The sequence below is a fragment of the Camellia sinensis genome, chromosome 1 (genome assembly GCF_055761805.1).
Source record: "Camellia sinensis isolate YWXY chromosome 1, ASM5576180v1, whole genome shotgun sequence".
Classification (NCBI taxonomy): domain Eukaryota; kingdom Viridiplantae; phylum Streptophyta; class Magnoliopsida; order Ericales; family Theaceae; genus Camellia; species Camellia sinensis.
The window spans coordinates 238,973,539-239,038,035 of record NC_138961.1 but is presented as its reverse complement, the minus strand read 5'-3'; the positions used below and the strand labels follow the sequence as shown (position 1 = coordinate 239,038,035).

General features: G+C 39.9%; 2 protein-coding genes across 2 annotated transcripts; one reads left to right on the top strand and one right to left on the bottom strand.

The window, feature by feature from the left end:
- Positions 1-8,787: 8,787 nt before the first annotated feature.
- LOC145822878 (uncharacterized) lies at positions 8,788-35,813 on the bottom strand. The gene is made up of 3 exons (XM_082921310.1): positions 34,497-35,813; positions 9,676-9,942; positions 8,788-9,555 (listed from the first exon to the last, which is right to left on the bottom strand). The coding sequence occupies exons 1-3, from the start codon at positions 35,811-35,813 to the stop codon at positions 8,788-8,790; spliced, it is 2,352 nt and encodes a 783-aa protein (XP_082777436.1).
- Positions 35,814-50,635: 14,822 nt separating this feature from the next.
- On the top strand, positions 50,636-52,847 carry LOC145822877 (uncharacterized). The gene is made up of 3 exons (XM_082921303.1): positions 50,636-51,605; positions 51,891-52,048; positions 52,191-52,847. Exons 1-3 carry the CDS (start codon positions 50,636-50,638, stop codon positions 52,845-52,847), a joined length of 1,785 nt encoding a protein of 594 aa, XP_082777429.1.
- Positions 52,848-64,497: the final 11,650 nt, after the last annotated feature.

The window sequence follows — 64,497 nt, the reverse complement described above, 5'->3', positions numbered from 1 at the left end:
GATAAAGAGCCGACATGAAGCAAACCATTTATCCGACTTAGCCGCGATGTTTGCCATCCTAAAGAAGCACAAGCTGCGCTTGAATGCGTCAAAGTGTGCCTTTGGCGTGGGATCCGGAAAATTTTTGGGATTCTTAGTCACGAACCGAGGCATCGAAGCAGACCCTACTCAGATCAGAGCCGTGCAAGAATTGAAATAGCCCAGCTCGGCTAAGGACGTGCAGCATCTGGCCGGGATGGCCGCCGCGCTTAATCGGTTTATAAGCCGGTCATCAGATCGCTGCCGCCCTTTCTTTCAAGCATTGAAGTTGAAGTTCTCGTGGGACGCAGAGTGTGACCAAGCTTTGGCCGAGCTCAAGGAATATCTGTCTACTCCGCCACTGTTGGTTACACCAAAGCCGGGAGAGGAACTTTACCTTTACCTTGCCGTTTCCCAGCACGCGGTCAGTGCGGTGCTAGTCCGCGCTGAAGGAATCAAGCACTTCCCCATTTTTTATGTCAGCAAGACCTTGCTGCCGGCTGAGACGAGATATTTGCCGCTGGAAAAGCTTGCGTTGGCATTGATGATGGCTTCAAGGAAGTTGGCGCATTATTTTCACGCCCATACCGTCATCGTCTTGACCGAGTTCCCCCTCAAAGCCTTATTCGAACGGGCAAACTTCTCCGGTCGGATTCTTAAGTGGGCGGTCGAGTTGGGCCAGTTTGATGTAAAGTTCCAGCCGCGCATTGCTATCAAAGCTCAGACTTTGGCCGACTTCGTCGCCGAGTTCTCACCTGGCACTCATCCGGTGTGCTCGGTCGATATTACCGTAGTAGATGATGAGGTGCACGCAAGACCATCCGAGATACAACGAGTTAGTGAGAGTAGCGTCGCGGAGTTTGCGCGCACCAGTGAAGCACCCTCAGTTTGCACAGTTATACCACTCGGTGATGCGATGACGGAGTTGAGTATCACCGACCCATCCACTCTGTCCGGTCCCGCATCACCATGGGGGGAAGGAATGGACCCACACAGCTCAGAACCTGCGACCGGCTTAACACCGCCACCTGATGATTCGCCCACGGACTTGAGCATTATAGAACAACTTGCTGAGTCCGCTGCCAAATCACCAAGGGGGACTGAATTGGAACTGGTCAACACAGAACTTGAAACCGCACAGCTGAGCAGTAGTGATCCCACTGGCCTTCGCAACTCTCAGGACCCATCAGACTGCTGGAAGCTTTTTGTGGGGGAAATGTGGAAACTTTTTGTTGATGGCGCGTCCAACCGTCACGGTGCCGGCCTAGGTATCGTTCTTATCTCCCCGGATGGCCTAACCATTGAACATTCTATCACGCTTGGTTTCCCAGCATCTAACAACGAGGTTGAGTACGAGGCACTTCTCGCCAGGCTCAAGAGCGCAATCCAAATGAAGGCTGCCGAGCTCCTGGTGTACAGTGATTCCCAGCTTGTGGTTAACCAAGTCTCTGGGATTTATGAAGCAAAGGACGACAGGATGACGAAGTACCAAGCTCTGGTCAGGGAACATATCAAGCAGTTTGAGGCAATCAGAGTCCAACAGATTGGCCGGGAAGAAAACAGCCGAGCTGATGAACTGGCCGGTCTCGCTTCCATGGTAGATAGTACGTCTCCAAACCCCATGTTAATTGACTTTCTTCCGCGGCCAAGCATTGAAGACGTCGGGCAGACGGATGTACTCTGCGCCGCGCTAGGTCCTTCCTAGATGGACCCCTTGATCTTGTTCCTCAGAGACCGGACTCTTCCAACTGACAAGAAAGACGCACACAAAATCCGGGTGAAGTCAGAGCGGTTTTGGCTTTCTCCATCTGGCGCGTTGTATAAGAAGTCCTTCACTGGTCCTTATCTAAAGTTCGTGCACCCGAATAGTGTGGAGGCCTTCTTGTACGAAATTCATGAAGGCATTTGTGGCAGCCACATAGGGGGCAGGTCCTTGGCCTACCGAGCTATCTCGCAGGGATACTGGTGGCCATGCATCCAGGCAGACGCACAAAAGTACGTCCGCAGGTGCGAAAAATGCCAAAAATTCGCCCATCAGATCCATCAGCCTGCTAGGGAACTTCTTCCCCTCACCAGTCCTTGGCCCTTCGCCATGTGGGGGCTAGATATAGTAGGACCACTGCCAACAGCACCGGGCAACCGGAAATTCTTCATCGCAGCCACAGATTACTTCACGAAATGGGTTGAAGCTGAGCCCTTGGCAACCATCAAAGAGAAAGACGTGAAGCGGTTTGTCTGGCAGAACGTGGTCACGCGATTTGGCGTCCCCAAGATCTTGATCTCTGACAATGGCACCCAGTTTGATGGTCGCCTATTCAGAGGATTTTGCTAAGATTTGAAGATAAAATTCTACAACTCCACCCCGGCTTACCCGCAGTCCAATGATCAAGCCGAGGCATCAAACAAGACTATACTGGATGGGTTGAAGAAACGGCTGGAGAAGGCAAAGGGAAAATGGGCTGAGGAATTACCCAGCGTCCTTTGGGCATACCGAACAACCCCGCGACGTTCTATCGGGGAAACTCCATATGCTTTGGCTTATGGCATGGAGGCGGTCATACCCCTGGAAGTTGGCATGCCCACCCTAAGAAGCGAGAGTTTCGAGCCCGAACTGAATGCCGAGGCTATTGCCTTGGAATTGGACCTAGTGGAAGAGCGTCGGGAGAAGGCCCTCATCCATGTGGCCGCCTACCAACAAGAGCTCTCCAAGAAATATAACAAGACGGTGCACCCCAGACCATTCAAGGTTGGTGATTGGGTTTTGAGGAAGGTTATGGGCAACACCCTGGTGCCAGGAGAAGGTAAACTAGGGGCAAATTGGGAAGGACCCTACAAGATCACCAGTCTGGCGGGCAAGGGGGCTTACCACTTGGAGGATTTAGAGGGAAGAGCAATATCCCGGCCATGGAATGCGGCCAACTTAAAACTGTATTATTTTTAAGCTTTTGCTGTCTTTTCTTGTGCAAAGAAATTTTTTGGCTTGCACTGCAGCATGTAATTCTTTTTGTCAATTTATAGAAGTAATTTTGCTTTAGCACTTTGACTGTTGTTTCAATGTTAAGGAACGAGATGATTTACTCCGGATGGAAGAGTTGGTGTTTTGTCCAACTTCAGATTCCCAACCGAGATGATTTACTCCGGTTGGAAGAGTTGGTGTTTTGTTCAACTTCAGATTCCCAACCGAGATGATTTACTCCGGTTGGAAGAGTTGGTGTTGTCCAACTTCGGATTCCCAACCGAGATGATTTACTCCGGTTGGAAGAGTTGGTGTTTTGTCCAACTTTGGATTCCCAACCGGGATGATTTACTCCGGTTGGATGAGTTGGTGTTCTGTCCAACTTCGGATTCCCAACCGAGATGATTTACTCTGGTTGGAAGAGTTGGTGTTTTGTCCAACTTCGGATTCCCAACCGAGATGATCTAATCCGGTTGGAAGTGTTGATGATTTGTTCAACTTTGTTATTACCAACCGAGATGGTTATTTCGGTTTATGAATTTGATGTTTGTTCTGCTTAAGTACTTCAACTGAGTTATGAATTCCGGTTGACGAGGTGTTTTGTTCAAACAATGATTTATACCGAGATGTTTTGCTGAAGATGGAATTGATGACAACCATGCAAACACTAGGCAAAATTTGAATTTTTCATTGACAAGAAAATCAATACAAAAGGTGGGGACAGAGCCCGATTACATCAGAAGCGTTGAAAGCAAAAATATAAAAAAAGAAAACTAAACTAAGGGGGAGAGATTGGTAAACTCGTCCTCGCCGGCATCAAGGTTGATGGTTGGACTTATGTCTTGGGCACCGGGCTCGTCATTGCCGGGCTGCTCTTGCACCTCGGCCTCTTCTGCGTCAGATTCTGTCTCACCGTCTCCCTCTTCAAGCCCTTCCTCGGCCTCAGCTTGCAAAGCGCTGAAGACGTCGTTTGCATAAGGCACGAGGTAGACCGGTAGCGAAGCTGGAGGAGGGTTGGCAAATACGTCGGTGTCAGAGCCCTGGCCGAGGTGTTCGCAGGCAGACTTCCAGCCAGCCTTGAAGTAGATGTCTTGTATTGCAAAGACTTGCTTCTTGTAGCTCTGCTCGGCTTCGTTAAAGCCGGCGTTGTTAGCAGCCCGACAAGCTTTCTTCTTCGACCTCTTGAGCGCGTCTACCTTGGTCTGGAGCTCATCCCATTTTTTCTCGACCGTATCAAGCTGACTGAGCAGTCTGTTGTTGTCGGCGTTGGCCATCTCAAGTGAAGACTTTGCTCGGCCGAGCTCGGCTTGGAGGCTCTCGACCTGGCTGGCGGTGTCATTGGCCTTTTGCCGAAGTCTATGGATGCGCTCCAAAACCAGATGTTGTTTTTGAATGGCCTGCAAGAAGCAAAGTTGATTAGAAATGAAACCGGGCAAACACTTATGCAAATTTTAGAGGAACACTGACTTACCCTAGCCATGGACTTCACTGATGATTTCACCAACCGAGTGTTAGGGACGTGGTCGTTGCCGACCACGTCGCTCGGTAGAAGAAGAGCTTTGGAGAGATCGAAGGCGAGCAAATGCTCTTTGTCGCCCTTGATCGAAGCCGTGGCCGGGATGTCTTGTCCCCGGTGCTTCAGCTGTGGTCGCCAGACCGGCACAGGGACAGGAACGTCAGTTGGATGTTCGATTGTTAGCTCGGCTACGAGCTCGGCAGAGGGATCTGCCCGTGGTCTTTTTCCAGCCCGGCGTGTTTCTCTGCTAGACTGCCCTGTGGCTGGAGAAGCTAAGGCAACCACGGCGGCACTTGATTGACCGGCAGTCGGGGAACGGGTGACAACGCTCGGTATCTCGGCCGAGGTTGCGGTGAGAAGGTTTTTGATTCGACTTCTTTTGGCCATTTCTTGCTCGTCTGTTAACCAGATTAAGGGGACGTCAAGAAGGGAAGGGTCTGGAGGCGGTGAAGGAGCGCGGAGGAAGTCAGTTACTCTACTCCGGCGCGGAGCAGAATACCTGTAGGTCGGGGTGTAGCCGAGTAAATCGTTGCAATCTCGGTGGGAATACCGAAGCACGGTCCGAATTGCTTCGACGTTGGGAAATTGATAGTTGGCTTGCAAGGCTTGGATTGCTGTAAAAGAAACAGAAAAACCGGTTAGTTACAGAGTAAAGAGTTAGGCTAACCGAGCAAGTTTGAGCGGCTTACATGATGAACCGAAGTCCTTGTTTATAAACCAGCCCGGCACCTCGGCTGTTTCGTAATTGCCCGACACCCAGAAAAAATCGTCGTCGTGCAGATCTTTATCCGGGGTGCCAGTTACAGTTTTTTCCTTGCCCGATCGTATCTTCAAGTAATAAGCTAGGCCGTCACCGGTGTGGCCCATTGTGTATTGCCTCAATATCTCGGCTAGACCTAAGTTGGTGCCTAGCCGATTGTTCAATTCATGAACGCCGTTGATTATTCTATAAGTATTGGTGGACACTTGTGTGGGTGCCAGCCCGGTGCGGCGGAGGAACTCGGTGATAAGTGGGTTGAGCGGGAAACGGAGGCCCCCTTCGACAATTGAGAGCATGGTGAAGGGGCATTGGTCTAGTCTGCCCCAGGGTGTTGTCTCCTCTTCAGCCAGTTCGAGATGGACGTCGGCCGGGATGCCGTACTCCTCTCTGAAAGCAGCTAGCGCGGCCGGAGTATCCACTAGGAAGCGGAATTTCCCCATTTGTGGCCGGCTTAGTATATCCCGGCTGAGGGGTTTGGCACTGTGGTAATTGGTTGCTGCTCGGTCCTGAGAGCCTCAGGAATGACAGTGGTCCCCTTGGACTCTGCAGGAAAAGGATGGCAAGTGTAAGTGTGAGCGCGGTCGCGCAAAAGGAGCTGAACTTTAGCTCGGTCATTAAGAGTGCCAAACCACCTCGGTTGTCTATTCTAACTAAGGAGCCCGGTCGCCCAAGCAGACCAAATGTTAGCCCGGTTGAGCGACCAAGTCCTTTTGTTATCTCGGTTTTTGCTGGGTTGAGACAAACATGTTATTTGCCCGGTTAGATTGGTTTTTTGGATCGGAAGAAGACCAGGAGCCCGGCTCGCCCCAGTTCTTCAGTGTTCTTCAGGAAGATGAAGAACACCAAGAACAGTGGGAGGTTTGGGACGGTTTCTATGGCCTATGCGCTAAGAGCTACGTTTCTGTGCCCTAATGTGTGTAATATGAAAGAAAATAGCAACAAAATAGGGGTAGAAGGACTCGCCAGTGAAGGGCAGGATCTATTCCCTCGAACACGAAGAATGGCAGACGAGGCCAAGGCAAGGATGCTAGAGCTCTGGAGTCGTATAACAGAATGACAGTAGGAGGAGGTGAAGTTTGGGAGGTCCTGTATGTATAGACAAGAGAGAGGCCACCCAAATTCAAAGTTCTGGCAAAAAAGGCGGGTTGGCTGCTCGATGACCAATGGCAGCCCGCCACGTGTCCTCATTTATGGCGACGTCAGGACTGAAGCGACGGGTTGAAGAGTCGAAGAGCCAACCGAGCTACTTTCGAAGAAAAGGATGTCAGCCGAGGAGTATAACCGGGCAAGTTTGCAGACAGTTATGTTAACTAGCCCGGTCGAGCTTTGGCATCTTGAAGACCGGAGAAACGTTATCTCGGTCGAAGTGAGTAATCCCAGTCACGCTTTCGCGGACGGAATTAAGGGGCAATTGAGAGGGTGATTTATGATCTGGAATTGGGCCGAGGCAACGGCCGAGCAGATTGAGAGCCTAACCGTGCATGGGGCCGAGATGATCGACTATCCGCCCGGAGATGGGCTGCCAGAACTTGGCCCGGGTAGGAATTGGGCCAAGTGTGTGCCGCCCCGGACCATAAAGAAGCTCGGTAAGGCAGTGCTCGGTTGGACCGAGCTGCTTGATCAGGGGATAGCTGAAGCCAGACAAGCTGAGCGACCGGTGCCCGGAAAGGCGTGGTCAACTGAGGAAACCGTTTGATCGGCAGGAAGGCCGACCACTGGAGGTGCCCCGGGCTTGGCTTTGCTGAGATGCCGCCTAGCCCGGTCCTCCTTGGGCCTAGCCAGTGAAGCGCTTGGGTATGAAGCACAGCACGGCCGTAGATAGAGCAGCTCGGCTGCCGAGCTCCAGCTGAGAAGGCAGGCAGTTGTGATTAGGTGATGATCGGCAAGGTTTATGCTGACAGATGGGATAGCGGAGCCACGTGCCAGGAGATGACTGGGAGTGGATATGGGGCGCAGAGGGTATATAAGTATGTCTGCGCCCCCCATACGTGACAGATGAACACTTTGTAAGGAATTTCTTACATTCAAACATCTCTCTCTCTCTCTCTCTCTCTCTCTCTCTCTCTATCCTAAGGTGTGTGCTAACTTGATCGTCGGAGGGTTTTTCCGGCCACACACCGCCGGGTAGCTCACCATAGTTTGCGCGCAGGTGATCGGACATAAACGGAGCTCGGAAGAAAGGAGTACGGGCTCCCCGCACAGTAACCCACTTGCAATTTGTAATACAAAATAAACATTTTATTATCCTGGCCAATAACAGTACCCAAATAAATTTCTATATCCATATTTTTTTAGATAGTGAGTTTTGGTTGAAATAAAGAAGTGAGATCTCATAGCTATAGTTTTGCATCAATTTTGTAATGGTTAAAATCTACCAATTTTTATGGTTTGGTGGTCAGTTTATTATGCAAAAAATTAAATACATGAAAAATAAATAAATTGTATTCTACTTGGTGAATAAATCAATTTAAACATAAAATTTTCAAATTTATAAGTAAACGAAATAGTGAAAAGTAAACACATAAATGCTACGTAAAATTCAAGCACAATAAAAGTATAAGATTTTAAACAAACAATAAAATATAAGTCCCACAACACAGAAACATCTATATACGCCAGCCAATGTTCTGCAATAGAAAAAAATAAACAACAAATTAAGTACACCAGCCAATGGTCTGCAATACAAAAAAAAAAAATACCAAATAACAATTTAAGCACACCAGCCAGTGCTCTGCAATACAAAAAAAATTTCAAATAACAAATTAAGCACACCAGCCAATGTTCTGTAATAAAAAGAAATGCAACACCCTTCCTGATAAAAAGATATATGGAGGCAAAAATTCAAATTCAACCAAATAAAAATATTATTAGTTTTCTTTAACCTAATTCAAGAGCATATTAGGAAGAAAAAACAAAAAAACAAAAAAGACTATATCACCTAGTGTGTTACATTTACAAAAATAAACTCATAGCATAAGTCAATAATTCAAATGAATATTATCTAACATACATCTAAACTTAGTTATAAATTTCACATAGATAAAAGGCTTTACAAAACTATTGTAAGTAATAAATTTCACATCGATTGGAAACTTTACAAAATATGGATCGTAGCTAGCATATGTATGCTTTTTACAAAAATAAATATAAGATTCAAATTTGTTCTTTCTTAGAAATCCTAGGAGCGTCTCATCACTTTCCAAAAAGTCCTTGTATCAACTTGTATGTATCCCCAGTAAGGAGCATGCACGACAATCTACTAATTTATGAAAATAAAAAAAGTTAGTATATTAGTAAAAGAAAATTTATATAAATATATAAAAATGCTTTCAAATTGAAATTACCTTGTTACATCCCCATCGAAGCAATGTAGTTGTATTTATCTTTTTGAGCTCCATATATTTTTTAACCCAATCCTACAAAAGTCGACACATATAGTAAAATATTTTAAAAATAACAATTTGTAATCAATAGAAACAAATTTATCAATAAATAAATTGTACCTTTTAACAAAAGTGGTTTGATCCATAAGTAACACTATAACAAAATTTCAGGATAAACAATGTTTGTAGTAGAATTTGGCTCATCATTAGAAATGAGGACACTTATACAATCAAAAGATGTGCATCTACATAGGTCCATATACAATTGCCCATGACTAAACACTGGTGTGCGCAAATCAACTCCAACAAATTTCACAGATTGCCCTTGAGATTTATTAATGGTCAGGGTATATGCCAATCGAACTGGAAATTGACGTCTTGTCATTCGAAAAGGCATTTCTGAAGAAGACGGTGTCAAGGATATCCTTGGTATGAATACCAAATTGCCAAATTTTTCTCCAGTTAAAATTTGAGCTTCAATTATGCGAGTATTGCATCTAGAAATCATCAATTTTGTGCCATTGCACAGTCCATCTTTTGGTGCAATATTTCTTAACAACATTATAGGACAACCCACTTTCAACTCTAGCTTAAAAGCTGGTAGCCCAAGAGGATCTAATGAATTTAAATATTCATTAGGATATTTATTTATTATGGTACGATCAATTTCATCATCTTCAGACATCTTGTCAGCTGCCAAATAAGTATGTGTGTTACTGGGAAAAATATTCAATGCTGCAGCATTGATGGCACTCACATCATCATTCCGTGCAGAAAGAATTGTACGTTCAGTTAAAAATGTTGCAGTCGATGTCATTGCCACATCCAGTTGCGGATAAACTACTGAGATTATGTCTTTTAGATCTTGGCATTTGTGTATTGTTGATGGAAGTCTAACAATTTCTTGAGGATTGGTCCCAATCTATTTATAAAAATAAATAAATAAAATAGTAAGTAAAATCAATTAAAGTACATAAACGTAAATATATTTCGTCAATTTAAAAGAACCATATAATAGAGAAAAAGTTTGAAAAAATATTACCTCTATCAAGAATTTTGCAAAATTAACATTTCCAAGATTTGCATGATTCAAGCGTATGTTCAAATTTAAAGACAGAACATGTATATCCTTCCATAGAAAAGAGTGTTTTAATGATGCATTCACAATTTGCTCACGGACTCCTTTGGTTATAACTGGTAAGATTTGTCGAAAATCTCCACCAAGAACAATAGTGATACCCCCAAATGGCTTTTCACTATCACAAGTGTCCCGAAGTGTGCGATCAACTGCCTCAACACAATGTCTATGCTGCATAGGGACTTCATCCCAGATTATAAGTTTTGTTTCTCTAAACAATTCTGCTTGTAATGATTGCTTGCTAAATCCACAAATTGAATTTTCCAATACATCCAACGGAATGAAAAATGTTGAATGAGCAGTACGACCTCCTACCATATAGCGATCTCAGGTTTACCCTTGTTGTACAGTGATCCGGACATGTGTCCGTGGATGTTGGTTGTTGTTTATTATCATGTTTGCATCCTTTGTACCTTGTATAGTGAGTTATGGGATGTGTTGGGCAGGTTTGTTACAGGTTGGTTGTGTTTGGGAGCCTAGTGTTGCTGCCCAGATTTTTGGTCCTTCGCTCGAGCGAGGAGTTTGTCGCTCGAGCGAGAGTGGTGTTGCGTCTGGTTCTGGACCTGAGAGTTGCATTTCCTGGCTCGAGCGAGATTTTCGTGGCTCGAGCGGTCTGGGTTTTTCTTCGCTCGATCGAGAACTTCTTGGCTCGAGCGAGAGTTTTCTGTGTCTGGTCGCTCGAGCGACCAATCATTCGCTCGAGCGAGCGTGTTTTATATCAGCGGACAGCAGCGTCTAAAACATCACTTTTTCAGTCCTTTTCTTTGATTAAACCCTAAATCCGACACCCTCTCTCTCTAAACTTGCACTCTCTCTAAGGTTTGATCTCCCTAGGGTGTGAATCTAGCCTAGGGCCTTTGTTAAAAAGGTAGAGGGTGTTGAAAGCTTCGATTTAATCTGAAAAAGTTTGGATTTGGAGCAAGTTGATCTTGGAGTCTTCATCTCCTTTTGGGCTAAAACTTCAAAGTAGGGATATCCTACTCCTCTCTATGGGTTTTGTCTTTAAATTTTGGTATTTTGAGATGTTGGTCTTGGTTTGGTAATTTTTGTGAAAGTTTGGGGCTTTTGTGTAATTTTACAAAAGTTGGGGTTTTATTCATAATAAGCCTAGATGCATGTTTGGCATAGAAAAATGGAATGATTGTTGAATCATTGATGAAAATGGAACCTAAGGGTTGAAATAGTAATTATGGAAAATGGCCTAATTACATTGTTTAATTAATTGGGATAATTAATTGGTGAGAAATGAGGAAATGAAATGTTGATTGAATATCCATTTGTGCATTTATTTTCTGTTTTAGAAATAACTGCTTTGGGCTATCGGTGGAGGATAGTCGAGATTGTTGTAGACAATGCATGATGATTAGGTAAACGGAAACTAATCAATAGAATGTGTCATGGAACTTGACGGTTGATAGAATACATTAATTGTGTGTATTGTGTGATTGTATATAGAACCAATGTGTTTATATACGTTATGTGTAGAGGAGGAGATAGGGGATGTACTCTGCGGTTTAGGGGAAGATAGGGGATGTACCTCTAAACCGGATAGGTATTGGGAGGAGATAGGGGATGAACTCCGTAGACACAGCTCATATGCTTGTCTAGAGAAGTGAAGATAGAGCTCATATGCTTATCTTTGTGAAGTGTGGATACAGCTTGTATGCTTATCTGTGGATATTGTTGATATACATATCTGTTGTAGAATGTGGATACAGCTTATATGCTTATCTGAGGATATTGTTGTTATACATATCTGTTGAGAATGTGGATATAGTTTTTATGCTTATCTGAATGTGAGATATAGTTTTTATACATATCTGTGGAAATGATGATAGAGCTAGCATGCTTATCTGTTGAAAAGGGGAAAATGAAAAGTAATTGGGACTTGTAAGTCGTTGACATAAATATGTAATTTATGTGATTGTATCAGTGTTGACCAACTATCAATTGCTAATGTTTTAGTCATTGTCCATGGTTGGTTTAGTGTATTTCTACTGGGCTGTGGCTCACCCTTTATGGGAATATCATTTTCAGGTGCAGGAAGCATGCCACCTCCAAGGACATAGCTTGGGAGGCTAGAGGCGGACATAGTGTAGTTGTTTTACTTTTGATGTATTACATGTAACTTCAAGCCAAGGGCTTAATGTGTAAACGAGTTAGTACTCTTTTGTTGAAACCAAGTGTTAACTTGGAAAGCTGTAAGCCCGTAGGGCATTTTGTTTTGATGTTAACATGTAATACTTATGTAATGAAACTCAATGAAATAAAGGAATGTGGTTAGTTTATATGTAAATGCTTGTCTTATCTGATGGGTTTAATGTTATTATTTTGAGGGCGTTACAACTTGGTATCAGAGCGTACCGGGTTCGAATACTTTGGGTACGTGGGAAGTGATTAGGATCACAATGGGTTTGTCTCGCTTGATAGAGACTTAGATGTAGTATCATATGCTATGTGCTTAATTGCTAACATGCTTATGTGACTATGTGGGTATGGGATTTAATTTCTGGGATGTTGATTGGATCCTTGAGTTTCTGGGAGTCTTGTTGGAAAAGCACTTGATCAATGCTATTTCTAACCGGAACTCTAGTAACGCCTCGGGACTATCATTATCCGGAAATGAAATTCGTAAGTGCTTATGTGTTTATGTGCTTATGTGGAGTGAATTACAGTTGTCCATGCATTAGGACGTGAGTGTTTAGTTTCGGCACACTTATGAATGTGCTAACGTTCTGTGTTGCCTTTATTAGGATGTCAGGACGAGGAAGAGGAGCTAGGCGTGGTAGACCTGCAAGGCAGGAAGTACCGTTACCGGGTGAGATTCCGGCAGTACAGGAGGGAGTTGGGCAGGCCAATGTGGTCGAGCCAGTGGGTCAGCAGGCTATGGGTGCCTTGGCCAGAGAGATAGCAGGAGCTTTGGGTATTCTTAGAGCTGGAAATCAGGCAGCTGAGACAGGGCCTTCCTTCTTGAAGAGGGAGTTCTTCCGGTGTAATCCGGACGAGTTTATCGGGGATCCTAAAGAGCCGCTTAAGGCAGATGAATGGCTCGAACAGACAACGAAGACGTTTGAGATGCTTGGCATCGAGGACGGAGCACTGAAAGTGACCTTGGCATCCTTCCAACTGAAGGGAGATGCGGGTCAATGGTGGAAGTACGAGAAAGCTCGTGTTGGTGGTACTTGGGAGGCGTTTGTGAATGCTTTTCAGGAGAGGTTTTTATCAGCAGCAGCTAGGGAGAAGCTGAGGGATCAGTTTAGCCAGCTTAATCAGCAGGGCTTGTCAGTGGCCGAGTTTGAGGCTACTTTTACCAGTCTGTCTAGGTTTGCACCTGAACTGGTGGCGTCTGAGGAACGCCGTTGCTATGAGTTTGAGCGGAAGTTGAGGCGGGGCCTCAAGTTGAGAATTGGTGGGTCTTATATTCGAGAGTATAGACACCTAGTGGACGCTGCAGCTCATATGGAGCTTATGATGCAGGAGGAGGATGAGGGCCAGAGAGGCTCCAAGAGGAGCCAGGATAGTCAGGGTGATGGCAGGAGGCAGAGGGGTTCTAACCCTCAGCAGTCGCAGGGTGGTGTTGCTAGATCGACCTTCCCAGTGCCGAGTGCAGGCTCCGGGAGAGGTGGTCAGGGGGATTTCACCTGTTACAAGTGTGGCCAGTTGGGTCACAAGGTTTCGGTTTGCCCGCAGAAGGGTGGGGGTCAGAAAGCTGCTTCTTCTTCAGCTAGACCGCAGAGTCAGAGTTTGGGCAGGGGGCAGCTCTTGACTTGTTATCAGTGTGGACAACCTGGGCACATGAAGAGGTTTTGCCCACAGTTGAGTGCCACTTCGGGAGCGTCTGGTTCTAGGCAGACGCAGGGTTTTCAGCCAGCTCAGTCTGTGCAGGCCTCGAGGGCCAATCCGGGAGCTTCGTCATCCCAGTCTGTGCAGCAGTCTTTTGCTCCGAGAGGTGAGCAGGTAGACCAGGGGCCTACGGGGCGCGTGTATGCTGTTACCGCGCAGGATTTAGTACCGGCTCCATCAGTAGTGAGAGGTACTTTTCTGTTTTGCAACTCAGTTGCTAATGTGTTGATAGACACGGGTGCATCTCATTCTTTTGTATCTGCTGCATTTGCATCTGTTTTGGAATTGGAGTTAGCACAGTTAGCATCTCCTATTTGTGTGGTATCGCCTTTGGGTGGTGAGTTGATTCTGAAACAGGGTGTTAGAGGATGTGATATAGAGGTCGCCGACTATAGGCTTCCTTTTCCGTTTGTTGTCATGCCCATGAAGGGTTTTGATGTTATTTTGGGTATGGACTGGTTATCGTCATACCGGGCTGTTATTGATTGCTACCGTCAGAGGGTTACATTGTGTACCTTGAGCGGGGAGTGGTTCCATTTCTTGGGAGACCGGGTTGGTAGTGTTTTGCCACCGGGGTATGATTCGCGAGGGCGAAGTGAGCTTAGTAGTCTACTTGCTAGCTTTGAGAGTGGTGAGTGTGGTGAGACCCAGCATGTATTACCGAGGGTGGTTTGTGAGTATTCGGATGTCTTTCCCGAAGATCTAGTTAGTTTGCCACCTCACCGAGAGATAGAGTTCTCTATTGATTTAGTGCCTGGTACGGCGCCGATTTCTATGGCACCTTACCGTTTTGCTCCAGCAGAGTTGGTTGAGTTGAAAGTTCAGCTCCAGGAATTGCTAGATAAGGGCTTTGTTCGCCCTAGTGTTTCACCGTGGGGAGCACCGGCACTCTTTGTTAAAAAGAAAGATGGTGCCTTGAGATTGTGTATAGACTACCGGAAGTTGAATCGGGCTACGGTTAAAAATAAGTATCCTATGCCCCGTATAGATGATTTGTTTGACCAGTTGAAGGGTTCCCGTTGTTTCTCTAAGATAGACTTGAGATCGGGTTACCATCAGTTGAGGGTCAGGGAGGAAGATATTCCTAAGACGGCATTCCGTACGCGGTATGGCCATTATGAGTTTTTGGTGATGCCATTCGGGCTTACCAATGCACCGGCAGTCTTTATGGACTTGATGAACCGGATTTTCCGGGAGTTCTTAGACCGATTTGTGGTTGTCTTCGTGGACGACATCCTTATCTATTCGTCTTCTGAGGAGGAGCATGAGGCACACTTGAGAGTGGTACTTGAGTTACTTAGAGCCCATAGGCTGTATGCCAAGTTTGGGAAGTGTGAGTTCTGGCTGGGGGAAGTCAAATTCTTAGGCCACGTGGTATCCGGGGAAGGGGTGTCTGTTGATACATCCAAGGTTGAGGCAGTGCAAGATTGGGCACAGCCTAAGAGTGTGTTTGAGATCCGTAGTTTTCTGGGATTGGCTGGGTATTACCGTCGGTTTGTGAAAGATTTCTCCAGGTTAGCGTCACCGTTGACTAGACTGACTCGGAAGGGAGTCAAGTTTGTGTGGAGTGAGACTTGTGAAAAGTCGTTCCAAGAGTTGAAAATTAGATTGACCACCGCTCCAGTGTTGATTATTCCGGAGAGAGGGTTGGGTTATGCGGTTTATTGTGATGCTTCACGAGAGGGTTTGGGTTGTGTGTTGATGCAAGAGGGAAAAGTGGTAGCTTATGGCTCACGTCAGTTGAAAATACACGAGAAGAATTACCCCACACACGACCTAGAGTTAGCAGCTGTGATCTTTGCCTTGAAAGTCTGGAGGCACTACCTTTATGGTGAGAGGTTCGAGGTATTCTCGGATCATAAGAGTTTGAAGTATCTGTTTACACAGAGAGACTTGAATCTGAGGCAGAGGAGATGGATGGAGTTCATCGAGGATTATGATTTTGAGTTACATTATCATCCGGGAAAGGCCAATGTTGTGGCCGATGCCCTTAGTAGGAAAACCATTAGTGATGTAGCTTGTATAGCCATCCGGGAATGGGAGATGTTGGGAGCACTTGGCGAGTTTGATTTGCTACTGGGCGAATCTGTTGAGGCTGCGGCCTTGTTTTCTGTTGTTGCGCAGCCTACACTTGTGACTAGAGTGTTAGAGGCACAGAGAGGTGACCTTGAGGTAGAATCCCTCCGAGAGAAGATCTCCAGTGGGAAAGTTGAGAAGGGTTTGACGGTGTATCCCGACCTGAGTGTGAGATACCGAGACCGTTTGTTTGTACCGGAGGCTTGCCGTGAGGAAGTACTCCGAGAGTTTCACCATTCGCGCCTTGCGGTGCATCCGGGAGGTACTAAGATGTATCAGGATTTGGGTCGCCAGTTTTGGTGGCGGGGTATGAAGAGAGATGTGGCTGTTTTCGTATCGAAATGCCTTACTTGCCAGCAGGTGAAGGCCGAGCATCAGAGGCCAGCGGGTTTGTTGCAACCCTTGCCTATTGCCGAGTGGAAGTGGGAGCATGTCACTATGGACTTCGTTGTAGGTCTTCCGAGGACTCAGCGGGGTAGTGATGCTATTTGGGTGGTTGTAGACCGGTTGACTAAGTCGGCGCACTTTATTCCTATGCGCGTGAGAGATTCGGTAGATCATCTTGCCGATTTGTATATTCGGGATGTAGTGAGATTGCACGGGGTCCCAGTGACGATCGTCTCAGATAGAGATCCTCGTTTTACTGCTAGGTTGTGGCAGAGTTTGCAGAGTGCACTGGGCACTAAGTTGACCTTTAGTACGGCTTATCATCCTCAGACTGACGGGCAGTCCGAGCGTACTATTCAGATCCTCGAGGATATGCTTCGGGGTTGTGTCCTGGACTTCAGTGGGACGTGGGAGAGGCACTTGCCATTGGTAGAGTTTGCCTACAACAATAGTTTTCAGTCTAGCATCGGTATGGCACCGTTTGAGGCCTTGTATGGCCGACCGTGTAGGTCTCCAGTTTGTTGGGCCGAGGTGGGTGATGCACCTTTGTTGGGTCCGGAGTTGGTTAGGGAGACGACGGAGAAAGTTGAGCTTATCCGTAGGAGGCTTGTTACAGCCCAGAGTCGACAAAAGAGTTATGCCGACCGTAGGAGGAGGCCTTTAGCGTTTGAGGTAGGTGATCATGTCTTTCTGAAAATATCACCTAGGCGAGGCCTGATGAGGTTTGGAAAGAGTGGGAAGTTATCCCCTCGGTTTATTGGTCCTTTTGAGATCCTTGAGAGGATAGGCGAGGTTGCTTATCGGTTAGCCTTACCGCCGCAGTTGTCTGGAGTGCATGACGTGTTTCATGTGAGTATGCTTCGGAAGTATGAGCCAGATCCATCACATGTGCTGGATTGGACCGATTTAGAGGTAGATGAAGATGCCTCGTATGAGGAGAGACCGGTTCGGGTCTTGGATAGGCGGGATCAGGTCCTGCGTGGCAAGACCATTCCTTTGGTGAAAGTCTTGTGGAAACATCACGGAGTGGTGGAAGCCACTTGGGAACGTGAGTTGGAAGTCCGAGAGAAATATCCGGACTTGTTTGTTGATATGTAATCTTGTATTTAAAATTTTACATTTTGTTGAACTTAAGAGCTTTTATATATGTCTTAAGTTGTGAAACATTGAAAATGTTTTGGTTATTGGGAGTATGTTTTGGAACTTGCCTTATATGGTAGTTGGATGTAACACTATATATGTTGAATATATTGTTGACATTGGAAACTTAGTGCATAATGTTGGTGCATGTTAATACTACATATGTTGTTTACATATTGTGATATGTCTCTTGTTAAAGGGATGGGATGACCGTAAATGGGTCGAATTGTTGAATGTTCAGGTGTAACATTGTTGTGTAAAATGAAGGAAAACTTGTTTTTGAAAACTTGTGCTTAATTTCGGGGGCGAAATTCTTTAAGGGGGGGAGGTTATAGCGATCTCAGGTTTACCCTTGTTGTACAGTGATCCGGACATGTGTCCGTGGATGTTGGTTGTTGTTTATTATCATGTTTGCATCCTTTGTACCTTGTATAGTGAGTTATGGGATGTGTTGGGCGGGTTTGTTACAGGTTGGTTGTGTTTGGGAGCCTAGTGTTGCTGCCCAGATTTTTGGTCCTTCGCTCGAGCGAGGAGTTTGTCGCTCGAGCGAGAGTGGTGTTGCGTCTGGTTCTGGACCTGAGAGTTGCATTTCCTGGCTCGAGCGAGATTTTCGTGGCTCGAGCGGTCTGGGTTTTTCTTCGCTCGATCGAGAACTTCTTGGCTCGAGCGAGAGTTTTCTGTGTCTGGTCGCTCGAGCGACCAATCATTCGCTCGAGCGAGCGTGTTTTATATCAGCGGACAGCAGCGTCTAAAACATCACTTTTTCAGTCCTTTTCTTTGATTAAACCCTAAATCCGACACCCTCTCTCTCTAAACTTGCACTCTCTCTAAGGTTTGATCTCCCTAGGGTGTGAATCTAGCCTAGGGCCTTTGTTAAAAAGGTAGAGGGTGTTGAAAGCTTCGATTTAATCTGAAAAAGTTTGGATTTGGAGCAAGTTGATCTTGGAGTCTTCATCTCCTTTTGGGCTAAAACTTCAAAGTAGGGATATCCTACTCCTCTCTATGGGTTTTGTCTTTAAATTTTGGTATTTTGAGATGTTGGTCTTGGTTTGGTAATTTTTGTGAAAGTTTGGGGCTTTTGTGTAATTTTACAAAAGTTGGGGTTTTATTCATAATAAGCCTAGATGCATGTTTGGCATAGAAAAATGGAATGATTGTTGAATCATTGATGAAAATGGAACCTAAGGGTTGAAATAGTAATTATGGAAAATGGCCTAATTACATTGTTTAATTAATTGGGATAATTAATTGGTGAGAAATGAGGAAATGAAATGTTGATTGAATATCCATTTGTGCATTTATTTTCTGTTTTAGAAATAACTGCTTTGGGCTATCGGTGGAGGATAGTCGAGATTGTTGTAGACAATGCATGATGATTAGGTAAACGGAAACTAATCAATAGAATGTGTCATGGAACTTGACGGTTGATAGAATACATTAATTGTGTGTATTGTGTGATTGTATATAGAACCAATGTGTTTATATACGTTATGTGTAGAGGAGGAGATAGGGGATGTACTCTGCGGTTTAGGGGAAGATAGGGGATGTACCTCTAAACCGGATAGGTATTGGGAGGAGATAGGGGATGAACTCCGTAGACACAGCTCATATGCTTGTCTAGAGAAGTGAAGATAGAGCTCATATGCTTATCTTTGTGAAGTGTGGATACAGCTTGTATGCTTATCTGTGGATATTGTTGATATACATATCTGTTGTAGAATGTGGATACAGCTCATATGCTTATCTGAGGATATTGTTGTTATACATATCTGTTGAGAATGTGGATATAGTTTTTATGCTTATCTGAATGTGAGATATAGTTTTTATACATATCTGTGGAAATGATGATAGAGCTAGCATGCTTATCTGTTGAAAAGGGGAAAATGAAAAGTAATTGGGACTTGTAAGTCGTTGACATAAATATGTAATTTATGTGATTGTATCAGTGTTGACCAACTATCAATTGCTAATGTTTTAGTCATTGTCCATGGTTGGTTTAGTGTATTTCTACTGGGCTGTGGCTCACCCTTTATGGGAATATCATTTTCAGGTGCAGGAAGCATGCCACCTCCAAGGACATAGCTTGGGAGGCTAGAGGCGGACATAGTGTAGTTGTTTTACTTTTGATGTATTACATGTAACTTCAAGCCAAGGGCTTAATGTGTAAACGAGTTAGTACTCTTTTGTTGAAACCAAGTGTTAACTTGGAAAGCTGTAAGCCCGTAGGGCATTTTGTTTTGATGTTAACATGTAATACTTATGTAATGAAACTCAATGAAATAAAGGAATGTGGTTAGTTTATATGTAAATGCTTGTCTTATCTGATGGGTTTAATGTTATTATTTTGAGGGCGTTACAACTTGGTATCAGAGCGTACCGGGTTCGAATACTTTGGGTACGTGGGAAGTGATTAGGATCACAATGGGTTTGTCTCGCTTGATAGAGACTTAGATGTAGTATCATATGCTATGTGCTTAATTGCTAACATGCTTATGTGACTATGTGGGTATGGGATTTAATTTCTGGGATGTTGATTGGATCCTTGAGTTTCTGGGAGTCTTGTTGGAAAAGCACTTGATCAATGCTATTTCTAACCGGAACTCTAGTAACGCCTCGGGACTATCATTATCCGGAAATGAAATTCGTAAGTGCTTATGTGTTTATGTGCTTATGTGGAGTGAATTACAGTTGTCCATGCATTAGGACGTGAGTGTTTAGTTTCGGCACACTTATGAATGTGCTAACGTTCTGTGTTGCCTTTATTAGGATGTCAGGACGAGGAAGAGGAGCTAGGCGTGGTAGACCTGCAAGGCAGGAAGTACCGTTACCGGGTGAGATTCCGGCAGTACAGGAGGGAGTTGGGCAGGCCAATGTGGTCGAGCCAGTGGGTCAGCAGGCTATGGGTGCCTTGGCCAGAGAGATAGCAGGAGCTTTGGGTATTCTTAGAGCTGGAAATCAGGCAGCTGAGACAGGGCCTTCCTTCTTGAAGAGGGAGTTCTTCCGGTGTAATCCGGACGAGTTTATCGGGGATCCTAAAGAGCCGCTTAAGGCAGATGAATGGCTCGAACAGACAACGAAGACGTTTGAGATGCTTGGCATCGAGGACGGAGCACTGAAAGTGACCTTGGCATCCTTCCAACTGAAGGGAGATGCGGGTCAATGGTGGAAGTACGAGAAAGCTCGTGTTGGTGGTACTTGGGAGGCGTTTGTGAATGCTTTTCAGGAGAGGTTTTTATCAGCAGCAGCTAGGGAGAAGCTGAGGGATCAGTTTAGCCAGCTTAATCAGCAGGGCTTGTCAGTGGCCGAGTTTGAGGCTACTTTTACCAGTCTGTCTAGGTTTGCACCTGAACTGGTGGCGTCTGAGGAACGCCGTTGCTATGAGTTTGAGCGGAAGTTGAGGCGGGGCCTCAAGTTGAGAATTGGTGGGTCTTATATTCGAGAGTATAGACACCTAGTGGACGCTGCAGCTCATATGGAGCTTATGATGCAGGAGGAGGATGAGGGCCAGAGAGGCTCCAAGAGGAGCCAGGATAGTCAGGGTGATGGCAGGAGGCAGAGGGGTTCTAACCCTCAGCAGTCGCAGGGTGGTGTTGCTAGATCGACCTTCCCAGTGCCGAGTGCAGGCTCCGGGAGAGGTGGTCAGGGGGATTTCACCTGTTACAAGTGTGGCCAGTTGGGTCACAAGGTTTCGGTTTGCCCGCAGAAGGGTGGGGGTCAGAAAGCTGCTTCTTCTTCAGCTAGACCGCAGAGTCAGAGTTTGGGCAGGGGGCAGCTCTTGACTTGTTATCAGTGTGGACAACCTGGGCACATGAAGAGGTTTTGCCCACAGTTGAGTGCCACTTCGGGAGCGTCTGGTTCTAGGCAGACGCAGGGTTTTCAGCCAGCTCAGTCTGTGCAGGCCTCGAGGGCCAATCCGGGAGCTTCGTCATCCCAGTCTGTGCAGCAGTCTTTTGCTCCGAGAGGTGAGCAGGTAGACCAGGGGCCTACGGGGCGCGTGTATGCTGTTACCGCGCAGGATTTAGTACCGGCTCCATCAGTAGTGAGAGGTACTTTTCTGTTTTGCAACTCAGTTGCTAATGTGTTGATAGACACGGGTGCATCTCATTCTTTTGTATCTGCTGCATTTGCATCTGTTTTGGAATTGGAGTTAGCACAGTTAGCATCTCCTATTTGTGTGGTATCGCCTTTGGGTGGTGAGTTGATTCTGAAACAGGGTGTTAGAGGATGTGATATAGAGGTCGCCGACTATAGGCTTCCTTTTCCGTTTGTTGTCATGCCCATGAAGGGTTTTGATGTTATTTTGGGTATGGACTGGTTATCGTCATACCGGGCTGTTATTGATTGCTACCGTCAGAGGGTTACATTGTGTACCTTGAGCGGGGAGTGGTTCCATTTCTTGGGAGACCGGGTTGGTAGTGTTTTGCCACCGGGGTATGATTCGCGAGGGCGAAGTGAGCTTAGTAGTCTACTTGCTAGCTTTGAGAGTGGTGAGTGTGGTGAGACCCAGCATGTATTACCGAGGGTGGTTTGTGAGTATTCGGATGTCTTTCCCGAAGATCTAGTTAGTTTGCCACCTCACCGAGAGATAGAGTTCTCTATTGATTTAGTGCCTGGTACGGCGCCGATTTCTATGGCACCTTACCGTTTTGCTCCAGCAGAGTTGGTTGAGTTGAAAGTTCAGCTCCAGGAATTGCTAGATAAGGGCTTTGTTCGCCCTAGTGTTTCACCGTGGGGAGCACCGGCACTCTTTGTTAAAAAGAAAGATGGTGCCTTGAGATTGTGTATAGACTACCGGAAGTTGAATCGGGCTACGGTTAAAAATAAGTATCCTATGCCCCGTATAGATGATTTGTTTGACCAGTTGAAGGGTTCCCGTTGTTTCTCTAAGATAGACTTGAGATCGGGTTACCATCAGTTGAGGGTCAGGGAGGAAGATATTCCTAAGACGGCATTCCGTACGCGGTATGGCCATTATGAGTTTTTGGTGATGCCATTCGGGCTTACCAATGCACCGGCAGTCTTTATGGACTTGATGAACCGGATTTTCCGGGAGTTCTTAGACCGATTTGTGGTTGTCTTCGTGGACGACATCCTTATCTATTCGTCTTCTGAGGAGGAGCATGAGGCACACTTGAGAGTGGTACTTGAGTTACTTAGAGCCCATAGGCTGTATGCCAAGTTTGGGAAGTGTGAGTTCTGGCTGGGGGAAGTCAAATTCTTAGGCCACGTGGTATCCGGGGAAGGGGTGTCTGTTGATACATCCAAGGTTGAGGCAGTGCAAGATTGGGCACAGCCTAAGAGTGTGTTTGAGATCCGTAGTTTTCTGGGATTGGCTGGGTATTACCGTCGGTTTGTGAAAGATTTCTCCAGGTTAGCGTCACCGTTGACTAGACTGACTCGGAAGGGAGTCAAGTTTGTGTGGAGTGAGACTTGTGAAAAGTCGTTCCAAGAGTTGAAAATTAGATTGACCACCGCTCCAGTGTTGATTATTCCGGAGAGAGGGTTGGGTTATGCGGTTTATTGTGATGCTTCACGAGAGGGTTTGGGTTGTGTGTTGATGCAAGAGGGAAAAGTGGTAGCTTATGGCTCACGTCAGTTGAAAATACACGAGAAGAATTACCCCACACACGACCTAGAGTTAGCAGCTGTGATCTTTGCCTTGAAAGTCTGGAGGCACTACCTTTATGGTGAGAGGTTCGAGGTATTCTCGGATCATAAGAGTTTGAAGTATCTGTTTACACAGAGAGACTTGAATCTGAGGCAGAGGAGATGGATGGAGTTCATCGAGGATTATGATTTTGAGTTACATTATCATCCGGGAAAGGCCAATGTTGTGGCCGATGCCCTTAGTAGGAAAACCATTAGTGATGTAGCTTGTATAGCCATCCGGGAATGGGAGATGTTGGGAGCACTTGGCGAGTTTGATTTGCTACTGGGCGAATCTGTTGAGGCTGCGGCCTTGTTTTCTGTTGTTGCGCAGCCTACACTTGTGACTAGAGTGTTAGAGGCACAGAGAGGTGACCTTGAGGTAGAATCCCTCCGAGAGAAGATCTCCAGTGGGAAAGTTGAGAAGGGTTTGACGGTGTATCCCGACCTGAGTGTGAGATACCGAGACCGTTTGTTTGTACCGGAGGCTTGCCGTGAGGAAGTACTCCGAGAGTTTCACCATTCGCGCCTTGCGGTGCATCCGGGAGGTACTAAGATGTATCAGGATTTGGGTCGCCAGTTTTGGTGGCGGGGTATGAAGAGAGATGTGGCTGTTTTCGTATCGAAATGCCTTACTTGCCAGCAGGTGAAGGCCGAGCATCAGAGGCCAGCGGGTTTGTTGCAACCCTTGCCTATTGCCGAGTGGAAGTGGGAGCATGTCACTATGGACTTCGTTGTAGGTCTTCCGAGGACTCAGCGGGGTAGTGATGCTATTTGGGTGGTTGTAGACCGGTTGACTAAGTCGGCGCACTTTATTCCTATGCGCGTGAGAGATTCGGTAGATCATCTTGCCGATTTGTATATTCGGGATGTAGTGAGATTGCACGGGGTCCCAGTGACGATCGTCTCAGATAGAGATCCTCGTTTTACTGCTAGGTTGTGGCAGAGTTTGCAGAGTGCACTGGGCACTAAGTTGACCTTTAGTACGGCTTATCATCCTCAGACTGACGGGCAGTCCGAGCGTACTATTCAGATCCTCGAGGATATGCTTCGGGGTTGTGTCCTGGACTTCAGTGGGACGTGGGAGAGGCACTTGCCATTGGTAGAGTTTGCCTACAACAATAGTTTTCAGTCTAGCATCGGTATGGCACCGTTTGAGGCCTTGTATGGCCGACCGTGTAGGTCTCCAGTTTGTTGGGCCGAGGTGGGTGATGCACCTTTGTTGGGTCCGGAGTTGGTTAGGGAGACGACGGAGAAAGTTGAGCTTATCCGTAGGAGGCTTGTTACAGCCCAGAGTCGACAAAAGAGTTATGCCGACCGTAGGAGGAGGCCTTTAGCGTTTGAGGTAGGTGATCATGTCTTTCTGAAAATATCACCTAGGCGAGGCCTGATGAGGTTTGGAAAGAGTGGGAAGTTATCCCCTCGGTTTATTGGTCCTTTTGAGATCCTTGAGAGGATAGGCGAGGTTGCTTATCGGTTAGCCTTACCGCCGCAGTTGTCTGGAGTGCATGACGTGTTTCATGTGAGTATGCTTCGGAAGTATGAGCCAGATCCATCACATGTGCTGGATTGGACCGATTTAGAGGTAGATGAAGATGCCTCGTATGAGGAGAGACCGGTTCGGGTCTTGGATAGGCGGGATCAGGTCCTGCGTGGCAAGACCATTCCTTTGGTGAAAGTCTTGTGGAAACATCACGGAGTGGTGGAAGCCACTTGGGAACGTGAGTTGGAAGTCCGAGAGAAATATCCGGACTTGTTTGTTGATATGTAATCTTGTATTTAAAATTTTACATTTTGTTGAACTTAAGAGCTTTTATATATGTCTTAAGTTGTGAAACATTGAAAATGTTTTGGTTATTGGGAGTATGTTTTGGAACTTGCCTTATATGGTAGTTGGATGTAACACTATATATGTTGAATATATTGTTGACATTGGAAACTTAGTGCATAATGTTGGTGCATGTTAATACTACATATGTTGTTTACATATTGTGATATGTCTCTTGTTAAAGGGATGGGATGACCGTAAATGGGTCGAATTGTTGAATGTTCAGGTGTAACATTGTTGTGTAAAATGAAGGAAAACTTGTTTTTGAAAACTTGTGCTTAATTTCGGGGGCGAAATTCTTTAAGGGGGGGAGGTTATAGCGATCTCAGGTTTACCCTTGTTGTACAGTGATCCGGACATGTGTCCGTGGATGTTGGTTGTTGTTTATTATCATGTTTGCATCCTTTGTACCTTGTATAGTGAGTTATGGGATGTGTTGGGCGGGTTTGTTACAGGTTGGTTGTGTTTGGGAGCCTAGTGTTGCTGCCCAGATTTTTGGTCCTTCGCTCGAGCGAGGAGTTTGTCGCTCGAGCGAGAGTGGTGTTGCGTCTGGTTCTGGACCTGAGAGTTGCATTTCCTGGCTCGAGCGAGATTTTCGTGGCTCGAGCGGTCTGGGTTTTTCTTCGCTCGATCGAGAACTTCTTGGCTCGAGCGAGAGTTTTCTGTGTCTGGTCGCTCGAGCGACCAATCATTCGCTCGAGCGAGCGTGTTTTATATCAGCGGACAGCAGCGTCTAAAACATCACTTTTTCAGTCCTTTTCTTTGATTAAACCCTAAATCCGACACCCTCTCTCTCTAAACTTGCACTCTCTCTAAGGTTTGATCTCCCTAGGGTGTGAATCTAGCCTAGGGCCTTTGTTAAAAAGGTAGAGGGTGTTGAAAGCTTCGATTTAATCTGAAAAAGTTTGGATTTGGAGCAAGTTGATCTTGGAGTCTTCATCTCCTTTTGGGCTAAAACTTCAAAGTAGGGATATCCTACTCCTCTCTATGGGTTTTGTCTTTAAATTTTGGTATTTTGAGATGTTGGTCTTGGTTTGGTAATTTTTGTGAAAGTTTGGGGCTTTTGTGTAATTTTACAAAAGTTGGGGTTTTATTCATAATAAGCCTAGATGCATGTTTGGCATAGAAAAATGGAATGATTGTTGAATCATTGATGAAAATGGAACCTAAGGGTTGAAATAGTAATTATGGAAAATGGCCTAATTACATTGTTTAATTAATTGGGATAATTAATTGGTGAGAAATGAGGAAATGAAATGTTGATTGAATATCCATTTGTGCATTTATTTTCTGTTTTAGAAATAACTGCTTTGGGCTATCGGTGGAGGATAGTCGAGATTGTTGTAGACAATGCATGATGATTAGGTAAACGGAAACTAATCAATAGAATGTGTCATGGAACTTGACGGTTGATAGAATACATTAATTGTGTGTATTGTGTGATTGTATATAGAACCAATGTGTTTATATACGTTATGTGTAGAGGAGGAGATAGGGGATGTACTCTGCGGTTTAGGGGAAGATAGGGGATGTACCTCTAAACCGGATAGGTATTGGGAGGAGATAGGGGATGAACTCCGTAGACACAGCTCATATGCTTGTCTAGAGAAGTGAAGATAGAGCTCATATGCTTATCTTTGTGAAGTGTGGATACAGCTTGTATGCTTATCTGTGGATATTGTTGATATACATATCTGTTGTAGAATGTGGATACAGCTTATATGCTTATCTGAGGATATTGTTGTTATACATATCTGTTGAGAATGTGGATATAGTTTTTATGCTTATCTGAATGTGAGATATAGTTTTTATACATATCTGTGGAAATGATGATAGAGCTAGCATGCTTATCTGTTGAAAAGGGGAAAATGAAAAGTAATTGGGACTTGTAAGTCGTTGACATAAATATGTAATTTATGTGATTGTATCAGTGTTGACCAACTATCAATTGCTAATGTTTTAGTCATTGTCCATGGTTGGTTTAGTGTATTTCTACTGGGCTGTGGCTCACCCTTTATGGGAATATCATTTTCAGGTGCAGGAAGCATGCCACCTCCAAGGACATAGCTTGGGAGGCTAGAGGCGGACATAGTGTAGTTGTTTTACTTTTGATGTATTACATGTAACTTCAAGCCAAGGGCTTAATGTGTAAACGAGTTAGTACTCTTTTGTTGAAACCAAGTGTTAACTTGGAAAGCTGTAAGCCCGTAGGGCATTTTGTTTTGATGTTAACATGTAATACTTATGTAATGAAACTCAATGAAATAAAGGAATGTGGTTAGTTTATATGTAAATGCTTGTCTTATCTGATGGGTTTAATGTTATTATTTTGAGGGCGTTACAACTTGGTATCAGAGCGTACCGGGTTCGAATACTTTGGGTACGTGGGAAGTGATTAGGATCACAATGGGTTTGTCTCGCTTGATAGAGACTTAGATGTAGTATCATATGCTATGTGCTTAATTGCTAACATGCTTATGTGACTATGTGGGTATGGGATTTAATTTCTGGGATGTTGATTGGATCCTTGAGTTTCTGGGAGTCTTGTTGGAAAAGCACTTGATCAATGCTATTTCTAACCGGAACTCTAGTAACGCCTCGGGACTATCATTATCCGGAAATGAAATTCGTAAGTGCTTATGTGTTTATGTGCTTATGTGGAGTGAATTACAGTTGTCCATGCATTAGGACGTGAGTGTTTAGTTTCGGCACACTTATGAATGTGCTAACGTTCTGTGTTGCCTTTATTAGGATGTCAGGACGAGGAAGAGGAGCTAGGCGTGGTAGACCTGCAAGGCAGGAAGTACCGTTACCGGGTGAGATTCCGGCAGTACAGGAGGGAGTTGGGCAGGCCAATGTGGTCGAGCCAGTGGGTCAGCAGGCTATGGGTGCCTTGGCCAGAGAGATAGCAGGAGCTTTGGGTATTCTTAGAGCTGGAAATCAGGCAGCTGAGACAGGGCCTTCCTTCTTGAAGAGGGAGTTCTTCCGGTGTAATCCGGACGAGTTTATCGGGGATCCTAAAGAGCCGCTTAAGGCAGATGAATGGCTCGAACAGACAACGAAGACGTTTGAGATGCTTGGCATCGAGGACGGAGCACTGAAAGTGACCTTGGCATCCTTCCAACTGAAGGGAGATGCGGGTCAATGGTGGAAGTACGAGAAAGCTCGTGTTGGTGGTACTTGGGAGGCGTTTGTGAATGCTTTTCAGGAGAGGTTTTTATCAGCAGCAGCTAGGGAGAAGCTGAGGGATCAGTTTAGCCAGCTTAATCAGCAGGGCTTGTCAGTGGCCGAGTTTGAGGCTACTTTTACCAGTCTGTCTAGGTTTGCACCTGAACTGGTGGCGTCTGAGGAACGCCGTTGCTATGAGTTTGAGCGGAAGTTGAGGCGGGGCCTCAAGTTGAGAATTGGTGGGTCTTATATTCGAGAGTATAGACACCTAGTGGACGCTGCAGCTCATATGGAGCTTATGATGCAGGAGGAGGATGAGGGCCAGAGAGGCTCCAAGAGGAGCCAGGATAGTCAGGGTGATGGCAGGAGGCAGAGGGGTTCTAACCCTCAGCAGTCGCAGGGTGGTGTTGCTAGATCGACCTTCCCAGTGCCGAGTGCAGGCTCCGGGAGAGGTGGTCAGGGGGATTTCACCTGTTACAAGTGTGGCCAGTTGGGTCACAAGGTTTCGGTTTGCCCGCAGAAGGGTGGGGGTCAGAAAGCTGCTTCTTCTTCAGCTAGACCGCAGAGTCAGAGTTTGGGCAGGGGGCAGCTCTTGACTTGTTATCAGTGTGGACAACCTGGGCACATGAAGAGGTTTTGCCCACAGTTGAGTGCCACTTCGGGAGCGTCTGGTTCTAGGCAGACGCAGGGTTTTCAGCCAGCTCAGTCTGTGCAGGCCTCGAGGGCCAATCCGGGAGCTTCGTCATCCCAGTCTGTGCAGCAGTCTTTTGCTCCGAGAGGTGAGCAGGTAGACCAGGGGCCTACGGGGCGCGTGTATGCTGTTACCGCGCAGGATTTAGTACCGGCTCCATCAGTAGTGAGAGGTACTTTTCTGTTTTGCAACTCAGTTGCTAATGTGTTGATAGACACGGGTGCATCTCATTCTTTTGTATCTGCTGCATTTGCATCTGTTTTGGAATTGGAGTTAGCACAGTTAGCATCTCCTATTTGTGTGGTATCGCCTTTGGGTGGTGAGTTGATTCTGAAACAGGGTGTTAGAGGATGTGATATAGAGGTCGCCGACTATAGGCTTCCTTTTCCGTTTGTTGTCATGCCCATGAAGGGTTTTGATGTTATTTTGGGTATGGACTGGTTATCGTCATACCGGGCTGTTATTGATTGCTACCGTCAGAGGGTTACATTGTGTACCTTGAGCGGGGAGTGGTTCCATTTCTTGGGAGACCGGGTTGGTAGTGTTTTGCCACCGGGGTATGATTCGCGAGGGCGAAGTGAGCTTAGTAGTCTACTTGCTAGCTTTGAGAGTGGTGAGTGTGGTGAGACCCAGCATGTATTACCGAGGGTGGTTTGTGAGTATTCGGATGTCTTTCCCGAAGATCTAGTTAGTTTGCCACCTCACCGAGAGATAGAGTTCTCTATTGATTTAGTGCCTGGTACGGCGCCGATTTCTATGGCACCTTACCGTTTTGCTCCAGCAGAGTTGGTTGAGTTGAAAGTTCAGCTCCAGGAATTGCTAGATAAGGGCTTTGTTCGCCCTAGTGTTTCACCGTGGGGAGCACCGGCACTCTTTGTTAAAAAGAAAGATGGTGCCTTGAGATTGTGTATAGACTACCGGAAGTTGAATCGGGCTACGGTTAAAAATAAGTATCCTATGCCCCGTATAGATGATTTGTTTGACCAGTTGAAGGGTTCCCGTTGTTTCTCTAAGATAGACTTGAGATCGGGTTACCATCAGTTGAGGGTCAGGGAGGAAGATATTCCTAAGACGGCATTCCGTACGCGGTATGGCCATTATGAGTTTTTGGTGATGCCATTCGGGCTTACCAATGCACCGGCAGTCTTTATGGACTTGATGAACCGGATTTTCCGGGAGTTCTTAGACCGATTTGTGGTTGTCTTCGTGGACGACATCCTTATCTATTCGTCTTCTGAGGAGGAGCATGAGGCACACTTGAGAGTGGTACTTGAGTTACTTAGAGCCCATAGGCTGTATGCCAAGTTTGGGAAGTGTGAGTTCTGGCTGGGGGAAGTCAAATTCTTAGGCCACGTGGTATCCGGGGAAGGGGTGTCTGTTGATACATCCAAGGTTGAGGCAGTGCAAGATTGGGCACAGCCTAAGAGTGTGTTTGAGATCCGTAGTTTTCTGGGATTGGCTGGGTATTACCGTCGGTTTGTGAAAGATTTCTCCAGGTTAGCGTCACCGTTGACTAGACTGACTCGGAAGGGAGTCAAGTTTGTGTGGAGTGAGACTTGTGAAAAGTCGTTCCAAGAGTTGAAAATTAGATTGACCACCGCTCCAGTGTTGATTATTCCGGAGAGAGGGTTGGGTTATGCGGTTTATTGTGATGCTTCACGAGAGGGTTTGGGTTGTGTGTTGATGCAAGAGGGAAAAGTGGTAGCTTATGGCTCACGTCAGTTGAAAATACACGAGAAGAATTACCCCACACACGACCTAGAGTTAGCAGCTGTGATCTTTGCCTTGAAAGTCTGGAGGCACTACCTTTATGGTGAGAGGTTCGAGGTATTCTCGGATCATAAGAGTTTGAAGTATCTGTTTACACAGAGAGACTTGAATCTGAGGCAGAGGAGATGGATGGAGTTCATCGAGGATTATGATTTTGAGTTACATTATCATCCGGGAAAGGCCAATGTTGTGGCCGATGCCCTTAGTAGGAAAACCATTAGTGATGTAGCTTGTATAGCCATCCGGGAATGGGAGATGTTGGGAGCACTTGGCGAGTTTGATTTGCTACTGGGCGAATCTGTTGAGGCTGCGGCCTTGTTTTCTGTTGTTGCGCAGCCTACACTTGTGACTAGAGTGTTAGAGGCACAGAGAGGTGACCTTGAGGTAGAATCCCTCCGAGAGAAGATCTCCAGTGGGAAAGTTGAGAAGGGTTTGACGGTGTATCCCGACCTGAGTGTGAGATACCGAGACCGTTTGTTTGTACCGGAGGCTTGCCGTGAGGAAGTACTCCGAGAGTTTCACCATTCGCGCCTTGCGGTGCATCCGGGAGGTACTAAGATGTATCAGGATTTGGGTCGCCAGTTTTGGTGGCGGGGTATGAAGAGAGATGTGGCTGTTTTCGTATCGAAATGCCTTACTTGCCAGCAGGTGAAGGCCGAGCATCAGAGGCCAGCGGGTTTGTTGCAACCCTTGCCTATTGCCGAGTGGAAGTGGGAGCATGTCACTATGGACTTCGTTGTAGGTCTTCCGAGGACTCAGCGGGGTAGTGATGCTATTTGGGTGGTTGTAGACCGGTTGACTAAGTCGGCGCACTTTATTCCTATGCGCGTGAGAGATTCGGTAGATCATCTTGCCGATTTGTATATTCGGGATGTAGTGAGATTGCACGGGGTCCCAGTGACGATCGTCTCAGATAGAGATCCTCGTTTTACTGCTAGGTTGTGGCAGAGTTTGCAGAGTGCACTGGGCACTAAGTTGACCTTTAGTACGGCTTATCATCCTCAGACTGACGGGCAGTCCGAGCGTACTATTCAGATCCTCGAGGATATGCTTCGGGGTTGTGTCCTGGACTTCAGTGGGACGTGGGAGAGGCACTTGCCATTGGTAGAGTTTGCCTACAACAATAGTTTTCAGTCTAGCATCGGTATGGCACCGTTTGAGGCCTTGTATGGCCGACCGTGTAGGTCTCCAGTTTGTTGGGCCGAGGTGGGTGATGCACCTTTGTTGGGTCCGGAGTTGGTTAGGGAGACGACGGAGAAAGTTGAGCTTATCCGTAGGAGGCTTGTTACAGCCCAGAGTCGACAAAAGAGTTATGCCGACCGTAGGAGGAGGCCTTTAGCGTTTGAGGTAGGTGATCATGTCTTTCTGAAAATATCACCTAGGCGAGGCCTGATGAGGTTTGGAAAGAGTGGGAAGTTATCCCCTCGGTTTATTGGTCCTTTTGAGATCCTTGAGAGGATAGGCGAGGTTGCTTATCGGTTAGCCTTACCGCCGCAGTTGTCTGGAGTGCATGACGTGTTTCATGTGAGTATGCTTCGGAAGTATGAGCCAGATCCATCACATGTGCTGGATTGGACCGATTTAGAGATAGATGAAGATGCCTCGTATGAGGAGAGACCGGTTCGGGTCTTGGATAGGCGGGATCAGGTCCTGCGTGGCAAGACCATTCCTTTGGTGAAAGTCTTGTGGAAACATCACGGAGTGGTGGAAGCCACTTGGGAACGTGAGTTGGAAGTCCGAGAGAAATATCCGGACTTGTTTGTTGATATGTAATCTTGTATTTAAAATTTTACATTTTGTTGAACTTAAGAGCTTTTATATATGTCTTAAGTTGTGAAACATTGAAAATGTTTTGGTTATTGGGAGTATGTTTTGGAACTTGCCTTATATGGTAGTTAGATGTAACACTATATATGTTGAATATATTGTTGACATTGGAAACTTAGTGCATAATGTTGGTGCATGTTAATACTACATATGTTGTTTACATATTGTGATATGTCTCTTGTTAAAGGGATGGGATGACCGTAAATGGGTCGAATTGTTGAATGTTCAGGTGTAACATTGTTGTGTAAAATGAAGGAAAACTTGTTTTTGAAAACTTGTGCTTAATTTCGGGGGCGAAATTCTTTAAGGGGGGGAGGTTATAGCGATCTCAGGTTTACCCTTGTTGTACAGTGATCCGGACATGTGTCCGTGGATGTTGGTTGTTGTTTATTATCATGTTTGCATCCTTTGTACCTTGTATAGTGAGTTATGGGATGTGTTGGGCGGGTTTGTTACAGGTTGGTTGTGTTTGGGAGCCTAGTGTTGCTGCCCAGATTTTTGGTCCTTCGCTCGAGCGAGGAGTTTGTCGCTCGAGCGAGAGTGGTGTTGCGTCTGGTTCTGGACCTGAGAGTTGCATTTCCTGGCTCGAGCGAGATTTTCGTGGCTCGAGCGGTCTGGGTTTTTCTTCGCTCGATCGAGAACTTCTTGGCTCGAGCGAGAGTTTTCTGTGTCTGGTCGCTCGAGCGACCAATCATTCGCTCGAGCGAGCGTGTTTTATATCAGCGGACAGCAGCGTCTAAAACATCACTTTTTCAGTCCTTTTCTTTGATTAAACCCTAAATCCGACACCCTCTCTCTCTAAACTTGCACTCTCTCTAAGGTTTGATCTCCCTAGGGTGTGAATCTAGCCTAGGGCCTTTGTTAAAAAGGTAGAGGGTGTTGAAAGCTTCGATTTAATCTGAAAAAGTTTGGATTTGGAGCAAGTTGATCTTGGAGTCTTCATCTCCTTTTGGGCTAAAACTTCAAAGTAGGGATATCCTACTCCTCTCTATGGGTTTTGTCTTTAAATTTTGGTATTTTGAGATGTTGGTCTTGGTTTGGTAATTTTTGTGAAAGTTTGGGGCTTTTGTGTAATTTTACAAAAGTTGGGGTTTTATTCATAATAAGCCTAGATGCATGTTTGGCATAGAAAAATGGAATGATTGTTGAATCATTGATGAAAATGGAACCTAAGGGTTGAAATAGTAATTATGGAAAATGGCCTAATTACATTGTTTAATTAATTGGGATAATTAATTGGTGAGAAATGAGGAAATGAAATGTTGATTGAATATCCATTTGTGCATTTATTTTCTGTTTTAGAAATAACTGCTTTGGGCTATCGGTGGAGGATAGTCGAGATTGTTGTAGACAATGCATGATGATTAGGTAAACGGAAACTAATCAATAGAATGTGTCATGGAACTTGACGGTTGATAGAATACATTAATTGTGTGTATTGTGTGATTGTATATAGAACCAATGTGTTTATATACGTTATGTGTAGAGGAGGAGATAGGGGATGTACTCTGCGGTTTAGGGGAAGATAGGGGATGTACCTCTAAACCGGATAGGTATTGGGAGGAGATAGGGGATGAACTCCGTAGACACAGCTCATATGCTTGTCTAGAGAAGTGAAGATAGAGCTCATATGCTTATCTTTGTGAAGTGTGGATACAGCTTGTATGCTTATCTGTGGATATTGTTGATATACATATCTGTTGTAGAATGTGGATACAGCTTATATGCTTATCTGAGGATATTGTTGTTATACATATCTGTTGAGAATGTGGATATAGTTTTTATGCTTATCTGAATGTGAGATATAGTTTTTATACATATCTGTGGAAATGATGATAGAGCTAGCATGCTTATCTGTTGAAAAGGGGAAAATGAAAAGTAATTGGGACTTGTAAGTCGTTGACATAAATATGTAATTTATGTGATTGTATCAGTGTTGACCAACTATCAATTGCTAATGTTTTAGTCATTGTCCATGGTTGGTTTAGTGTATTTCTACTGGGCTGTGGCTCACCCTTTATGGGAATATCATTTTCAGGTGCAGGAAGCATGCCACCTCCAAGGACATAGCTTGGGAGGCTAGAGGCGGACATAGTGTAGTTGTTTTACTTTTGATGTATTACATGTAACTTCAAGCCAAGGGCTTAATGTGTAAACGAGTTAGTACTCTTTTGTTGAAACCAAGTGTTAACTTGGAAAGCTGTAAGCTCGTAGGGCATTTTGTTTTGATGTTAACATGTAATACTTATGTAATGAAACTCAATGAAATAAAGGAATGTGATTAGTTTATATGTAAATGCTTGTCTTATCTGATGGGTTTAATGTTATTATTTTGAGGGCGTTACATACCAATAACAATGATGCAATTCCAGATGAAGCCATAGTAATAATAATATGGCCAACGCTGCGACACTTCAATGCAATCGCATTGTACAAAAACGTTTTCCCTGTTCCGGCACCTCCATTCAAAAAGAAAATAGTTCCCTTATTTTCAAAGACTGAGGAAGTGATTGCATCATAAGCTGTTCGTTGATCATTGTTGATGCGATCAATAATAATTTCTACATCTGCCTGTTGTGCCTCATTCTGCAGTTGTTGATGTTCAAATATCAACCTGTTACCAACTACTGCACTCCAATTTGTAGAAGGTTGTGGCATTGGCGGGAAGTCAATTAAACTTTTGCCAGATTCTTGGAGCATTTGATTCAAAAGATATAGACCATAGTCTTCAATTTGAGCCTCAGTTGGTTCAGAAATGGCAAAAAATGTTCGAATCTTATGTGCAAGATCATCACATATATGCGTTGAAAATTGATTCCATAACGCATATGGTTGCAGTGGAGAGCACTGAGTAAGAATAATAGTAAACAATCTCCTTAATTGATAACCAGTTTTCATAACAGTAGCCTCTTTAAGGCATTGTATTTGTTCTTCATCATCTTCTAAAAGTCCTCTTGCAACATATGCTAATTTAAACGTATCATGCAAAACATTGTTGATCGTACGTAAGCACTGAAACGATTTTGGTCCTTTGACAACAGTTAATAGCAAACGCAAATAAAATCTCTCACCACAATTAGGGCTAGCAAAGTACATTCTACTGATTGCATAGCCCTGCTGCCTTAGTTTCCATCTCTTTTCTGAATTAAGCCAAACAAAATGTTGTGGAAATTCTTGGTAAGTGAATGAACATTCATCTTCCATAGAAGAGCAACATGCAAAAAAACCAGTAAGGGTTGACATTTGTTGGCTAGCTCTAGAAACAATTGCTTCTAATGATTCATCAAGATTAAAAAGAACGCGGTGCATTTCAAGTAAATGAAGTTCTAAGCGTACAACTGTTAGTATCTCAGCATGCAATGGATGACCAGATATTCGCCAAGCAGCTTCTGGAGGTCCAATATACCTCGCATCGAGATATTGTTGGATCTCATTTATCAATCCCAACACCATCGTTGTATGATCATAACCCTTGTAAATGTACTTGTGTATATACTTGACACATCTCATTCCGGCACAAACTTCTACGTTTATGTGACAGTTGAAACGTTTAGAAAGATATACATTGTATGGTACAATGTCTCTATTATCAACTTCTTTCCCCCTTACAATATGAACTTGACCATTATTGCGACGACGATAGATAGGATATCCATCTTGATCCATAGTAGTTGTTTCTGCGAACGCTCGAGGGTATCTCTTAGTGCATTTATCATTTTCCATACATGGTGCTTGTGAATTTTGAGCACCATATGGTCCATGTACCATACAACACTTGATAGTTTCAAAAAGCATAGGTTCATCTTTTGGATCTGGAAATTCTGCACAAACCAATTTGTCTACTTGAGCACATGTCCGAATTTTGTCTAGACCCTTAAGAAATAGAAATGCATGCATATGAGGAAGGCCTCGTTTTTGGGATTCAATTGTAAAAACATGCGCAACTTTATTACCAAACACTTAGTTTGTTTCTATTTCCTTCATCAAGCACTTTCTCTTTAACTCAAAAACACGGGCAATTAAATCAGGACGATCAATAGGCTTTTGGTGCGGTAATAATGCTGAAGTAATTTCTGGCCAATTAGGATTTGTAGTCATGGTGAGAAAAATGTCTGGATGTTGGTTGTATCGTGTGATAGCCATTGAGTCTTGAAAGATTTCAAACACGTGTCTAGGACCTCCAGGAAATGAAGATGGCAAAACAAACCTTTGACCAATTTGATTGGGCTGAAGGTCATTTGGATCAATATCTATCAAATTTTGGTAAAGTTCAGCACGAATTTTTCCTTGATTAAGCTTGTAGTAAGTCAACCTATTTTGTTCAGTTGCGGCCCAAGCATCAACCAAAAACTCTTGGAACAATTTTCCAGCTCTCAAAATTGTTGAATACTCTGTGGGTCGTTCAAACAAATGATAACTATAAAAATCCATTTGAGTAAGCCGATCAGTTGAAGGCCAATCATGTTGAACATCCCACAGTTTCATCTCAGGTTCCCATCCAAGCTCACCATGTGGAAATAATAAAACATAATGTAATGGCAAATATACTGGGTGACATTCATTGATTTGCATTAGCTTACTATTTCCTTGTAGATGTAAGATAACATTTCTCATTCCACTAACCTTGGTTCCATCACCTGGTATTACAACTGCAATCTCATCTGTAGTTGGTAGGTTATACCATTGTCGATCTGTCGATGAACTATAGTGGAGATGAGCAGGCAAATTTCGTCCTGTCAAGGCTAATTGATTTAAAATTGCATGAGCCTGGCGAAATTTAGCAACGAATGCATTAACCTGTAATAAACTATCTTGAATAATTTTTAGACCATCTCTTCTTAATTGAGGATTTCTACGATTGCGAACTTCTAAAGCTGAATCAGGGTCATAAATGTACAACTGTACATAAGCTGCATCTTGCCCTGATTGTGGTAGTAGTGATCCTATTTGATGTCGCAATTCCCCATGGATAGTGAATGATGTAGGGCCTCTTCCAGTAAGTACTCTTGGATCTAATGTAGCACCGAGACTTGTAAAAGCATTTGTTGCATTGTACACTCGAGTATAATGTCGAAATGATTTTGATTTATCATCATTCCCATCATATAATGCTTGAAGAAGTGAAGGGAGTGTAATAAACGGAGGAAGCTTAACCTTCCCTTTTGAACAACATGTTCCAAATAGAGGACGGTTTGGAGATGATTTTACTAATTTTTCATCCATCCAATGTAATGCTGAACAGAAAGGACATAATACATCCATCTTGCCAAGAGAATGACGACGTGAATTTATATGTGCTCGAGTATTAACCATTGGACTCACATGCATATCCTCTAATTCCTCATTAGTACATAGATCCTCTTGAAGTGAAGGAGTTATAAGAGTAGGCCTACAAATATTGGTTTTGTGTAAATTAAAATAGAATGGTAATAGTAGGAGTATGTATTTGAAGAATTAAACACAATCTTTTACCAATTCGTTTGTGGAGCTAAAGACGTGCTTGGCATTGAGAACGAACATGTGGAAGGATGTGCAACCATTGTTCGTTTTTGTGCAGACTGAGTATCCTCAGTTGCCTTTGTTCCTAGTTCCAAGGAAGTACGACTACGACAACACGGTATTAAAGAAGTTTGTCTCGATTGAATACATTCTCTTGATTTCTCTCGTTCTCGCCGTGCACGTTGGGCCAATGTGGCTTTTGATATAACATTGCTATTGTGTGCCTAAAATGTGAACATTATATCATTGATACCTAAAATACAAATATTATCGTATACTATTTTATTTTTTGATTCAATAATTTTGTTATTTTAATTATATTTTACTTTTTCTTCTTGCCTTGTGATAATTTTAAGAATATTTTTATATTTTCTTTGTCCTACTTCCTTTTCCATTTTGCTTCATTTTCCCTATTCATGCCTTGTGATATAACAATTTGTTTTTTAATTATTGTTTTCTCTTTCTTCTTGCCTCATGATAATGTTAAGAAAATTAAAAATATTTTCTATGCCTATGTTTCTCTGTTCCTTTACTTAGATGTTATAAAGTTTTTCTTGGAGTTTATAAAGGTTACAATTATTTTTTAGGAAATGTTAAAGAGAGCTAAATATACTTTGTTTGAGTGTACAGAAAACAAAGAGCACACAAAAAAAAATTAACAATACAGTTTAAAATTTGAAAAACATACATGATCAATGTTCACTTTAACAATATGATTGACTTTGTTTTACTCAATAATATTTTTTTTAAAATGTTGAATATATACCATTGGACATGCGTTTTCCTTTCCTTTGTCAAAAGAAGTTGCCTTTTCTTTTCCTTTAGACATTGCCTTGGCCTTTTCCTTTTCCTTTTCCTTTGCCTACCAAAAAAAAAATTAATCAGAATACGAAAAAAGAACACGTATTTATAGAATTTATTAAGATTACGAAAAAATAATATGTTGAACTTGATTTTTCTACTTACCTTAGAATTGCGGATAATATTAAGATTGCACTCATCGTGAATAACAACACCGATATTCTTAGTCTCATAGAGGAATGGGTTTGCATGAGTAGGCCTACAAATATTTGTTGTGTACAAAATAAAATTTATAAAATAAAATCTTAACAATAAGAATATGCATTTGTAGAATTAAATACAATGTTTTACCAATTCCTTTGTAAAGCTAAAGATGTGCTTGACGAAGTAAGATGTGTAAACATTACTCCTTTCTGAGCCGGTGGAGTATTAGTTGTGCTTGGTGGAATCAATTCTCTCGATCTCTCTCGTTCACGTTGCGAACGTTGTCCCAATTGATATGAAGAGCTTGCCTTATCATTTCTTTCGCGTTCTCGCCGTACACGTTGAGCCAATGCAGCTTTCGATATAACATTATTGTTATGTGCCTAAAACATGAAGATTAATTTCATAAGATGCCTAAAATATGAATATTATCATCTACTTTTCTCTTCATTTTTCATTTCTATTAATTTACTTTATCTTAATTGCCTTTCTTTCTGATATTTTGTAAAAAAATTGAAAACGTTTTCATTTTGTATCCTTCCCCCCCTTCATTCCTTTTTTGTTCTATTCCTTTTTTCTTCTCTTGTAGATGTTCATGTCAATAGCAAAAAGCCAAAAAAGAATAATAATAATTTAAAACAAATATAATGCTTTTGTACAAATGCTATTTTAGCATGCTTCAAAAAAAATATTTCACAAATTTATATGAAACTGTTTACTATAAAAACAGTATATGTCACTGTGCAAGTAGTATGCCAATTTTACATTTAAAAATAAATAAATAAATAATCGAGGTTCATGGTCCAAAATAAATATTTCAAAAAAAGAACTTTAAATGGAAATGTTGAAGAGCCATACTGTTGAACATGTATTTTCCTTTCCCTTGCTCGAAACAGTGGTCTTTTCGTTTTTCTTCAACAATGCCTTGGCAATTTCCTTTTCCTTTGCCTACAAAAAATAAAAAAATATATGTAGAAAGTTTTTAAAAAATATATAAATAAGAATATACGGTGTATACAGTGTTTTGAAACAAAAAAATCTATATAATTAAATTGGGCCTACCTCTCGAACACGGATGACATTAAGGTCACGCTCATCACGGATAACAACATTAACATTTCTTTCTTGAAGAAATTGGGCCTAGAAATACAAAAGAATTAGAGGTAAAAAAAAATAAAAAAATTATACATGTAAGAAAATGAGTAAATGGAGTCAATATTACAGTTCGACGTAAGTCTCCATCCATCTGTAAATTTAAGAAAAGAGCATTTTGTTATAAGGAATTAGATAAAAAAATAATGAAAAGAAAAGAAAATTGAATTTTGCTTATAAGAAAAATGTTTTTTTTTTCAAATAAATAAAAAAGAAAACAAATTACGTGACCAAAAATAATAATGTTGTCCATAATTAGCAGTTGAAGGTCAATGGTGTCTCAACCTAAAAGTGCCTGGTTATATAAATTTGACAAAGATAACTGTATGAAGGCAAAATGAGGTTTAATAATTGCCATAAAGAGAAATTAATCGCTACAAAATTAACAACCTCCTAACATATTTTAGTTAACAACCTAGTTTAAGAAGTTAAATTGTGCATGAATATCACAGATGGAGAAATTGAACTACTACAGGATAGAAGAAAATTATAATTTTTTTATATCTTCAATATGCATTAAAAAGGATAGAAGAAAAATTAAATACTCTCATAGAAATCTTCATAATTTTTCTCTATTGGCCAAAATGTAGAACTATTGCAATACATGATTTTGTGGTTGATTCTATATAGTAACTTTGCATTGACAAAGGTTAATTCTTATGGATTGTATTGCCCATTTTTCCTACTAACAACTAAGTAAATTATAAAAAAATATAAATTATACTAATGAATAAAATTTTAGCAAAACTTAATTACAGAAATTTAATTACTAAATTTGCATTTTAAAATGTGAAAACAAAATAAGTAAAAAAACTACAATAAAAATATATAAAAGGACTCACTATACTGTAATTGGAAAATTACAAATACCTTTTGTATTATCTATATAATTACAAATGTCTTTTTCAATACACATCACAAAAAATTATATTACACGGTAGCTTATTTACTCCAAGGAGTAATACTCTCATAAAAATCATTAAAAAATTATTACAACAAAATTTTAAAGAAAGTTTAAGTCTTTTCAAAAGTCCTGATAAACATCTAAAAAGACTTTTTTTTTTTGTTTGAAAAATTCCAAAAACAAAATTGAAAAAGCTAAATAAACTGGACTCTTTTTAAAGAGAGAGAAGTCTAAACATTTTAAAATAGCAATTCAATAAAAAACCAAACTAAAAACAATTCACTAAAAAGAAAAAAAATAAGGGTCATCAAATTAAAAGGGTTAACTTTTTAATGTTCCATTTTCCTTTCAATCAACAAATTCGTTTCAAATCCTAAATCCAAATACAGCCTAAGAGAGATGATGGAAAAAAAAAAAAAAAAGACCTATCATATTACAAAATTAAACTGTAACAAAATGTTTGTAAAAAAAAAAAGAAGAACTTGTAACTGTAAGAAGAGGACTGGTTGATAATTAAATATGAACTTGAAATTTTTTTTAAAAAATAAACTTGTAACAAAATCTTTTAAGTTAGACCTATTTTATAGGTCCAGTGATATGTCAAGAAGAGGTCTGGTTGATAATTAAATATTATCTCACTCTCACCCACATTTTCTTGACACATCATTGGGTCTATAAAATAGGTATAAAAATGAACTTGTATATCATTATTAAAAAAAAAAAAAGAAAGACATAAGCATTCACATAATTTATCATAAGTTCCAACTATAAAAATAAATAAATACATAAAAAAAATGGTATTCTGTAGAAATTGAACAGTTGTATACCAAGATACATAACTATACACACTATATTAGACTTCTTTCTAAACCAAACATTAAAAGTTTAATGTGTAATCTAATTATTGAAAATTCGAAGACCAAACATGAAAATTCCAGAGCATTAAAGAAATCTGAGAGAGTTCATTCATTAATTCAGAACATTCAGTAACCCACTGTAATTCAAAAAAGAAAGCAAGGAACTAATAAAGAATTGCAAGGGAGGGACTTCCTAACTTGAGTATTTGCTTGAGAAGCAAAATTAAAGAAATCTAAGACAGAAGGATAAAAATAAAAACACAATTAGTAAGAGCACTCCTCAATACTAAAAATATACACGAATATATTTTCATATTTGACGAATAAGAATATGACCATTAATGATTAATGAGAACCTCAACCCATTTGATTAAGATGAAATAAAAATGATTGTTGACATGAAATATAACTGTAAGAAGACAGAATAAGGTTTAATAATTGCCATAAAGAAAAATTAATTGACACAGAATTAACAACCTCATAACATATTTTAGTTAATAATCTACTTTAAGAAGTTCGTAAGTACATGTATATCACAGATGGAGAAATTGAACTACTACAGGATTGAAGGCAAATTATAATTTTTTTATGTCTTCAATATACATTAAAAAGGATAGAAGAAAATTTAAATACTGTCATAGAAATCTTCATCATTTTTCTCTATTGGCCAAAATGTAAAACTATCGCAATAAATGATTTTGTGGTTGATTCTATATAGTAATTTTGCATTGACAACAGTTAAGTTCTTATGGATTGTATTGCTCACTTTTCGTACTAACAACTAATGTATACCACCAAAAAAAAAGTAACTAAATAAATTATAAAAAAATATAAATTATAGTACTTATGAAAATTTTTTTAACAAAACTTCAATATAGAAATTTAATTACTAATTTTGCATTTTAAAATGTGAAAATTAAGAAGAGTAAAAGACTATAATAAAAATTTATAAAAAGTCTCACCACACTATAACTGGATAAGTATAAATATCTTTTGCCTTATCTATACAATTACAAATACCTTTTTCAATACTCTTAACAAAATTATACAACACAGTAGCTTATTTAATTACAAATATATTTCCTTCACCCATTTTTTCATATTGTCCATTCAAAAGTTATATTTATTTATTTATTTTTAATTATATGTTTTATAAGCCGTGAAACAGTGAAGATAGTTAAAACTTTCAATTTCCTTTTCCTTTTCTCAGATACCAAACAACAATGCATAAGATTCAAATTTCCTTTTCCTCTCTCTCTCTCTCAACAATCAACAACCAAACTAAGAGAGAGAGAGAGAGAGAGAGAGAGAGAGAGAGAGAGAGAGAGAGAGAGAGAGAGAGAAATCCCCCAAAAAATGAAGTGGATATGAAAAATGAACTTGTATATCATTATTAAAAAAAAAAAAAAACGTAAGTATTCACATAATTCATCATACATTCCTATTATAAAAAAGAAGAAGAAGAAAGACATAAGTATTCTCTAGAAATTAAACAGCTATATACCAAGATACATAACTATACACACTATATTAGACTTTTTTATTAAACCAAACATTAAAAGCTTAATGTTTAATCTAATTATTGAAAATTCCAAGACCAAACATGAAAATTCCAAAGCATTAAAGAAATCTGAGAGAGTTCATTCATTAACCCACTACAATTCAAGAAAGAAAGTAGGGAACTAATAAAGAATTGCAAGGGAAAGACCTTCCAACCTAAGTATCTGCTTGAGAATCAAAACTAAAGAAATCTGAGACAAAAGGATAAAAAAAAAAAAAAAAAAATAGTAAGAGCACTCCTTAACACTGAAAATATATACGAATCTATTTTTATGTTTGATGAGTAAGAATATGACCATTGATGATTAATGAGAACCTTAACCCATTTGATTAAGATGAAATAAAAATGATTGTTGACATGAAATATAACTGTAAGAAAGCAGAATGAGATTTAGTAATTGCCATAAAGAAAAATTAATTGACACAGAATTAACAACCTCATAACATATTCTAGTTAACAACCTACTTTAAGAAGTTCGTATGTGCATGTATATCACAGATGGAGAAATTGAACTACTACAGGATTGAAGACAAATTATAATTTTTTTATGTCTTCAATATACATTAAAAAGGACAGAAGAAAATTTAAATACTGTCATAGAAATCTTCATCATTTTTCTCTATTTGCCAAAATGTAAAACTATTGCAATTCATGATTTTGCGGTTTATTCTATATAGTAATTCTGCATTGACAACAGTTAAATTCTTATGGATTCTATTGCCCACTTTTTGTACTAACAACTAATGTATACCACACCAAAAACAGAAAAAACAAAAAAAAGTAAATTATAAAAAATATAAATTATACTACTTATGAATAAAATTTTAGCAAAACTTCAATATAGAAATTTAATTACTAATTTTGCATTTTACAATGTGAAAAAAATTAAGTAAAAAACTACAATAAAAATTTATAATTACAAATAAATGGATAATTACAAATATCTTTTGTCTTATCTATATAATTACAAATGCCTTTTTCAATACTCTCATAAAAATTATACTACACAGTAGCTTATTTACTCCCATGAATATTACACAATAGCTTATTTAATCACAAATATCTTTCCTTAACCCATTTTTCCATACTTTCCATTCAAAAGCTCTATTTATTCATTCATTTTTAATTATATGTTTTATAAGCAATGAAACGGTGAAGAAAGTTAAAACTTTCAATTTCCTTTTCCTTTCTTTTTCTCACATACCAAACAACAATGCATAAGATTCAAACTACAAGTAAGAACAAAAAAAAAAAAAAAACAATGCATAAGATTCAAACAACAATGCTTATTTCCTCTTTCTCTCTACAATCAACCGCCAAACTTAAGAGAGAGAGAGAGAGAGAGAGAGAGAGAGAGAGAGAGAGAGAGAGAATCCAAAAAACAGAGATCGAAGTACTAACCAGAGCGTCGAGAAACAATCTGCAAGTAGGAACAAAACACAATCAGATTTGAGACATTTGAGACATTTGATAAAAATTTTAAAATTCTGACAAACCGTCATTTTGTCAACCTATATTTGGTGAGTAAAAATATGACTATTGATAATTAAATAGAATCTCAACCCATTTAACTAAGATGAAATAAAAATGATTCTTAATTTGAAATCCATTTTTCCTTAACCCCCATTTGATAGAGAGAGAGAAGTGGGTGTTGAAACCCAATTGATTATTAAAGAAAAAAACACAACAAAATTTTAGTTTGTTTAACATTTGATAAAATTTTTAAAATGTTTAACATTTTTGTTTTTGCTATTAAAGCTCATTCTCAACAGCAGCATTTAATAGATTATAGGAATTATTATCACAAAAAATAGGGTAAAAAATAAAATGGGCTTTGGATTATGCAACAAAATAAAACAGGGTGCAAACAGCCCTATAATGCAACAAAATCAAAATCCATCATATTTTTAACCCATTTCAATATTTACAGAAATAGAAAGACGCCCTTTAATGTTTCAATTTCAGTGTGGTCCGAATGTAATTGTCATTGGTTGGGTTCAATGAGATTTTTGCTTCAGAATTTTTTTTTTTTTAAAGAGAGTCTCAACTCATAAGATGAAATAAAAATGATTCTTAACATGAAATCCATTTTCCCTTAAACCCCATTTGATAGAGAGAGAGAGAGAGAGAAGTGGGTGTTGAAAACCCAATTGATTATTAAAGAAAAAAAACACAATACATAATTTTATTTTATATTTTGAGACATTTGATAAAATTTTTAAAATTCTAACAAACCGTCATTTTGTCAACCCATATTTGGTGAGTAAAAATATGACTATTGATAATTATGACCATTGATAATTATAAAGAGTCTCAACCCATTTAACTAAGATGAAATAAAAATGATTCTTAATTTGAAATCCATTTTTCCTTGACCCCCATTTGATAGAGAGAGAGAAGTGGGTGTTGAAACCCAATTGATTATCAAAGAAAAAAACACAATACAAAATTTTAATTTGTTTAACATTTGATAAAAATTTTAAAATGTTTAACATTTTTGTTTTTGCTATTAAAACTCATCCTCAACAGCAGCATTTAATAGATTATAGGAATTATTATCACCAAAAACATGGTGCAAAATAAAATGGGCTTTTGATTAAGGTTTTGTGAACCCTTATCCAACAATAAAAAACCAAAAAAGAAAGCAAAACATCGATTTTAGCAAATCCAATTGATTCACGATTCAACAATTCGGTTCACCGATTCACCTCCGATTCATAGTTATTTGCGATTCACACAACCCTTTCGTATCGATTACCCACCGAATTGAATTGAATCGTACGATTCTAATAACAGAGCTTTATAGAGAGTAAAAGAAAATAAATTTCATTAATTGTGTTTCATGTATAAATTTGAATGCTTTAATAGATGTCATAAATTGGCTTCATGAAGCAACAACGATACTATTCTTGAAAAACAGTTTAAGAGAGCCATTTTTTTTTTTTTTAAAAATACCTTGGACTCGTCTAGAAACAGCAGGCACAAGCGATTTACCAGGTGACCTAAAAATCTGCAAATAACACCAATGTTAAGAGTTTGGGAATGAAAATTGCAGTGAGGATGAGGAGGAGATGAGGAGGAGAATAAAAAATGTAAAGGAGAGTAATGTAATAGGCTAAGAATTTTTGCCAAGTTTTTCAAAAGGTGACCGTGTATTAGAATAGAGTGCATTGTATGCACAATACTATCAGAAAAAGAAAAAAAAACAAAAAACAAAAAGAAAACAAAAAAGGAAAGGGAAAACCAAGGAGAAAAGCTCACTCCTTGCATACTTCCATTGGAGTTTTTTAAACTCCTCTATTAGACTGTTCAATTCATCAATAATATAAGAGTTAGTTATGAGGTATGAACAAAATTTGGTTCACATGCATTTCAGTAAGACATCTCACTAAAAATTTGGTTCACATTCATTCTTAATTTGAAATCCATTTTTCCTTAACCCCCATTTGATAGAGAGAGAGAGAAGTGGGTGTTGAAACCCAATTGATTATTAAAGAAAAAAACACAATACAAAATTTTAGTATATATATAAAAATTATAAAAAATATAAATTATACTACTTATGAATAAAATTGTAGCAAAACTTCAATATAGAAAAACTACAATAAAAAAATTTTAATTACTCCAATGAGTTATACTACATAGTAGCTTATTTAATCACAAATATGTTTCCTTTCAATTTCCTTTTGCCTTCCTTTTTCTCATATACCAAACAACAACGCATAAGACTCAAACTTCATTTTCCTCTCTCTCAACAATCAATAGCCAAACCAAAACCAACAAAAAAAAAAAAAAATGAGAGAAAGAAAATCTAAAAAAAGAGATCAAAGTTATATTTTGTTATACCACACAGTAGCTTAAAAGACATTAAAGTGGAACAACTCCGAGAATCACAAATATGTTTCCTTTCAATTTCCTTTTGAATTGAATCTATGTTTCCCGTGCCTAAAAAAATGAAATTTTCTTTCAAGTTCTAAGATACTTGGATGTAAATGAGAAAATCTATTTACTGTGTGCAAAATTGTTCCTTTCAAGTAAATAGATTTTCTTTGAAAGGAACATTCTGTTTACTTGAAAGGAAAATGTATAAGGAACATTCCTATAGGAACATTCACTTGGTTTTGAAAGGAACATTATTTAGATTTTCTTTCTCTCATTTTTAAATTGAATCACAAATATGTTTCCTTTCAATTTCCTTTTGCCTTTCTTTTTGTCATATACCAAACAACAATGCATAAGATTGAGAAGTAATTTTTATAAGAAGGAACTTCTAGTTTTGAATTACAAAGTAATTGAGCTTTCTAAAGCTGTTCATGAAGAGGAAAGATGATTTTTGATTTTTCAAGAAGAGTAATTGATCAGCATCAAAAGAATTGCTATTGAATCTGGCTCATAAATAATCATTATATTAGAGAAAGTTTTTTGGACAATTGCTATTGAATCTAAACTCAAAAAGATGGTTAATGTGATTTAAAATCCTGGCATAAACAACAAAGAATTAAATGAGAAAACTACTCCAACATCAAAAGATTGTTGCTTTAAAAAAATTAATTTGAATCACATTAACCATCAAAAGATTGATGCAATTGTGAGATTCTAGAATCCCTACACTTCAAATGTGGGTGAGAGTGCTGTGGAACATACCAACAACATAAATGGCAAATAAATAATCATTAAATGTGGGTGAGAGTGCTGTCAAGGTGGAGTAAAGTTTTTGGAAACATTTTAAGCGTTTATTTGTGCATCTTTGGTTCAGTATGCTGCTGGACAAAAACTTTACTCAAAATTGGTAAACTACACTGACCATCGGAAGTATAAAAAAAAATACACTAAATGAATCGAAACAAAAATGATTCTGCAATAGCCAAACCAAAAAAAAAAAAAAAAAGTGAGAGAGAAAGAAAATCCAAAAAAATAGAGATGAAGGTACTAACCAGATCGAGTAACAGCAATCTGGAAGACAAAAAAGAAAGATCAAAACACAATCAGAAATCAAACAAAAAATTGAAAAAGAACAAAATATGACCATTGATAATTAAAGAGAGCATCAACCCATTTGAGTTAGATGAAATAAAAATAATTCTTAACATGAGAGAGAGAGAGAGAGAGAGAGAGAGAGAGAGAGAAGTGGGTGTCAATCCAATTGAGCCATTGGGTAGGGATGACGATGAAAAAAAAAAAAAACAGAGCTATAAAAAACAGAGGTAAAAAAAATGAATGAAAACAAAAAAAAATTGGAGTGCCTTACCTGGAGCCATTGTTCTTCCTTTCAATTGAGCTTTGAGCTTTGTTCTTCCTCAGAGCTTTGTTCATACATACATACATATGATGTAAACTGCAGTGGTTTGGTAAGACTTGATAGGCAAACAAATCTGAACCATTGAACCATTAAATCTGGAAGATTGAATCTCTTTTGAATCTCAGCCATTCTTTTTAAATTAGATAAATCTGAACCATTGAAGATAGTTTGTGAGAGAGATATTTTTTAAAATAATTCTAAGCCATTGCTTTTCAATTAGATAGATCTGGACCATCAATTTCAAAGACATTTTCAAATTAACCCTTCCATTGTTATATAGATATATCTATTTTAACTTACATTGAAATATCAATGTAAAAATGAGTGTGAGAGAGATTTAAGATATGAAATTTATTACAAATTAGTGGTTATATATATGAATCATATTATGTAAAATTACTTTATGTTATATATCTAAAAAATATTATATAAATTAGTGTTATATATTATACAAATATATGATAATTAATTAAAATATTCTTCAATTCGCCAAAAACTGCTCAAATCGTAATTTGTCAATTTGCTAACTTGTCATCTAATTTGTAATTTGATTCTCAAACTACTCGAACCATACCACACGCACCCTACGACAAGAGGGGCAACTCAATTCTCATATTTTCATAAATTACACGTTTGCCTATATATTTAAATTTATTTTTCGTGTTCCCCCTCCTCTAATTTACATATGCCCTTCCTAAAGTTTATGGTCTCTTTTGGAATATAAAAAAAAGGCAACTTATTAGCTTATTGGATTATTTAAATCATATCATCTCTCTATTTTTTTGATAAGTTTAAAAAAAAATCAAAAAAAAACTTATAAATTAACTTTTTTTCTATTTCTCAAAATGTATAACCCAGTGCTGTAAACCTCTTCTTTTTTTTTTCTCTCTTAAAAAGACCTATTATTATTATTATTATATGCATTAAATATTTAAGTTCATGGGTTAATTTCACCTTTATCCCTTAAATTATCACAAATTTTCCTATTTCATTCCTTAATTATTGATTTTGTTTATTAGTCTTTTAAAATTTATGATTTGTGTTCATGTAGTCCAATAAAAGATAATTATCAATAATAGTTAAATCAAAATTTGAGGTAGAAAAGATCAATTTATGATTAGAACAATTTAAATCATTCAAACAAACACCTATTAAAATGATTGTGGATTATAGTTTGTTCAAAATATTAAAAAAAATAAAAGAGTGTTGTTAATTTGTCCAAAATAAAAAAAATTCTATTAAACTAGACTTCAATAATTATTGATTTGTATAGTATTAATCTACCAATTACAACTACTTCTATTATGGATATTGTGGATAATTGAATGCAAAACCGAATGGATGATCAATGCTTGGATATTTACATAGAGAGAGAAAGGAAAAAAAAAAAAAACATTTTGATTCTATTGACAATGATACAAATTATGTAAAATTTTCAAAAGATGAAAACTCATCGTGGTCAATTATAACGTTTATATTAGGGAAATTTAGTCAAAACACTGCATTGGATCCTTATTTAGTGAAAAGGATAACCCAATTTATTTTTCTTCATAAACCCCCTAAGGAGAAAACACATAATTAAGTAAGGACAAAGTAAAATATCTTTTTTTTTTTTTTTTTTCTTTCTTAGACAATATTGTCAGAGTAACATGTTACTATCAAACAGAATAACATGTTATTGTCAAATAGAGTAATTGTCAAACAGAGTAACATGTTACTGCGAAACAGAACAACATGTTACTGTTAAATAGAGTAACATGTTACTGCTACTGTTTACATCAATTTCAATGGTAATAATTTTTTTAAAAGAATTTTATAGTCAACATACATCTTATTTGATAGATTTTAATGAGCGAATTCTAAAAATATTAATTTTATTAAAAATCGACATTTACATAAAAAATTATATTATTTTAAAGTTTAATATTTTGATAATAGTGATATTTGTTAGACTTTTTAAAAAAAACTTTTTGTGCTTATCCTTAATGCATTAAAATTTTATTATGAGGGAGTTTTGACCAAATCCCCCTTTATATTATAACCTTTATTTAAAAAATTGAAGTTTTTGTATCTACTATTAACTAAAGTTTATATCATCTTTATTGTTGTTCACAACGGCTATCCGAGCGAGAAGTCCCCTAAGGAACAAGATCACCTCTCCCGCAGTACGAAGAAACTCAAGCTCTTCAAGAGTTCGAGGAGGATGTTCCCATGGTGGATGATCCTTCAGGGGGGCAGGGGATATCTGCTCTGTTGGGAAATAAAGGGGATTCCTCCATTGATGCGTTGGGTTCGAGAAATCTTGGAACCAGATCCTTCAAAAAAGCCCTCACGAATAGGCAATTCAATGATAGGCCATACGATGATGATTTAGACAAACTTTCTATAGATTATGATGAAGCCAGCGTGGTCTCGCACTTTTCAGATGATGAAGAGGTTATGGCAAAGGAGTCGGATCATGGGGTTCCTCGCATTAAATTGCCTAGAAATCTCTTGAGTAAGATAAGGAGACCCTGGAAGGAGTGCTTGATCCTCAAGCTGCTAGGAAAAAATGTGGGGTATAAATTGCTCATCACGAAGGTACGGAAAATCTGGGATCTCCAAGGTGATTTTGAAGCCATTGATCTAGGGCTTGGTTATTTCTTATTTAAATTTCAAATGAGGGAGGATTGCGTTAAGGTTTACATTGGCGGTCCATGGATAATTCTGGATCATTATCTCACTGTCCGGAAATGGAAACCTGATTTCAAGCCCTCTCAAGGTAAGGAAGTTTCCTCTGCTATGTGGGTTAGATTTCGCCAACTGCCTATTGAATATTATAATGAGAAGGTGCTATTTCATATTGCCAAGGCTATTGGACGACCATTGAAAATTGATATCAACACAACTACCTCTTCCATATGTAAGTTTGCCCAGGTTTGTGTGGAAATGGACTTGAGTATACCAATGATTTCGTATTTTGCAATAGGGGTGTATACTTATGGTATTGAGTATGAACATCTTCATGCCTTTTGTTTTACTTGCGGAAGGATGGGTCATCGTAGAGAACATTGCAATGTGATTCCGATGAAAAGCAGCTGTGATGGTGCTCCAATCACCAAGCTTAGGAAAAATTTGACCGTTAGGCCGGAGTCAGTTGTTGTTTTAGACATTTCCCCAGTTGGGTTGGCCAGTCAGAAAGGTGACTTCTCTGAGCCTAGTAGAGAAAATTTTGGTCCCTGGATGATTGTTAATAGGCGAGGCCCAGGATTCAATTCTAAGGGATGAAAAAGTTTGCCAGCTGAAGCAAAAAGTAAAGCCCAAAATCCGGCTTCAGATAAAGCCAAACCATTAGGCCGAGTCCGTTTTAAAGGAAAGAGCTCTACGAACCCGGCCATATCTAATAAAGGCCCACATTCTGGTAAAAGCTTATCCGTTGAAAAAGGTGTGGTTACTTTTAACCCCTTTACTAGTTTGTCTTTAACAGATGCTCAAATGGTCAGCTCTGAAGAAGCCTGCAATCCTCCTTCTGATGGGACTACTCCAACTGTGACCATAGTGCCTGCAGCTCATTGCATGCAAATTCTCCAATCTCCCTTACCTACACCCAAAGAACCACCTGACCCACCTTCCACTTTTTCTGAGGTTAGCTTTTGTCTTAACCCTAACTCCATTGTCCTTCATGGCGATTCCGGTAGAGAATTGGCACTGAGTCCAAACCGGCATGATTTATTTGTCGTTAGAACAAGAGAACAAAGCCCCTTACCTGGTAGACGTTGATTGGTAGATCAGAGAAGCCCGCCTAATCATCGAGCCAGAGGAGAAGAATACTTACAGCAACAAGACTATCACAGTACGAGTGAGCTTCATCAACTCAGTGGTCTTCGATCACATGAAAGTAAGGGAGATCTTGGGAACTCCTTATTATGTTCCCCTTCCGTCATTTCCTAAAGCTATCTCCATGAAGCTTCTTATTTGGAACTGTAGGGGTGCTGGTAACAAAGCCTTCAAACACACCTTGAAGGAGCTGGAGAAGAATCATAAGCCTTCTATCATTGTGTTGATGGAAACAAAAGTTGATCTAAGTTCTATGGGTTTGTTTTTTAATAAGCTTGGGTTTACTACTTCTTCTCATATTGATCCGATAGGTAAGAGTGGTGGCATGTGGGTCTTGTGGGATCCGTTTTGTGTCATAGTCAAAGCTCTAGATGTGAATGCTCAAGTCATTCATGCCAAGATTCAACGTGATGGTTACTCGGATTGGATCTTGTCCGCCATTTATGCTAGTCCTAATCCGAGGTTAAGGGACACTTTGTGGGAAAACCTAGAAGCTGTGGCTCAGAATATGAACCAACCTTGGCTTGCTGCTGGGGACTTTAATGATTTTGCCATGCAGAGTGAGAAACGTAGCTTCTCCACTAATACTAATGCTGCTCGAACTTAGAAATTTGCGGCTAGGATGAAAAGATGCAAACTTATGGATTTGGGTTGTTTTGGGCCTAATCTCACTTGGTCAAATGGACGGCAAGGCTTAGCTAACACCCTGGAGCGTCTTGATCGAGCGGTGTGCAATACTAAGTGGCGTCTCGCTTTCTTAGAGGGAGCAGTCAAAAACCTTCCTCATACTTATTCTAATCATTCCCCCTTGATTGTGTATACTCAAGGTATGTCTACTTTAAACTCTCTGGCCAAACCTTTTAGAATGGAGGCCGTTTGGTTTACGGACTCTAGTTTCACTAAGTTGGTTGAACAGTCTTGGTCTATTAGGAATAATTCTATTCCTGTAACTTTATATACTATTACCCAGAATGCTATCTCTTGGAATAAAAATATTTTTGGCAAGATTTTCCGAAAAAAAAGATGGCTTTTGGGGCGGATTGAAGGGATTCAGAAGTCCCAATCTTGGGTTTATGCTCATAATCTTTTTATTTTGGAAAGGGAGCTTGTGAAAGAGTGCAATAAAATCCTTTTTCAAGAGGAACTGCTTTGGTTTCAAAAGTCCAGGGCCAACTGGATTACTCAAGGGGAAAGGAACACTCATTTTTTTTCATGTCTCTACTATTGCTGGAAGACAGAGAACGAGAGTTTCTTCTCTTAAGGATGGTGAAGGTGGTTGGATTTCAGATCCTGAGTTGATCAAGAGTCATGTTCACAGCTATTTTTATAATTTGCTTAAGCGGGATTGTGGCCAGTCTTATCCTTATATCAATGTTATTCCTCATCCTCGTCTCTCTTGTAAGGATAATTGTTTCCTCTCTCGTCCTATTTCCCCTCGTGAAGTGTGGGAGGCGATCAAAAGTATCAAGGCCTTTAAGGCCCCATGGGGTGATGGCATTCCCTCTCTCTTTTATCACTCTCATTAGGAGATTATTGGTCCTTCTATTTGTGCATTTATTCAAGAGTGCTTTAATATAAAATCTGTCCCTCCAAGTTTTAAAGACACTTCGATTACTCTTATCCCAAAAATTGATAACCCTGAATCTTTAAACCATTTTCGGCCTATTAGTTTCTGTTTTGTTTTATACAAAACCCTTACTAAAATTTTGGTGAGTTGTCTCAGATCTCTGTTGTCTAATGTGGTTTGGCTTTTTCAGAGTAGCTTTATTCCTGTTCGCTCAACTTGTGATAATATCTTTATCGCCCAAGAGCTTGTCCATACACTTAGGAATAGAAAAAAGGAGAAATGGGGAAATGATTTTGAAAATTAATCTCGAAAAGGCCTATGATAATGTGTCATGGGAGTTTCTCCATCATACTATTTTGGATCTTGGCTTGAATGCCTATTGGGTGGAGTTAATTATGAATTGTGTTACTAATGTCAAAGCTTCTGTTCTTTGGAATGAGGAAAAGTTGTAGGATTTTCACATGGAGAAAGGGCTTAGGTAGGGGGATCCGTTATCTCCCTACCTTTTTGTTCTTTGCATGGAGAGACTTTCAAACATGATTTTGGCAAAGTCAATGATAAAAGTTAGAAAAGGGTGAAGGCTTCTGCGCAGGGCCCTATTCTTTCCCACCTCTTCTTTGTGGACGATCTCCTTCTTTTTGGCAAAGCTATGGACAATAATTGTCATACTATCATGGATGTTTTGATTGAGTTTAGTGTTATCTCAGGTCTTAATTTGAACCTCTTGAAGTCTAAACTCTTCATTTCTCCTAATGTGCCTATTTCTAAAGCCAGGGTTTTGAGTGGTTTGTGTGGCATTTCTTTTACTCAAGACTTGGGAAGATATCTCGGTATTCCGTTGCTCTATAGCAAATGTAACCAGAACCACTTTCAATTTATTATTGATAAGATCCAAAGTTGTCTTTCTAGTTGGAAAGCTAATATGCTCTCGTTAACGGGGAGAGCTACACTAATTCAATCGGTTACCTCTTCTCTTCCTACTTATACTATGCAGACCATGCTTTTCCCTGCTAATATCTGCAAGGTTATTACTAAGCTTAACCGTAATTTCTTATGGGGTGATTGTGAGAATAGAAAAAGAATTCATCTTGTGAATTGGGCTACTGCTTGTAATAGCAAGAAATTAAGGGGGCTTGGTCTTCGTAAGGCTAAGTTCAAGAATAATGCCCTTTTATCCAAGTTAGGTTAGAAAATCCTTTGTAAGGACTCTAGCTTGTGGGTGAAGGTGTTGGAACATAAATATTTACTTAATGATAAATTCATGACCTATTCTTCCAAAATGAGCTCCTCCCTAACTTGGAGGGGTATTCTTAAGTTAAGAGATGTCTTGAGGAAAGGTGTTAAATGGGGTGTTGGTGATGGTTCTAAGATCTCCATTTGGCATGATTGGTGGTATGGGGAGGCTTCTTTAGCATCCCAATACCCGAATCATAACTCCATTATTATGGACACGGTGGATAAGCTCATTAATGGTTTGGGGGAGTGGGATGCGACTTTGATTGAATCCTCTCTCCCGAGTGATATTTTTGTTAAGGTGCTTAAAATCTATTTACCCCAATTTGTTACATTTCCTGATACCCCTTTTTGGAAGATGTGGACTCGCCTTTTTTCGCGCCCCCTTTCGAAAGGTTTGAAATGAAGGCCTCACAATTCGAACTCCTGCGGTTCTGAATCTAGTCTTACAAGTGCAATGTGAAACTGATAAACATCAAAGAGTCTAAATCTGGCAAATCTTTTTGGAAAATCGATTTTAAATCAAATAATGCCAAAAGTGGACTGCTTTTTCCAGATACAGAGTTGCCACCTAAATATTTCATTTTGGAAAAATTTAGGAAACCCATGACTCGTGCCAAAGGCCACGTGTCGTCATCACCAAAGTTGCCTCGGGTCGGGAACTTGGGTACGAAGGAGGAAGGTCATGAATTGAGCACCCCCACTCGCCTAATCAAAAGATCGGCCTCTACTAATCATGATATGATTTTTTATAAATATTATGTGCTATAATTCCGGTTATTAGATTAGCTTTACTATGTAATGCGCACAAGCAAGTATAGACTAGTTTGTTCAATTTGGAATAATTCAACTCATGTTTGTTTTGTGAAAATGGTTTGAATTTGCCACCTTAAGTGGGTTTGAAAGTTGTGGATTTGTCACCAAACATAGTAGGCTTAAAACATGATTTGTTACTCAACAAAGTGGGCTTAAAACGTACATTCGTTGAATCATTTCAATTCAAACAACACGCCTTCATCCACAGGCATTCAAGCAGTTTAGCATTTAAGCACATAGCCTCATGACAAGTATGTTAATCATGACAACATTCACACTTATACAAGTATGCTAAAGCATAAAAACTCACCTAGTACTCCAAGCTAAGAAAACATGAATTAGAAAAACATACATAATTCCTAACTATACAAGATGCCTAATGTAACACATGCAATATGCAATTAATAGGCTCGGCTACTAATATGACATATGGATTGATTTGAACAAAATGCGATTAAACACGTATTCAAATAAGTATATTGAAATGATAATGCAGTTTGAATGATGCGTCGAGCCTCGGTGCATGCAATACAAATGAATGGATGCAAGCATAAGGTATGCTAATTGAAACATGATGTCCCTAATCTAACCATCGAAAACGATTAAATAAAAGGGAGAAATATGTGGGGTTGGAAAACATACACACATGCACACACACTTATTACAACATTACGCCATCGCGAAGGAGGGTCCAAATAAATAAAAACTAAGCTAATCTAATTAAGCTAATTAGACTAATTATTACAAATCAAACGAATAACTAGTTAAACTAATTACTAATTATTATAACACTTTAACTAACTAGCAAACTAATTAATTAAATTACAACACAAATGTACACGAACTAAGCAATTAAGATATTAAACTATGCTACCACTGCTCCACCTCGGGAAATAGAAGGTGTATATGCTCGGTTTTGGCCCGAAAAGATCTCCGTTTTGCCCTCAAAAGCCTCTGTTTACAGGTCTGAGCATTTCTAGAACCTTTCTACTCCACCTTACCAAAATCAACTGAGATTTACATTAGTGGCTTGCCGGCCATGGAGGGATGCTGCTGGCCATCTGCCAGCCAAGGAGGTGTCCTGCCAGCTAGAAATGATGCACTGCCAGCCATAAATGGTGGCCTATTAGCCACTGATGCACTGGGTCATCATACTGCAACAGAGTACAAACAGAGCAAAAATAGGGTTTTTCCAAGGATTTGTTTGTACTGTATCCCTCCTTATCATCTTAATATCTCAAACGTGTGACACATTTGGATCCAAAAACCACCAATCAAGCAAGTTCATTGCATGATGGCCAAAGATCTAAGTTGTACAATTTCGATAAACGCACAAATATGATCAACAAGATCACCACCCTATTATGCATGATCAAAGGCAATGGAGACCTAAGAAAGTGGCACATTTCATCACTTTTGAGTATGAAATGTCCCATTTTCCTTGTGTTCAAATTAACGTCCGATTTGAACACATGCAATGTAACACAAAGACATGCTTATCTTGTCACTTTTACTTGTCAATTTTGTCTACACATTTTAATTACCAAATCATTATTTAATCACATTAAGTCCAAATAGTGAATTGAGTCCTTTAAATGGAAAGACAGCCCAAACCAAAGGTTGTTTTAGGCATGAAAGAGACCTCATCCCGATTAAACCGCTAAAGGGATTAAACCATTAAGCACAAAACCTCGATTTCATGTTTTAAACAAGCAAATGGTTTGAACCACTTTCAAAGCAAAAGTAAAACTAAGAAAGAAAGAAGGTTGTAGAAATGATTAAGTACTGAAAATGAGTGATGAAAGCATAAACAAATGCTATCAACTTAAACAAGAAGGTGTCTAGAGCCTAAATCACCAAGCTTATGAGGACTATTGCACTACAACTATGCAAAACAAGACTCAACTGACCCAAACAGCCCAAAATAGAGCTAAAGCAGGTTATTTCAAAGGCTAAAACATGTTGGACTTGAGCTAAGTTAAGCTAGAAAAATATGCTAACATATTAAGCTAACTAAGCAAGCAAACAAGACACAAAGAGGGGAGGCTAATCCCTCCAAATTTGGACTTTAAAATAAGTTTTTTGTCACTCAAAAACCTCTAAAATTCAATGGTTAAAAGGCCCAAAAAGGTTGATTTGAAAGTGATGGATAAAGGTACAAAAGCTTTATAAATTAAGAAACAAGAAGGGTGAACCACCCCTAACTAAAAAAGGGCTCAAACCACCATTTTTAAACCACAGAAACAGAGCTTTTTACAGTTCAAAACCAGCCCCAAAAATAATTGAAAAAGATAGAAAAACTAGTATTGAAAACAAGATAACAAGACTAGTATTCTACCTCTTGAAGCAAAGAACACTTTAGGCACAAGTTCAAGCCAAAACCACCTTCAAGAGCTCCAAAAAAGCCCCAAGGAACCTCAGCTCAAAGGTGAGAGGATTTGGTTTAGGAGAAGTAGGCAAAAATGTAGAGAAACTAGGCAAACACACAATTTTGCAAGAGAGAGAGAGAAAAAATCCCTAGGGGTTAGAAAAATTTGAGACATAAAAAATTTCGGTATGAACATCAGGATGCTCTCAAATGTTTTTAACCGAAGGAGTTATCCTAACGTGTTGCACACGGGATGAAGGAGAGTAAAAGGATATGATTCGAAGGGCACGAATGATTTTACTTGGAACTCCTCTGAATGGACTGCACATACAATATCGTTTGTCTGTGCTGACTCTACTGAATGAACCGTACATACAATATTGTGCCTTCGTGTAAAAGGGTGTTATGTAACGACAGTGCATTTTCTATGCATGAAACAAGAATGAAAGCATATTCTATGCAACAATAGAGAAGTGCATATTCCATGCAATAATGAAGAAGCGCATATTCTATGCACATGTAACGAATAGGAAACACATATTCTATGCAAGACAACAACTGAGATATAATGGCATGTTCTATGCGAACCAAACAATTTGAGAGCATATTCTATGCATGATTGGTAACGGGAGCATATTTTACGCATGATTCAAAGACAAATGCATATATTCCATGCATGATTCAAGATCGAAAGCAATAAGCATGTTCTATGCATAATGCAAGAGCAGAAGCACATTGTATGCAGCTAGAGTAAGAGCATGTTTTATGTGAGAGTATAAGTGGAACGCACGTTCCATGCCACAACAAAGAAACACATATTCTATGCAACAACAAAAGCATATTCGTCAAAACCAATTCAAGAACAACTTCTGATTTACCACTCGGAAACGTTTCAATATGTTCAAAAGGATAAATCTTGCTTATGTTAATGAGTGACGAATGTCCTGCACTAGAAATGCAGTTCTGAGCTTCCATAGAGGCATTCTGAACTCAATAATGAACAATCCCTTCAATTTTGAAATCCAAGGACACAAAACAAAACCAGGGACACAGAGGAGACCCTTGGAAATCCGCTGGCCACAGGGGGCCGCTGGCCACCTACCGGCCGCCAGTGTGCCTTGCCGACCATCGATGGCAGTTCGAGGCAAAGTTGTCTTTTCATGCATGGTCTTTAAATACAAGCCACTAGGGCTCATTTACTCACACCCTCTTGACCGAAAATGCTCTATCTCTCTCTAGGTGTTTTCCCTTTCTAGATCTGAGCCTTTTACGTGTTTTTCAACGCCCTACACAAACTTTATTTGCTAAATCCTTCTAGTTCTCTTTGCTTTGAATCGATTGGAATTTGATTTCGACTCTTCTTTCCTCATTTCCACTATTCTAGGCTCATTCCCCTCGAGTTTTTCTCGAGTTCTGTGCACTTTTCCCGGCTTTAACTTTTTCTTTCATTTTCTCTCTCTTAGGGTTGATTTTTTCCAAGTTTATCCATTTTCTTCACTTTTCTTCACTTTTCACCCATCTCGCACCTATTTTCAGATGGCGAATGATTTTTCTCATGATGGGGCTCCTCCCGAGCTTCCCCCAGTAGACTTCGAGGCGGTCATCGAGGCTGAGCCAGAGCCATTGCCGTTGAGTGTACGACTTTTTGATCCAGTGAGGTATCATCCTCAGACACATAGCCCACTATTGGAGGCATCAGATGTTTTACTGATTTCGTTGACGACGCGCTAGAGGACTCCTGCTAAGGGAGCCAAAGTCTCATTTATCGACCATTGCCATTGAGGTACGAACTTCGTTTCTATGCATTTCTGCCCTTAATTGTTCACATTTCTTGCATTACTTTCATCTGACTATGTCTCATACACTGCCTTGATCTGATTGCATCTCATGCACTGCTTTGATCTGATTACATCTCATGCACTGCCACAAGATGAGTCTCGCGCCTTTAGGGGCTATAGTGCGACAACTGCTCGAGGTTGGTATTACGAGCTCCCAGCTGGAGTTCATGACATTATTGACGAGGCAGGCTTCGGCCTCTTCTGCTTTAGCTTGACTCAGGTTATCGTGAATCGTCCTCTCTTAGGAGCACTAGTGGAGAGGTGGTGGGACACCACCAACTCCTTTCACTTTTCCACCACAGAAGAGATAACGATGACTCCTTACAACTTTGCCATGATCACTGGCTTAGGCGTAGGGGGTGATCCGATTCCTCTTGACCCAGATATGGAGGAGTGGGAGGTAGCCTGGCTCGAGCTGCTTGGGGCATATCCACCGATATACCGGACAGGCATGGTATGATACACCTGGTTCGAGGAGCAGTTTAGGGGGACTGAGCCTGAGATGATAGAGGAGATAGAGCAGTATGCCAGGGGCTTCCTGATGTTCATCTTCGGTACCACCTTGTTTTCAAACAGGTGGAACACCGTGGGTCTGTATTTGTTGAGTGCCTTGGTGACTCTTCCTTGAATTTAATTTTATGATTGGGGTGGAGCCGGCCTCACCACATTATACGGATATATAAGTTCTTCCTCCCATTTGTGAGGAAACTTGGTTGGAGGCTACTAGCGAGCTTGGGAGATACACTTCTCAGTTCCTTCTTTACACTTTGCTCAGCATTTTTTGCTTTACATCCGTTCAACACATGTGCTTTCTGCTTTGCACTTTCTGCATATGTTTATACCGTGTTGATTACATACCTCTACATTCTCCCTGCAGCTATGGGTGTACGCATACTTCCTGACTCTTGCCCTAGAGCCTGTAGATGAGATTCCATTGACGGTTCATTTTTCTTGGGAATATGACGGCCAGCTTTGCCATAGGACTCGTGAGCCCTTCATGTTTTTTCGCAAGTACTTCGACATGGTAGCGGCGCACGAGGTAACTCGAAACACAGTCATTTTTGTGAAACCCCGTATTTTTATATAATAAAAAATAATATATATATTTTTAATTTTCTTAAATAATTATTCACAATTTTTTGAATTTAATAGTATGTATATTTTTATACTAAACATTTATTCAAAATAAAATAAAATAAAATAATTTTTTTGCCTTTATATTATTACTCAATATTAATTTCTGAATCTTATGATATTTTTATTATATTTTTCTCTATATTTTTTTTTGTAATCAAATTACACTGAAACCTAATATTTTATACACTAAAACCGAATAAAAAAAAAAAAAAACCCTGGTCTTGCTCCCCAGGTTTTCTCACCTTCCACATGCACCCCTCTCTCAGATATCATTACCAAAACAAAACGTGGTGAACATGCTGATGCCATACCACCAGGTGTTCAAATTTTTTTTTTTTAATTTCTTTTCATCTTCCTCATTTTGTTTCTCTTCCAATTTGATATCTCTCTCTATCCGTTTCATCTCTCTCTCTCTCTCTCTCTCTCTCTCTCTCTCTCTTCCTCTCCCTCCACTTTTCATTCTCAAAACTCTCTTTCTCATTCTTTATCTATGTTTTTCCTCCTCCCCCGACCTCCATAGCCACAGCCTTAACCCACACTATCACCAACTCGCGACTTTCTCTACCACCGACACATCGTCGGACCGCCACCGCCACCACCATCACCTATTTCCATTATCATCTAGAACCACCATTTACAAAGTGTTGTAGGTGAAGAAAGAGAAGAAGAAGGAAGATGGAGGAGAAAGAAACAATGTTAGAGAAGTTTATTTTGAATTTTAAAAGTTGGTTTTCGGCTTACGGTATGCCAAAACCATCAATTCCAGGAAGGAGTGAGAAAAATAGGCCATGTAAGATGAAGTACGAAGTAAGTTGAAGAGATTAGCGAAAGAATGAAGTGAAGCCGTTAAGAATTAAGAAAGTTATGGAGTCCGAAAGATGGTTCGAATAAATGTCCGAGACGGTAGGAAAATAATCTTATTTTTCGTCAAATTTTGGAGATCCGATGGCATGCAAAAAGAGATGGAACGAGGCGTGTGAGTAGTGAACCAAAAACTAGGCCGTGAGGTAAATCTAATGACAGAAAAATAAGATAAAACGGAGTTACGTTGAAAAAGATACAAGAACTCGAACCAGTGGATTTGAAACAAAATTTCTGGGTCTTTCTGTCATGCATGCTACGGCTGTCGGAGAAGATGAACTAAATTTTATCCAGCATTTCTTGGCTCATGGTGCTACGGTGCATCCTCGTACATTTAGGTTAATCGAGTGGTCCTATGACTTTAGGGATAACCACCCTTAGATTTTTTGACGTGTAGAATCCATTTTTGGGATTAGATCTTGCAAATTCTAAGTCTAAGATGATGATCAACAACTAAAAGTTCAAAGAGAATCTAATGGAAGATCAACGATGAGATCGCGTCCGATTAATGTAAAATTTCAGCAAGACGATCATGGAGCCCGGACAGTCATATCTTACGATCAGAATCATAAATCAAATTCGGACGATAAATCGTTAGCAACCTAACATAGTAAGAAAACCCTCTCAACCCTCTCATTTTTTTTTTATATTTGAAATTTTCAGATTATATACATATGATAAAATGTTTAAACTTGTAGATAGAATTTTATTTATAATTGTATGAAAATTTATGATGGTATATCAAATATTAGTAGTCTGAAAATCATGATAATATTGTGGAATTTGGACTTGCATGTGTAGTTTATGCCATTAAAAAGATTATTGAAGATGTTATTTGGCCCTTTAAATCTGTCAGAAAGTTGTACGAATTTTTAGACAATTTTATACTCAAAATTTGAAGATGATTTCTTCTACAAAGTTGTTGATAATGATGTCTAATTCATCCACAAAAGTTTTCAACAATTATTGAGTTATGTACGAATTTATAAAAATTTTTAACCAAAGCTAGAGCTATAGGCAGATTTCACTATGTGTTTGAAAAATCATTAAAAAATTTATATTAAACCAAATCTGGTAATTTCTAAGCAAAAAATGAAATTTGAGAAGTCTAGTTTCATAATAAATTTTTATATTATGTAATTGATTTATAAATTTAAGTATGGAATTAATTTAAGAAAATGTGATAAATCTGTGTCATGAACATTCTTGAAATTTTTAAGAATTATTTATAATTTATTTTTGGAAAATGCTTTCTGAAAAATGACCATAACATGTTTATTGAGTATTTTGTAGATTTATATGAATTTTAGAGTTGTATAAGTAATTTATTTATAATTTCATTTGCAAGATATACATTCTGAAAATTTTGGCAGATTAAGGAGGAATAAAAAATAATATCTTCAATTGTTTCTTTGGACTAAAATTTAATATTGTGCTAATCTAATCTTATAGATTAAAAATCCATGCATGTGTGTGGTTATGATTTATTTCTTCGTTTTGGTATCTACATCATTATTTTATACCATGGTTTAAATAAATTGTTTATTTAAATTTGGTACATTGTTTATTATTGTGTGACATGTGTAATATTTTATGTTGGGAATTTTAATGAGTTGGAAAAACATTATTGGTAATTAAATGTTGAATTATTGTGAATATCTCAACAAGTAAAGAAACATGAATTTAACCAATGATACATTAAATTTTAAAAGTGATGGGGTGAGCCCGGTTTAGAATCTTGCGCAAGTGAGTTGCAAACCCTAACATGGCACGGGAAGGTATTTTGGCTCTTATCGGTGTAGGCGATATAAGGTTGGTGGTGCGGGTGTCACAACATAGACTGTTCCCTTGGGGCAGACCGTGATGTCACGACTCGGGTATGTAACCCTGGTGCGTGGGCATCATTGGTAGTTACAGTAAGTAACATTTGAATATTTGACCAAGGGGGAATCAGAATTGCCCTTGGCCATTGCTTAGTGGTTGAGTGGAAATAGTGCTCCGCGAGGAGTTACTTAAACTTATCTGATAAACTAAATCTACGAGAATTTAAAAAGAAAAGTGAACATTTTCCTTATAATGAAATACTGCCTCTGTTTGTCATTTTTTATTTATTTATTATCTATTGTTATTATTTCAACTGATGGCATTCCTGTTATGCTTATTAAATGCTACCTGTTATTCTGTTTCTACGCATTATTCATTGTGGGTATTATTATTGGGGTGGGTATTTCGGGTTGTAGTATCTTATTGAGCTCGTCGCTCATTGGCATCCTTGTTGCCCTGACATTTCATGCCAGGTACCGAAGAAACCGAAGGAAACACCGAGGTGTTGGAAGGCAACATTCAGCCTTGATTAGCTTGAAGCGTGCCAAAGTTCCATGAACCATTTTACTGAGTTTTCTAGTTTTTCTCTATTTTTTTTTTATTTGTGTACTAA

Bases quoted from the DNA above. Each gene is read 5' to 3' on its own strand.
- LOC145822878 (XM_082921310.1), bottom strand. From the start codon at position 35,813: ATGGATCAAGATGGATATCCTATCTATCGTCGTCGCAATAATGGTCAA. The intron at 9,943-34,496 runs GTATGTAACGCC...GTCCCTATGCAG, and splicing joins GAATTGCATCATTGTTATTG to CATAGACATTGTGTTGAGGC. The intron at 9,556-9,675 runs GTAATATTTTTT...TTTTATAAATAG, and splicing joins TTGCAAAATTCTTGATAGAG to ATTGGGACCAATCCTCAAGA.
- LOC145822877 (XM_082921303.1), top strand. From the start codon at position 50,636: ATGGTGGATGATCCTTCAGGGGGGCAGGGGATATCTGCTCTGTTGGGA. The intron at 51,606-51,890 runs GTGACTTCTCTG...TGTCTTTAACAG, and splicing joins TGGGTTGGCCAGTCAGAAAG to ATGCTCAAATGGTCAGCTCT. The intron at 52,049-52,190 runs GTTAGCTTTTGT...GTTGATTGGTAG, and splicing joins CACCTTCCACTTTTTCTGAG to ATCAGAGAAGCCCGCCTAAT.